Source organism: Rhinoderma darwinii, chromosome 5, assembly GCF_050947455.1.
Source record: "Rhinoderma darwinii isolate aRhiDar2 chromosome 5, aRhiDar2.hap1, whole genome shotgun sequence".
Lineage (NCBI taxonomy): Eukaryota > Metazoa > Chordata > Amphibia > Anura > Rhinodermatidae > Rhinoderma > Rhinoderma darwinii.
The window spans coordinates 41,162,309-41,234,397 of NC_134691.1; the positions used below are offsets into that span (position 1 = coordinate 41,162,309).

Here is a 72,089-nt window from a genome sequence, read left to right on the forward strand (position 1 = left end):
TTCAGCAATAGTTTGAACTTTTACGGACACGACGATACCAATAATGTTATTTTTTTTATTTACATTACACCCACCTAACTTACTTTCATGACCCGTTTAGTTGACGGTTGTGGTGGCACACCCCGATCATTGCATACAGAAAGTTATGCCACTATTTCCAATAAAAATATGTTGTTTGTTGTAAAAAGTGTCCATTGTTTGAATGTTATTACACCATAAGGCCCCATGCAAGCGACCGTAAAAAATCTCTGTAATTGCAGACCATAATACGGTCCGCAATTACAGAGCCGTTAGGTTCTATTGGGCGCGGACACCTTTCCGTATTGCTATGGATAGGTGTCCATGTCGTAGAACCGTGCTGGGAATTATGGAGCATGTCCTACATTTCGTATTTTACGGGCCGTGCTCCCATACTTGGTATGGGAGCACGGCCCGAAAATGTGACCCGCGGCTGTGCCCGAAATAGTGGGCCTTGATTACGGGCATGGCCGTGTGCATGAGGCCTAAGGCCCCGTTCACACAGGGTTTTTTTGTAGGCAGAAAAAAATCTCACTTAGAATTCCTTCAGGAATTTTGAGGCAGATTTTGAACTGCCTGCACTTTTTTTTCCGCTGCATTTTTCACCCGAAAAGCTAATGCGAGGACCGCAGGCAAAAAACGTTGTGAAAAACACTTGAAAACGACCGCCATAGGTTTTTTCTGCCTACCATTGATTCAGTGGGAGGTCAGAGGCGGAAACCGCAGCAAGAAAGGACATGTCGTTTTTTTTCCGCGAGAAGCCAAAAACGCCTCTGCCTCCCATTGAAATCAATAGGGGAGCGATTTTAGCGCTGATTCTGACACGGTTTTCGCGTAAGAGAACTCTGTGTGAACAGGGCCTAAAACTGTGCTATCTGCAGCGATAAATCTCCCCTCATACACATGCTGTTCTCACACCTTCCATCTGTTCACGTCCTTTCCGCACACTCCATACTGAAATCGCACTGCCCTTTTCACTGCCAGCTCCAAAAATGGCGATCGCCAGCTCCCAGAAGGCAACGTCACTCATAGCCTGTAACCAGTCAAAACCAGCTAACCCCGCCCCTAAATGGAAAACGTCATCACAAATCCCCGCCTCTCCAGACTGAATTCTATATAAGGAGCTCGTTCCGAGCCGGCCCTGGCTGGCTCAATCCTGTCTGACTTCTCCTCCATTTACACGCAGTCACAGCGCGCATACAAGAACCTCCTCAGGCATTTCTCTCCTCCTTATTGACGGATTAACACCGACGCTGACCCGCTTCTCGCCCGTGCCCCCATTCGGGCTTATGGCAAAAGGCGCCTGTTTGATTTCTACTTTGTGTTTCCACACCACTCTTTAAAAATTCCGCCAAAAAAGAAAAGACGATTTCCCAAATCCTTTGGGCCGTTATTTCACGTAAGTACATAAGGAATTATTGTGCTGTGGTGTTTACACTGGTCTAGGTTTCTCGCTAAGTCGGGTCCCTGGCTTGTAACCCCTCAATATGTATTTTGAATGGTTCATTGTAGTGGCGCCCTCTAGCGTGTATACTGGTTTTACCACCCTGGTGACGATGGTTAGTGAGAGCGCTGCGCGTAACCCGGATGTTCTAGCGGACGCGCGTAGAGGAACGGGTTCCTGATGGGTATGTCACGTGATTGTCACACAGGTCTTAAATGGGCGTGGTTTGCGATAACGCGGGAAATTCAAAGTGCAGGCGCCGGCCGACTATCACTTCCTCCAGTTTATGGCGTTTTTTTTATTACCCATCTGTTTTTGTAAAGGTTGAAGAAACCAACCAGCCCTCTTGTGAAGTGCTAGAAGTCTGTCCTATCTATCTATGTACCAAAAATAATATATAAATCTGTTCTGTGACATTCCCATAGGTTTCTTTGAGGTAGTTGTAGGTCTGAAGTGTCCATTTGGCGTACATTTGACAAGGGGTTGAATAATGTAGTCTGTGACTAAAAAAACCCGTTGACACTTGCATTTTAGGTGAGAATTATACTCCTAGACCAACGAGCCAAAATGAAAACCGTAAGGAGATATTACTGTAACCACGTCACAGATTTTATTGCCCATAGGAAAAAAAAGTTGCTCCATGGCGCAAAATATTCAGTTTTGTCCTTTTCAAGTCTTCCTTGTGAGTTTTTCACGAGTCGTGGCTTGGTAAGGCTGAGTTCACACTATCGTTAGAGGCTGAGTTTGGTGCTATTTAATGGGAATTGTGTAGCATGCACCGCTGTTCTTCCTGTCAAAACGGAGCCCATTATAGTCACTGGTTCTTCGGGCACCTTTTTGTCGTGTAATGGATCCGGCACGGCCGTCCACACCCAAATAGATCTGTCAAAAAAAGGGAAATGTATGCCAAAAAAAGTGAGGGTGTTGACGTCTGTGGTTCAAGCTCCGTTAAGGGCCTCTGTCACCGATTACGTTTTTGCCGGACTAAACATTGCCGCATGCTGTGCTGTTATGTCTGTCAAAAATAACTGGAAACCTGTCAATATACTTTGTTTCGAATTCAGTTTTTCAGAAACCTTTATTTTCTGTCCGTGAACGAGAACTCTCTTGACTTTCTAAGGCAGCAAAGGCCTTAAAGAGGCTCTGTCACCAGATTATAAGTGCCCTGTCTCCTACATAATCTGATCGGCGCTGTAATGTAGATAACAGCAGTGGTTTTTATTTTGAAAAACGATAATTTTTGAGCAAGTTATGAACAATTTTAGATTTATGCTAATTAGTTTCTTAATAGACAACTGGGCGTGTTTTTACTTTCTACCAACTGGGTGTTGTGAAGAGAAGTGTATGACGCTGACCAATCGGTGACCAATCAGCGTCATGCACTTCTCATTGTTCCAGCCCATTGTTAGGCCTGATTTACAGCGTGTGCGTTTTGCGCGCGTAAAAAACGCAGCGTTTTGCGTGCGCAAAAGGCACTTGACAGCTGCGTGTGTCATCCGTGTATGATGCGCGGCTGCGTGATTTTCGCGCAGCCGCCATCATAGAGATGAGGCTAGCCGACGTCAGTCACTGTTCAAGGTGCTGAAAGAGTTAACTGATCGGCAGTAACTCTTTCAGCACCCTCGACAGTGCATTCTGATCACCATATCGAGTAACCTGTTTAAAAAAAAAAAGAGGTTCGTACTTACCGAGAACTTCCCGGCCGTTGCCTTGGTGACGCGTCCTTGGTGACGCGCCTCTCTTGACATCTGGCCCCACCTCCCCTGATGACGCGGCAGTCCATGTGACCGCTGCAGCTGTCACTTGGACTGAATTGTCATCCCAGGAGGTCAGACTGGAGGAAGAAGCCGGGAGTTATCGGTAAGTCAGAACTTTTTTTTTTTTTTTTTTTTTTTTTTAAACGTTCACGTATATTGGAATCGGAAGTCACTGTCCAGGGTGCTGAACCAGTTTAACTCTTTCAGCACCCTGCACAGTGACTGTCTCCTGCCGGGTTCGGTCAAAACAAGTTCGGCCGCCCGGTAAACTTCGGTTCGGTCATCTGTAAGACACTCCGTTCGGATGTTTGTAAACAGAATAGCACGTGGTGCTTTTCTGTTTACATTCAGTTTGACAGCTCTTGCGCGAATCACGCAGTTCGCACGGAAGTGCTTCCGTGCGACCTTCGTGGTTTTCACGCACCCATTGACTTCAATGTGATGCGCGAAAAACGCAGATTTATAGAACATGACGTGAGTTTTTTTCAGCGCACTCACGCTGAGCAAAACTCACGGACTGTCTGCATGCCCCCATAGAGTAATATAGGTGCGTACGACACGCGTGAAAAGCACGCGCGTCGCACGCGCGTATATTACGCTCGTGTAAATGCGGCCTTAGTGTGATTGTGCAGTGAAAGAAGCTGGGCTGGAACAATGAGAAGTGTATGAGGCTGATTGGTCGGCGTCATACACTTCTCTCCAACGCCCAGTTGCTAAAAATTAAAAAAACGCCCAGCTGTGTCTCAAGAAAGTAATTAGCATAAATCTAAACTTGCTCAAAAATTTTAGTTTTTGAAAATAAAAACCACTGTTATCTACATTACAGCGCCGATCAGATTATGTAGGAGATAGAGCATTTATAATCTGGTGACAGTCTCTAAAACCTGTACGTGTCTAGTCCTGCTCTTAGCTGAGAAGTGGATAAAATTATATCCGCAATGCTCTGAACTATTATGTCAGCTTAAAGGCATTGTGTTGCCAGAAAAACATGTTTTTTTTTTTTAAATTAAACATTTAGTGTGTGGGTGATTAAACATTGTTCAAATTTTTTTTATTTTTTTCACGAGTCAGGAAATATTATAAATTAATTCTAATTTATAATACTACCCATTTTTGGTCACTAGATGGAGCTATTCCCAAAATTGCAGCATTGCAACATTGGGTTAAAAGCCCTCGCTCTAGTGAGCTCTCAGCATCCCCCCCTCCTTTATCCTGGCTAGTGCCGGGATAAACGAGGGGTTTGAACGGTGTAACCTCCTACACTGTGTGTCGCCATTTTTTGAGCTAACACACAGTGTAGTAGGTTTACATACAGTAGTAAACACACACAAACACGAACATACATTGAAATCTCTTACCTGCTCCTGCCGCCGCGGCTCCCTCCGGCCCGTCCGCTCCGTTTGCTGCCGCTGGTCCAAGTGCACAAATCCGGAAGCCGCGACCGGAAGTAGTAATATTACTGTCCGGCCGCGACTTCCGGTCCACAGGAAAATGGCGCCGGACGGCGCCAATTTCGAATTGGACTGTGTGGGAGCGGCGCATGCGCAGTTCCCACACAGACGCCGTACACGGAAGTCAATGGGACGGGAGCCGTTCGCAGTCCCTATGGGACTGTGGCTGCCGTATTCCATGTCTGTATGTGTCGTTAATCGACACAGACAGAAATGGAAAAAAAATGGCAGCCCCCATAGTGAAGAAAAAGTGTAAAAATAAGAAAAAGTAAAACACAAACACACAAATGAATATAAACGTTTTTAATAAAGCACTAACATCTTGTAACATATAAAAAAATAATTTGTGATGACACTGTTCCTTTAAAGGGGTTTTTCTATGAAGGACATTTGACATATCCACATATCATAAATGTCAGATGCAGGCTGCACCTCTGGGACCCACGCCAAACTCTAGAACGGGGCCCCCTAAACTCTGATCTACCTTTTTGTGCTCACACTGCCTCCCGGACACTTCTTGTTTACATGGTCGGGGGTGAGAGGCTCTGTCACCAGATTCTCAAATCCCTATCTCCTATTGCATGTGATCGGCACTGCAATGTAGATAACAGTAACGTGTTTTTAAAAAAAAACGTTAATTTTTGGCCAAGTTATGAGCTATTTTATATTTTTATATATATATATATATATATATATGCAAATGAGCTTTGAAATGGACAACTGGGCGTGTTTTTTTTTCGTATGTCCAACTGGGCGTGTATTGTGTTTGTAACTGGGCATGTTTACTTGTTTTACTAATTGGGCGCTGTGAATAGAAGTGTATGATGCTGACCAATCCGCATCATGCACTCCTCTCCATTCATTTACACAGCACAGAGTGTTCTTACTAGAACGATGTGCAGCCACATACACAAGTGTCCTGATAATGAATACACATGACCCCCAGCCTGGACGTCATGTGTATTCAGAATCCTGACACTTCTGAATCTTTTCTGATGGGTACCGTCAGACCTTTCAGTCGGGAACCCAGCTGACTGCGCTATTGTTTCCGCAAAAAAAACGAAACCCTTACGGAACAGTGACAAATGGAAACCGTTGGCAACAGAAGCATTGGCATTGAAATCAATGGTAATGCAAACGGAAGCTATGGTTTCCATTTGCCTTTCAGTTAATGGGTTCCCCTGACGAAAAGGTCTGATGGAACCCAGACGCAGATGTGAATAGGCCCTTAGACATATCATTGTATGATTCATAAGCACTATGCTTTCTAGTTAAAGGATGAAAAGTTTGAAGTACAGCTGTAGTTTTGAACTGCATTACAAAATATTTTCATGATTGCTCCAGTCAGTGTAGCATCATCAGTGAGCGTTTGGGAATTGCTCTTTAACCCTTTCAAGACCAAGGCCTTCAGGTGCCTGAAGGTCCACAGCAATATTTCACCTTTTGAAATGTGACTCGGTGAATTTATTTTATACTTTGGCTAAATATTTTTAGTTTTTTTGGGGTACAGATGGGAATGTTGTACCAAAACATAACCAGTATCTGACATTTTATTTCCTCAATTGTCATTTTATTGAATGATAAAAACATAGAAGAGTAACAATACCAGGATATTAACAAAAAAGGTGAATATCAATAGTAGGAATATACAATAAGACAATCGCTGTGCTATATATACACAGTCATTTCAGATCCCTGTCACTTCAGGAGAATTGAGGGGACTGTCTGCCCGAACTTTGACGGTAGAGCGCTATATAGCATGATCTCCTGTTAGAGGACTATGTAAATTTGCATCGGCAGCTGGAACATAAATATACTTATTGTGGTCCTCTAGGGGTTAAGCAGTTTCCTCATTTGTTTTCCAGTCTTTCCATAGTAGAGCACACGTGTGTTGTGGGCCTTTGGCCCACTTAAATTGTTTACACAAAAGGCGAAGAAGTTTATATGTACTTTAAAACTGTCTCGTCATTTAATGCGACTGCTGTGTTGAAATTGGAATCAAAGCACAACTATTTACGTGTACAGATGCCGGTTGTGACTCAAATTGTTACATAAAAAAAAACCCTCACAATCAGCTGTCATCGCCGCAAAGTTTTTTAACCACAAAATAACTTGCACAACGCCCAGGAGCCATTTATGTAATCAGACTAGACATCATTTTAGTTAACTAATATCTATAACATTGCATTACTTGTACTGATTTACAGCCTGTATACTCCAAAGCTGCATTCACAAATCTACAGGGTTCAGAGCTTGTTCGGCTGCCTTTCTTGTGTTTAACCCCTTAATAACCAGGCTTTTTTTGTGCGTTAAGGATTATCTTTTGTTTTTTCAAGGTCGCATTCCAAGAATCATAACTTTTTGTTTTCTATTCCATCTACATTTTTTCGGGACGAGTTGTTTTTTTCAATTGCACCATTTTTAGATGCTTATAATATATTGATTAACTTTTATTAACTATATTTTAGGAGAGAATTGAAAATAAATCGCTACTCCTGCATTGTTGTTTCACGTTATAAATTTGCACTGTTCACTCTGCGGTGTAACTGACAACTTTGCTATTGACAGAACAGATAATACTGATCAGTACAAGATGAGTAAACCATGTATTTACAGAGTTTCTTAGAGTAACTGTCATTTGGCAAAACTTTTGACATGTCGGATGTATTGATCGGTGGGGATTTGGGTGCTGACACCCCCACCAATCACTCAAAGATAAGAGCAGAGGCACTCAGCCCAACACTCTGCCCTTTCAGCTGTAATGGTATAACTTCGGCTCTTCTCAGAGAGGTTGTGTTAGCTGAGCCTGTATTCAGCTAACTCTTTCAGAGAAGAGCTGAAAAGAGCCAAAGTTAAACCATTACAGGCAAAGGTGAACTGCGCTCACCTGAGGACTTCTGCCCTTTTGATTCAGCGATCAATGGGGGTCTCCGCACCCAGACCTCCATAAATGTAAATTTCTTAAATGTCACTATGACATGTCAAAAGGTTTATGAAATGACCGTTACTTTGTAAAGGGGTTGTTCAATCTGTACAGATCAGGTCGGAGGAATTTGGTATTGTACAGCACATATTCAAATGAATGGGTGGCGGAGTTCTCCAGAGCTGTGGCCACTATTTAAAGCTGCTCAATGCCACAGCTGTTATAATGTAAAATGATGCCCCCATAGGAACAAACACCAGTTCACTGGACACTGCTGACTAGTTCGCCTTCAGTGGACCCCTTTCTTCCAATAAATGGAGATCCCACAGGGACTCGCCTATCAGACATTTATGGCATATCCTGTGAATGTCATATGTTTTTAGATGAGATGATCTTTACGATAAACTGAGTGTTCAGAAATTTGACTTAAAGAGGCTCTGTCACCAGTCTCATGCTTCCCTATCTCCTATTTCCCTATCTCCTACCTAATTGAATAAACGCTTTGATGCTGGTAACTACTGGTTTTTTTTGGTTTGTTTTTTGAAAAATTAGTTTTATTAGGGACAGTTATGAGCATTTTAAGATTTATGATAATTTTTGTAAAAGCCAGACTTATTTTTTTTTTACTTTAACCAAGTGGGCGTTGTAAATAAGGTGTATGACGCTTACCAATCAGCGTCATACACTTCTCTTCATTCATGTCTGGCTTTAGTCACAGCACAGTGTGATCTCGAGAGATCACGCCGTGACGTCACTTACTCCCGCAGTTCCTTCACGCTGTGCTGTGACTAAAGCTAGACATGAATGAACAGAAGTGTATGATGCTGATTGGTAAGCGTCGTACACCTTATTTACAACTCCCGCTTTTGGGCGTGACTGTACGTCCAAATTCAAAGTGCTTTCCCACACACGGGCGTACAGTCACGCCCTGTAGATAAAGCGAGTACAGGAGCTGTTCGCGCTTTATCTTCAGCAGCTGTCATACACAGCTGACATCCCGCTGCGATGGCAGTTACCGCCGATCGCAGCCATTTAACCGCTTGAATGTGGCTGTCAATGACGTTCGCCGCATCTAAGTGGTTTACAGAGTGAGGGAGCTCCCTCTGTCCCCCCCCCCCCCCCGATGGATCGCAGGGGTGGCGATGGTTGCTATGGCAACCAGGAAACCATTGCTAGGCTTCCTGGTTGCCCAGGTACGGAAGCCTTTTAGGTCCTGCCCGAAGCATGACGTAATAGGCGAACTGTCAAATGAAGAATGACAGTTACGATGCACTGCACTACATAAGTGGTGCAGTGCATCGTACCGGGGATCAGAAGACCAGATCTTCCAGTCCCCAGGTCAGTGTAATAAAAAAAAGTAAAAAAAATAAAAATGTGAAAGAATAAATAAAAGTTTTAACTAATAAAAACAACACTTGCCCTGTTTCCATGATCAACTCCTTTATTATTAGAAAAAAAATGAAAACGTGAAAAAAAACTACATAATAGGTATCGCCACGTTCGGAACGGCCTGATCTATAAAAATATCACATTATTTTTACCGCACGGTGAACACCGTAAAAAACAATGACAGCATTTTATTTTTTGGTCATCTTGTCTCAAAAAATGTAATAAAAAGTTGCAAGTAACGCAAAATGGTACCAATAGAAACTACAGTTCGTCATGCATAAAACAAGCCCTCCCGCAGCGATATCAACTAAAAAATAAAAAAGTTATGGCTGTCAGAAATGGCGACACTAAAACATGATGACTTTTTTTTAGAAAAGAGTATTTTTATTGTGGGAACGTAGTGAAACGTAAATAAACTATAAATTTGGTGTCGCTGTAATCGTATCGCCCCGCAGAATAAAGTTAACGTTGTTTATACTGCACGGTGAACACTAAAAAAAAAACATAAAAAAAAACCTGTGCTAGAATGGCTGTTTTTGGGTTTCCTCATCTCCCAAAAAATGGAATAAATAGTGATAAAAAAATCGCAGCTAGTTCCACAAAAAACGCGCCCTCACACAGCTCCGTCTACGGAAAAATAACACGTTATGACTCTCAAAACGCAATGATGCAAAATGAAGGACCAGACAAATTTTTTAGGTCCAGTAGAATTTCACTAAATACCTCACATCGTCATTTGCTGGACTCCACAGGTGGACCCCGTAGATGCAGCGGAGATGAGGAAACTTTAGAGCCTTGTGCTGCTTATAAGGCTAGTGAAGAAGTCAAAGATTTAGGCAATACTGGAGCGCAGATATTTTGTACAATACCCAATAAATCCGGCCTGTGCATAAAGGATTGGTTCAAAGCGACCACACCAATCCATGGATTATTCATTCACCCCATTATTACATCATCCTATTATGTATATGACCTGTTGCACTCCGCCCAGTTTACATATGCCCTGATTTACTCCGCCCAGTTTACATATGCCCTGATTTACTCCGCCCAGTTTACATATGCCCTGATGTACTCCGCCCAGATTACATATGCCCTGATGTACTCCGCCCAGATTACATATGCCCTGATGTACTCTGCCCAGCTCACATATACCCTGATGTACTCCGCACAGATTACATATGCCCTGATGTATTCCGCACAGCTTACATATTCCCTGATGTACTCCACCCAGCTTACATATACCCTGATGTACTCCGCCCAGTTTACATATGCCACCACATTATAAGCTGAAATACCAGTAAAACACCAAGCAAAATCTGCGCTTCAAAAGCCAAATGGTGGTCCAACTGAGCCTGGCAGTGTGCCCAAACGGCAATTTATGACCACATATGGGGTATTACTGTATTCTGGAGAACCCGCTTAACAATTTATGGGATGTGTCTACGGTGGTACAAGCTGGGCACAACACATTGGGCACTGAAATGGCATATCTGTAGAAAACAGCAATTTTCAATTTGCAACATCTATAGTTTACTCATTTTTGCAAAACACTTGTGCGGTCAAAATGCTCACTACACCCCTAGATCAATTCTTTGAGGGATATAGTTTCCAAAATGGGTTAAGTATTCGGGGGTACCACTGTACTGGTACTATAGCTCAATGCAACATGGTGTCAAAAAACAAATCTTGTAAAATCTCTACTCCAAATACTAAATGGCGCTCCTTCCCTTTAGAGCCTTGCTGTGTGTCCAAATAGCAGTTTATGACCACTTGTGGGGTATTTCCGTACTCTGGAGAAGTTGCTTTACAAATGTTACGCTGCTTTTTCTTTTATTTGTTGACAAAATGAAAAATTTTGAACTAATGCTACGTCTTATTGGAAAATGTAATTTTTCATTTTCACTGCCCATTTCTAATAAAATCTATGAGACACCTGTGGGGTCAAAATGCTCACTACACCCCTAGATGAATTCCCCCTAGGGGTGTAGTTTCCCAAATGGAGTCACTTTTGGGAGGTTTCCACTGTACTGGTACCTTAGGGGCTTTACAAATGCGACATGGTGCCGAGAAATCAATCCAGCAAAATCTGTACTCCAAAAGCTAAATGGTGTGCTTTCCCTTCTGAGCCCTGATGTGTATTCATACAGTGGTTTATTACCACATATGGGGTATTTCCGTACTCTGTAGAAGTTGCTTTACAAATGTTGGGGTGCTTTTCCTCATTTATTTGTTCTAAAAATTAAAAATTCTGAGGTAAAGCTACATCTTATTGGAAAATAATGTAATTTTTGATTTTCACTGCCCAATTCTAATGAAATCCATGAAATACCTGTGTGGTCAAAATGCTCACTACACCCCTAGATTAATTCCTCTAGGGGTGTAGTTTCCCAAATGGAGTCACTTTTGTGGGGTTTCCTTTGTTTCGGCACCACAAGACCTCTTATAACCTGACATGGTGCCTGAAATATAATTTAAGTAAAGGAAGGCCGAAAAATCCACTAGGTGCTCCTTTGCTTCTGGGGCTTTTGTTTCAGTCCAGTAGCGCACTAGGACCACATGTGGGATATTTCTAAAAACCTCAGAATCAGGGCAATAGATATTCAGTTGTGTTTCTCTGGTAAAAACCTTCAGTATTACAGGAAAAATTGATTAAAATGGAATTTCTGCAAAAAAATGAAATTTGCAAATTTCCCTTCCACTTTGCTTTAATTCCTGAGAAATGCATAAAGGGTTAAGAAACTTTCTAAATGCTGTTTTGAATACTTTAAGGGGTGCCGGTTTTAAATTGGGGTGATTTGTGGGGGTTCCTAATATAAAAGCATTCCGGGGTTACCACATAAAGTGACACATGTCAGATTTAAAAAATGAAGCTGAAATTTGCATAAATGTTAAAATGCTCATAACTTTGTCCCTAATAATAATTATATATTTTTTTTAAAAAAAAACAGTAGTTACCAGCAACAAAGCCTCTTTAAAAGGGGTTTTCCCATCTCAGACATTTATGGCATATCCACAGGATATGCCATAAATGTCTGATAGATGCGCATCCCAGCTTTGTAATTAGGGGTGTCCTGGTTGGGGAGATTACTGCTGGCTTCCACATCCAGTGAGATACTCAGTGGCAAGGTGACTGGAGTTACTGATACATCAGAGTTCTCTGTGCTACGTTTTTCGGCACACACAGAAGTTACTGACGGAAGTAGCATGACAATCTACGCAGTTTCCGTAACTCCCATTCGCTTCTTTAGGAGCTCCAGAAATGGTGCGTCTCAGCGAATGCGGCTATTTCCAGAACTCTGACGACCACTGCACTAATTTCCTACCTGGACTCATTGGCCATCCTACCAGCTGGCGATGGGGTCGGGGGACTCCCAATCTCAAAGGTGCAGGTCACAGAGATGGGATCCACATCTATCAGAAATGTATGGCATGTCCTATGAATGCCATAAATGTCTGAGATGGAAATACCCCTTTAATGAATGGATTTATTAAGATTGTCACACTGACTGAAAGCTTCCAAGAAGAACACTTTTCACAATTAAATTGTGTTAAAGTCCTAGCATTTTCAGAGTTTTCACTGTATAAACAAAAATGCCACCAGTCAGAGCGAGGCTGAGAGTTATGAGAGGGTTAATGTCATATACTCTCTGGCGTAGTAAGCTCATGTCTTTTGGCGAAGCAAGGGTTATCATTAGCAGAGATGCTAGAACAATCAACCAAAGTCATGCCTGGCTTTGGCGCCGGCTCTCCCCGTCACAGATCCTTTATTCTTTAATATATATATAATTTTTTTGGGTTGGTGTGCTTGCCGCCAGTGTTTGTGGCAACAGTGCAAATAGAGGGAATGCAGGGTGGGGTGAGTGATTTCTTTCCGGTCTGTTCCAGCCCAATCTAGTTTTCTTTTTCCTGTCATTAAATTAACAATGTAAAACGGCTCTTGTATAGTTTCACTCTCATTCTGATGAGCCAGGAGAGCACATGAATTACATCCATACATCTCATTCTGCGGGGCAATGGGAGCTGATCAGCATTGTAAATGTCTGAGGTAATTCAACTGTCTCTGTTCTTGGCAGGGGATCCGATTTCGAAGTGACTTTCTTTCTAGTCTATTGTCTAGTCTCTTTATATAAATGATATTTAATGCTACCTTGTTATAGGCAACACGGTTGATTTGCTTGCTGTAAACCGGGTCTGCTAGCTTTCTGTTTTATATAATTGTTGTAACGGCTTGTCCACACAATGGAATTGCTGAGATAATTTCTGCAGCAATTCCATTAAAAAAAGCTGTCATTCCGCTGTGGCAAAAATGGTGCCTATTTTGCTGCATTTTTATCCAGTGCTGGGAGATGGTGACATCTCCTCGGAAAAACACAGCATTTTAAGTGCACATTCTGCGGTCCGAAAAATACGCACCACTGGTCAATTTCTGCTCTGACTTTTTACGCAGCGTGTGGATGAGATTTGTCCGAAGTTACGGACGGAAAAACTGCGACAATTCCGCAGCGTGTGGACAAGCCCTAATCCTGCACAGAAAGTCTTAATTTATTTTTGCCATTTGACTGGCTAAGTCATGGGTCTGGTTTCTTTGCAGTGGTGTCTATCAACAGTGAAACGCTGTACTACTATTTTTAACTCCTTAACGACCGCCCACTGTCTTTTGACGGCAGGCGGTGCATGTCCTTAGTCTACAGCGACGTCTTTTGGTGTCTCTGTAGAAGAGGCTGATGAGCGCTCCTCCTCTAAGCAGGAGCTGTAACGAACAGTTCCTGATCTTAGCGCAGCCTGCTGGGGTCGGAAAACGTTCGGTCCCCAGCTGTTTAACCCTTTGATCGCCGCGGTCCGTGACCACGGCAAGATCAAAACGAACTCCCTGCTTGATCTAGTCATCGGAAACCCGGTGATGTGATCAAACACTGGGGAAGCCCTCTGCAGTCAGCCCTGGGGACCTACAAAGGACCCCAGGGCTGTGTTCAGTAAGCCTGCTGTTCGGGCACACTATGTGCAGCCCTAACAGCAGCCTGTGTCATAGTGACACAGTATGATGTATTAGCATGCAGGAGTATGCGAATACATTACAAGTAAAAAATAAAGCTATCCCTTAATGGGATTTAAAAAAAAGTAACAAAATAAATAGTCATTATTTTGCATAAAATATATTTTATTGCCCCATCACTAAATAAAAGCAAAAAACCTACACATATTCTGTTTTTAAACGACCGTAATAACCTGAAAAAGTAATCGAATGGGTTATTTAGCATGAAACGTGACCGGAATAAAAGATAAACAAGGAAAACGATGCCAAGAATCGCTTTTTCTTATATTCACGCCGTAAGAATAATTTTTTTTACCTTCAAGCTATGGGAAGAAAAAAAAAATTTCTCCCACATAAACAAGACCTCATACGGCCACATTGATGAAATAAAAAAGTTATGGCTGCTGAAATGCACAGAGGTAGAAACTGAAAAATGTTGCTGTCATTAAGACCTTTTCAGGCCTGGTCGTTAAGGGGTTAAGGCAATTTACAAAGCATAAGTTCCATTGCTCTTGGAGGCATTGCTTTAACAAAATTCTTTGAATGAATGAGATGCCTGCAATAGCAGCTTATGTAACCTCGCTGTCACACCGCTTACTGCCGACTCACCACTTCATACTTTGTGTGCTTTGTCAGAAGTTTATCTTTTACACCACTTCTACGTTTAACTGTTAATGTTCTGATATTAATTCAGATTTTAGGCTACTGTCTTTCTGGCATACCGTACAGTGTAAATGTGGTATTTATAAGCCGTTCAGTCTCTGGTATAAACTTGTCACATACAGCATGGTGTCACAAATACAGTACAGTCTGCAAGTATGCAGGGTCCCGAGTCCACTGTGGGCACTCTCTGTCCTTGGTAAATCAGTTTGCTTTTTAGGGCTCTTTAACTTGACATTGCTTGTTGTTGGTCTGGTGTAGTACCAGTCTTTAACTTTCTGCATATGGCAAATTTTGTTAAAATGTAATTTTAGTTGCCTTATGTGACTTGACTACACTCCTGGTAATTAGATATTTTATACCTAGTTATTAATTTATAACTACACTTAGCAGAATGTGAATAAGTTATGAAATTTTTTCCTATTATGAAAAAGAAGAAAATTGACTTATTTTAGAATGGCTCTAGAAGTCTTGCTCCGTCGGTACTTACTCTCAGCTTTTTGTTATATAGTAATATTTAGAGCCTGCCAAGGAGGGCTCTCGTGCAGTTATATACAGCATGTGTATATGACTGCACACTGTAAGGCTTCTGGAACACGACCAGAGTTTTGCGGCAGTATACCATCCACAATTGTCGATCAAACACATGCTTTCCTATGGTGCCAATGCACACGACCGTGATTTCCACGGTCCGTGCATTGCCCGGACTGCAAAAAAGATAGGACGTCATGTGGTCCGCATTTGCGGTCTGGGCTCCTTGAAATCAATGACATTCCGCACCCGTCCGTGCCGTAATCACGGACCATAGACACAGCTACGGCCGTGTGCAGGAGGCCTAAGGATCCAGGCAGAGGACAAAACTTGTGCATAAATAGTCCATGCTTGCATGGTTTCCAGGCAAGTTCTCTGCAGCATACGATTGTACGCTCTTTTACACAGAAAAAAAACTGCTCTATAGGGAATGTTCTTGTGCCACAAAAGAAACTGTGCGACCTCTTTTTTTCAGTTTTTCAAAGTAGATAGTTGGTTAACTTTTACATTTAAATGTTGTTGTGTACTGGCATAGTTGATATCTTGCATGAAACAAATCTGAAAATAAATGTTCCCATATTGGATTTATGATGGCCATATTGGATAGTTAGTATAATCCTAATCTAGATCTGATTCAGATGCACATGCAGAGAGTGGTTATTTCACTTGCAGATCTTTTATTATTATTATTATTATTATGCATGGCATGCTAAAATAACTATCTGCAGTTTCACCTCTGCTTCCTAGCTGTTCTTATATACTTGATCTTGGTAAATCATGAAGCTAGAAGAGAAATAGCACTTGACCATGAATTTTCAAATACGTTGCAATAGTTTTGCTCTATTTCCTATTATGACATTTTAGTGTTGTCTGAGACATTGTATGGATCATCCACATCGATGTAACGTCCGACACCTACTCTAGTTGTACAGTATTGATGTGAACAGTGATTTAAATGCACAGTGTACTTGACGGGAATCGGAATTAAAAATGTAATGAGATGAGCACAGCAAGAGCTTTAACCCCTTCCCACCGCAGCCCTTTTTCAGATTTTCATTTTCGTTTTTTCCTCCCCACCTTCCAAAAGCCATAACGTCTTTATTTTTCCGTCGATATAGTCCTGTGAGGGCTTGATTTTTGCACACCGTTGTAGTTTTTCGTAGCACCATTTATTTTGCCGTATAATGTATTAGGAAACGGGAAAAAAATATTTGTGGGGTAGAAAATGAAAAAAACAGCGATTTCTCCAAGTTTTTTTGCGTGCTGTTTAAGGAATTCACTGTGCAATTAAAGCATGTTAACTTTATTCTGCGGGTCAATACGATTACGCCGATACCAAATATATATAGTTTTTTTCTATATTTTACTAGTTTTACAAGTAAAAACCTAAGTGTTAAAAATAATTTATTTTGTTGCCAAATTCTGAGAGCCATAACTTTTATTTTTCCGTCGATTAAGTGGTATGAGGGCTTATTTTTTGCGGGATAAGCTGTAGTTTTTAATAATACCATTTTGGTGTACATGCGACGGTTTGATCACTTTTTTTATTTCATTTTTTGTGGGAGATTAGGTGACCAAAAAATAGAGATTCCGGCGTTTACAATTTATTTATTTTTTTACGGCGTTCACCGTGCCGGTTAAATAATGATATACTGTAATAGTTCAGACTTTTATGGATGCGGCGATACAAATTATGTTTATTTTTTTTTTTTATATGCTCTAGGGGGAAAATGGGAAAAAAGGAGTTTTTTGAACTTTTTAAAGAGGCTCTGTCACCAGATTCTCAAATCCCTATCTCCTATTGCATGTGATCGGCGCTGCAATGTAGATTACAGTAACGGTTTTGGTTTTTTTAAAAAACGTTAATTTTTGGCCAAGTTTTGAGCAATTTTATATATATATATGCAAATGAGGTTTGAAATGGACATCTTGGCGTTTTTTTTTCGTTATGCCCAACTGGGCGTGTATTGTGTTTTTAACTGGGCGTGTTTACGTGTATGACGTTGACCAATCAGTGACCAGTCAGCATCATACACTCATCTCCATTCATTTACACAGCAGCGATGTGCAGCCACATACAGAGATTAATGTTAATCAAGTGTCCTGATAATGAATACACATGAAATCCAGCCTGGACGTCATGTGTATTCAGAATCCTGACACTTCTGAATCTTTTCTGTGAGATTTCCAGCAAGTGAAACGAAATATCGTTTACCTCCGTAATCTCGCGAGATTTCGTTTCCCTTGCTGGAAATCTCAAAGAAAAGATTCAGAAGTGTCAGGATTCTGAATACACGTGACGTCCAGGCTGGATTTCATGTGTATTCATTATCAGGACACTTGATTAACGTTAATCTCTGTATGTGGCTGCACATCGCTGCTGTGTAAATGAATGGAGATGAGTGTATGACGCTGACTGGTCACTGATTGGTCAGCGTCATACACGCCCAGTTAAAAACACAATACACGCCCAGTTAGAGATAAAGAAAAAAAAACGCCCATGTTGACAGACCTCTTAAGGCATTGGATTAGATGTGCTAGTAAAACGGTTTGTGGGTTCTATTGCACCCGCTGTATGGTCCCTGGACTTCCACTGTATTCACAAGAAAGCAATCGTGGAGTGGGCCGTAGGATCACGGTTGACCAATCAGCTGAGGGAGAGTCACTAGTTAGAATACAGCACATTGTCTTAATTTAAAGAGGTCAGTCTCCAGAGATACTGGCTCGGTCAACATAAGACCACAGTTTACCATGATATATGTAACTCATAGAAGTAGTGGCTGAAAATAACGAACTATGCACTTCCGAACTGCCAACTGATACATATTCTATGTGTGAGTTTATATGGTCTTTATAAAGCTTATTTTTCTTTATCTCTTGCAGGGCAAATTTTCAGTCAAAGCATACAACTATCCAGTGGGACTAGGAAAAGCGCTCTATAGAGAACAGTTTGACTTCAACGCGGAGCCGCCTTGGCAGCCTAGCTGATGATAGGAGGTTCCATCTCCTAAGTTGTCCATGTAAGTGACCTTTAAGCCCCCATGATCTGTTAAATTGAGTATTGTCTTGATCAAAATGCTTATCCTTTAATTATATACCTGATTGGTGGAAAGCTTTTTAAACTTGATTTGAAGAAGAATGTCCTGTTCTCATCTGTCAGAGGCTCAGTTAGGGGCCTCTGTTGCAGATTCCGTAGTTTTCGACTGATAAAATAGTGCAACGTTCAGCGCTAACACAAACTGTGATGGAAACCCATTAGTCATTGAATGGTTTCAGTTTGGGCGCCGTTGGTTTAGTCATGCGACGGATTGGACATTTCAGTTTTGTTCCTCTGATGGAAATCGTACTGCAGATGTGAATAGAGCCTAATTCCATTTAAAGGGGTTATTCCAAGATCAACATCTATCGCCTATCCACAGGATCACCGAAACGGGTCACGAAAACTCCATAGGGAGGAGGATATTGAATTGAGCAGCATCGCACATGCTCCTCTGCCGGTCCATTTAAAGTTTGCACTCTGGTCGTGCAGTGATCAGGAACAGGGGGATTGGGATAGCAATTATGGTTATCAGTGGCCTTCCCAGCATTGGGACCCCCAGCAATCAGACATTTATCACCCATCCTGGGTTAATTGTCAGTCTACAGATTCTAGGACATTCCTGTAAGATACCGACCACTCTTTGAATTCCAGTAACAATGGTTCAGCAAAAGTATGCACATTAAATCCAACATTTATTTATATTCTCTCTAATAATAGGTCTCGGATTAGGTCGGCTGCCATTTTTATCCAGCAGGTCATTTTCCCGTCTTCGCCTATAGGCTGTATGTCCCTAGACAGTCATTGTTAGATGTTAGGCAGGCTAGTCACAATACAGACAGGGATTGTTAAAACATGCTTGTCTTAATTGCTGATGTGTCCGGCACGCTTTACAGTGCCATTGGGAATAAGGAACGTTGAGGCATGTTTTAAATAGAACACCCTGGGTGTGCCTATTGACTATTGTGTTGGGCCGACGTGCAGACTTGCTGGTTTTTGTATGATAGCATCTAGTAAAAGTTTTTTTTTCTTTGTGTAGATGTCCCTAAAGCGAGCAATTAGTGGTACACAAGAAATATTTCATTGTGTAGGCTGCATATGTAAAAATCCTTTGGTTTGGTGGCACACTTATTTGCTGAAATGTTCTTGTTAGGTAACTAGCTGCCTTTTACATTGGTTTACAAACCTCTGTATGCAGAAAACAAGACTTTACCTGTACCATCGAACATAACATGCCATTACATTTGATGCTTTTAGCACTAGGCTATACATAGAATTATATGAATTTTTCTTAGAACTACTAAAATTCCTCCCTATTTAATGAATCTAAAAAGAGCTGCTGCTGATCATGCATACATAAATGATGGAGTTTATCTGAGCAGTCTGACCCTATTGACTTATAATTGGGCTTCTGGTGTTCTTTCAGATATTTGATCCTTTCAACAGCAATAATAGCGCTGCAGACTATGCTGTTCTTACTGTCAAAGTATCGGAAACCCTGACAAACTATTTACCACAAATGTGAACAGTCTCTAAAGTAAAACCAAACTCTGTATGTATTACGGTCATGGAGGTTGAGTACAATACCTAATCAGTTTTTGTTTTGTTTATTCTCTAGTTTGTTGCATATTTTTAGGACCCAAAAAAACTTTTAGACTCCTGATTTGACGTTTCTTGGTTTATGATTGTCGGCTTTGCGGAATACGGCTGAGATGAAAGGATTTAATGAAGATGCAAATTACTCCATTGGCCTACTGGATGATGCAGCAACTGCTACAGATGTCATTAGTAACTATATATACGAGCATACCCTGGTGAGTGTACGTGATCTGCGCCCCCCTTTGTTTGCCATTTGCCTAATACATTGCTGATTTGTGTCCCGGTAATTGTAATGGAAGAACTGAGACACTGACAAACTGCTATCAGTTTGAGGTATCTGCCCTGTATGCATTGAACTGTGTGTGCCCTAAGGTATTTTTGACGTTTTTTCTCATTCAAAGAGCTATAACTTTTTATTTTTCCGTCGACATAGCTGTGTAAGGTCTTGTTTTTTTGCGGGGCAAGTTGTATTTTTTAATAGCACCATTTTGGAGTACATAGAATTTATTGATTAACTTTTTTTGGGGGGGGGAATAAAAAAAAACCCAGCAACTTCGCCACACTTTTTTGTGTCCTAAATTTACACTGTTTACCGTGCGGTTTAAATAACACTAACTTTATTTAGCGGGTTGTTACGATTGCAACGATACCGAATTTATATAGATTTTGTATGTTTTACTACTTTTACACAGTAAACACTGTTTTTTTTCAAAGTTATTTGTTTTTGTGTCTCCATGTTTGAAGAGCCATAACTTTATTTTTCTGGCGATGCAGTTGTATCAGGGCACTTTCTGCATTTTTTTTTATTTTTTTTTACGGCGTTCACAGTGCGGATTAAATAATGTAATAAACAGGGCGCATACCTGACCCCTCAGAGGGGACTCAGAATGGGTATATATGCTCCTCTAGATGCTAAATGTGGACAGTTGGAAGCGAATTTATACCACTGTCTGGATGTGTCCACAGATCCAGGGATTTTGGGAGAGGGTAAGAGTTTGCAGTGACCAATATGACTGGACCTTTCCCTTTGAACTCTTCATGGGCAATTTTGGGACCCGTAGATGTGGACGCATGGCGGCACGCCACACAGGAATTGTATACTGCACATGATTGCAGCAGCAGGTAGGAAAGCAAGCATGCAGGTGTGGAATCACCCACATGCTCCGACTCTACGTATTTCCATGGATAGGATATCCGACACAATGAAAATGGACTGGCAGGAGGCAACATATCATAAGAAAAAAATGGTACAAAAAGGTTTTCAAATATGGGGAGGGGGGGGGGGTTTATGACATTGCTACCCCAATGTGTTAAAGATAAGTTACGCACGTGTTTTCAACCGACAATGTGGTATCAGGAGCAAATCTTATTGGGAGAAACCCTGCTGTGATAGTTCAGAATGTACACTGGAGGACCTAGAGGGAGACTCTTCCTGGGGAACAGATTGGAGATAAGGGACATGGATTCCTTGCTCGGGGGGGGGGGGGGCTTGTTAAGGGGATCAACATTTTTTTATTGAGGCAGCGGGCTGTTTTTTTTGGTTTTGATTTTTGTTTGTTTCCTTAACCCCTTCCCGCTGTGGCCACTTTTTGTGGTAATAACTTTGGAATGCTTTTACCTATCCTAGCGATTCTGAGACTGTGTTCTTGTGACATATTGGACTTTATGTTAGTGAAAAGATTGTTGATAAATTCAATATTTATTTGTGGGAAACTCAAAAATGTGCAAAAATTAGCATTTTTCTAAATCTGCTTGAAAGACCGATAGTTATACCACACAAAATAGTTACTAGTTAACATTTCCTACATGTCTACTTTGTTTACATCGCTTTTTGAACGTCCTTTTATTTTTCTAGGACTTTACAAGGCTCAGAACTTTAGCAGCAATTTCTCACATTTTCAAGAAGATTTCAAAAGGCTATTTTTACAGGGACCAGTTCAATTCCGAAGTGGTTTTGAGGGCCCTGTATATTAGGAATCCCCCATAAATCACCTCATTTTTAAAAACTGCACCCCTCAAACTAGTATTCAAAACTGCATTTAGATAATTTGTTAACCTTTTAGGCGTTTTGCAAGAATTAAACCAATGTAGAGGTGAAATTTACAAATTACACTTTTTATGCGGAAATTCATTTTTTTTTAATTCATTTTTTTTTCTGTAACACAGAAGGTTTTACAAGAAAAACGCAACTCAATATTTATTGCCCAGATTCTGCAGTTTTTAGAAATATCCCACATGTGGTCCTAGTGTGGTTATGTACTGAGGCACAGGCCTCCGAAGCAAAGGAGCACGTAGAGGATTTTGGGGCCTTCTATTTATTAGATTATATTTTAGGCACCTTGTCAGGTTTGAATAAAGTCTTGTGATGCCAAAACAAATAAAACACCCAAAAAAAGACACTATTTTGGAAACCACCCCACAATTAATTCATCTAGAGGTGTTTCATAGTTTTTATTAAGTACAGTAAAAAGTGTAGTACCGTGTTAGCCAGAAACAATATGCAATGTTAAATACTTTTGTGTCAAAAAAGACAAAAGTATAGAAGGTATGATACCTTTTATTGGCTAACCATAAAAGTTCTATAAGCGGCTTTAAGATCACACAGGCTCCTTCAGGCAGTTTACAAATGAATGTCTTTTAAATCGTTTTTATTAGAGTTAGGCAGTGAAAATAAAAAAAAGTAGCTTTTAGCCCAAAATGTTTAATTTTCTCAACAAATAAAAGAAAAAAAGAACCCAACATTTGTAAAGAAACTTCTCCAGAGTACGGAAATACCTCATAAGTTGTCATAAACGGCTGTTTGGCCACATGGCAGAGCTTAGAATGGAAGTCATGCTATTTGGCTTTTGGGGCGCAGATTTTGCTGGGTTGGTTTCTCGGCGCTATGTCGCATTTGCAAAGCCCCTGTGGGACCAAAACAGTGGAAACCCCCAGAAGTGACCCCATTTTGGGTGTAGTGAGCATGTTAAGGCCGCAGGTGTGTTGCAGAAATTAGTGTGCACTCGATGTTGCCGAGTGAAAATGGGAATTTTTCCATAGATATGCCAATATGTGGTGCACAGCTTGTGCCACTATGAAAAGACAGCTCTCTAATTATGCTATTTCCCGGTTTTAGAAAAACCCTAAATGTGGCCCTAATCTTTTGCCTGGACATTCGACCAGGCTTAGGAGTGAAAGAGTACCATGCGAAATTGAGGCCTACTTTGGCAACTTACAAAGTATTGGTTCACAATTGCTGAGGCTCTGATGTGAAATACTAAAAGAAACCCCTGAGAAGTGACCACATTTTGTAAACGTCACCCCTCAAGGCATTTATAAGGGGTGTAGTGAGCATTTTCACCCCACAGGTCTTTTCCATAAATGAATGCGCTGCGGATGGTGCCAAGTAAAAATAGCAGTTTTTCCCTAGATATGACATTTCACTGGTAAATATGTTGTGCCACTGGAGACACACACACACCAAAAATTGCTAAAAGGGTTCTCCCGGGTATGGCGATGCTATATGTGGAAGTAAACGGCTGTTTGGGCACGCTGTGGGGTTCAGAAGGGAAGGAGCGCCATTTGGCTTTTGGAGCGTGGATTTACTTGGTAGTAGTTTTGTTTGGAGTTTTACTGGTATTTTAGTTTATAATGTGGGGGCATATGTAAGCTGGGCAGAGTACATCCGTGGCATAAAATAATCCATAGGTGCCTTACGCTGTGAAGCAATCCTTTCTGCACAGGCCACTGTCGCATTGATAAATGGTGTTTCTTATCCCCCTTACGGTCCACACTCCGCACCTTTAGAGTTTTGGGAATTTTGCTGGGAAAGAGTGTTCCTGGTATAATACGGGCGCCCTCGCTTACAGCAGATATGTTTGGGCCCGCCCCTTCCTGGTTCCCTCATTCTAGGGCCTTGATAATTCGGCTCTTGAAACAGAAGAAATGTTCCACCCTGGGTCTGCACAACTGCATATTTTTCTTTCCTGACTTATTGGAGCCTTAACTTGTTTTATTTCTTCATAGATGTAGTGGAATGAGGGCTGTTTTTTTGCGGGACGAGCTGTAGTTATTATTGTTACCATTTTGGGGTACATGCGACTTTTTGATCACTCTTTATCCTCTTCTTTTTTTTTTTTTCTTTTTTTTTTGGGGAAGAAAGGTGACCAAAAAAAAGTCTTTTAGGTATTTTTTTAAACCGCGTTCACTACGCGTCATAAATTACATGTTAACTTGATTCTGCGGGTCAGTACAATTCTGGCGATACCCAATTTATAGCACTTTGTTTTACAACTTTTTGCTCAATAAAATTACTTTTGTAAAAAGAATGTTTTTTCTGTCACCAAGTTGTAAGAGCCGCTGACTATGCCGGCCCAGCTTATGAGCCGGAAGCTGAGCCGACGCCATTTTGCCTTTGGTACCGGAAGCCTTTTAGGCCCCGCCTCTGAGCGGGGCATAGGAGGCTTCCGTGGCTGGCAGACCGGGATGCCATTACTTGGCCTCCGGTTGCCATTGCACCCACCGGCAAGCCAGCGATCACGTTGCTGGGGTGCCGGTGGCTAAAAAACCCTCAGATGCTGCAAACTATTGAACGCAGCATCTGAGGGGTTAAAGAGGCTCTGTCACCAGATTATAAGTGCCCTGTCTCCTACATAATCTGATCGGCGCTGTAATGTAGGTGACAGCAGTGGTTTTTATTTTGAAAAACGATCATTTTTGAGCAAGTTATGAGTAATTTTAGATTTATTCTAATTAGTTTCTTAATGACCAACTGGGCGTGTTTTTACTTTTTACCAACTGGGTGTTGTACAGAGGAGTGTATGACGCTGACCAATCAGTGACTAATCAGTGTCCTACACTTCTCATTGTTCCAGCCCAGCTTCTTTCACTGCACAATCACACTGTGCTGTGGAACAATGAGAAGTGTATGACACTGATTGGTCACTGATTGGTCAGCGTCATACACTCCTCTGTACAACTAACACCTAAAAATTGGAGTCTGACACACCACAATGAGATATAAATCATGTGACAACCAGATTGATACAATTAATACAAAGGGGATAGGTAATCCTAATGCCACAATGCAGCCCCCAACAGTAAGATTACAATTACAGCATATACAGATGATAAATGACAAGGTAAGAGAAACTACTCAGCAAGAAAATAGATAAATCGATACATTTTTCAGGGATTACTATACGATCGAAAAAATTGTGGAGGATGAAATGTAAACACTATAATAGTATAAGAAATATAGCAAATATATAGCAAAGTATGGCTCACAGGATAAATTGACCTATGAGACAGTCAGGATAGTGCCTGTGCTTCTACAACAACATGGTACGGAGTAGTTGCACTATATAATCAACTAAGGGAAACACCTTATTCATCCTATACCAGGATTTACATGCTAGCAGATAGTATATCCCATAGTGGGATTCAAATGCTGGAAAAGGAACTCTTACCCATCACTACAGTCACCGTCTCTGGTGTCAACCCCGACGTGCGTTTCGGCCCTTCAAGCTTTCGTCTGGGGGTGGTGTCTAAACCACAGCACAGCCCCTTTAAAGATCCCCCGAACCAATCAAAAATTACAATTACAAGATGACACAGATGACATGAATTAGTCCTGGCAAACAGTCCGTCGCCGCCGTTCACCCGATTCACTTCCGTGTCACAGACCCGGAAGCACTGAACCTCAAACACGTGTCCAATGCTCAAGATCAGACCAGGAGGCGCAACCATGGTAACGGCAGGACGCGCATGCGCGCACATTGTTTGGACTTCGGCTGTGCACAAAAAGGATACCGTGTCAGCGGATCACAGATAAGTGCAGGACGAGAATCCAGGTTAGAGATGAAACGGTCACATATTCAAATAGTATTCTTTATAGGAGACAAAACTTATATTGTAATAAAAAAAATATATATATATATAATAAAGAAAGATGGTCATTATGCATTAATCACATAAAATATATATATATATACTGATAAAGCGGGCATTTGCAGTCATATACAGTTGGAGGAATGATGCAATCTATCCCTAACCTGTCCCTATCAATGTATGGAGAGAGATAAAAGAGTATTATTGTGATATAAATAAGAAGAAAAAGAAGTGCATAGTGTACTGTGCAAATGCAGCAAGAGATTATAAAGCAAACCAAGGACAAAACACAAAAAAATATAAATATAAATAAAAAAATTATATATATATATAATAACATACATACATTCTCCTTTACGCACATCTAAACGATTGTACATCACTTCGGTTCTAAAACAAGGACAGACATACATATACAAAAATGTGTATGAACAATAAATGCATGAAAGTATATCATAAGATCAAATGTTCACCTTATTTATATTTAAATAAATTACAAAACATATACATCTATACGAAAGCAACCCAAAATAGATATACACAGTGACAGTACACTTGCTTCTGGTGCTCTCCATTTAGGTAAATCAACACTCCTCTGTACAACGCCCAGTTGGTAAGAAGTAAAAACACGCCCAGTTGGTCATTAAACTAATTAGCATAAATCTTAAATTGCTCATAACTTGCTCAAAAATTATCGTTTTTCAAAATATAATCTTATAATCACTTATCTGGTGACAAAGCCTCTTTAATCGGCCGATTCGGAGGCTAGCTCCGGTCCTGGCCGTTACATCTGTGTGCCAGCTGTAACATACAGCTGGCACTCAGCGGTGATGGTGCGTGCTCAGCTCCTGAGCCCGCACTATCACCGCGACGTAATGGTTCTGCGCTTTGCGGGAACTCCTGCCAGACAGCGCTGTATATATGCTGCGGATGTCGGGAAGGGGTTAATATTGGTTGATGTCCACTTTTCCCACCGATTGGAATATAATGTATGAAAATAGCTGTCCCTCTGTATGTGAGAATATGGGACTTCGGCAGAAAGAGTGACAGCCATGCTGAGACCTATTTGATGTTTTGAGGGTTACGTTACTGGATTTGCCAACCAACGTTTAGCGGATACCGAACATCCAACCGCATAGTTTATTATGAGAGATAAGTCGTAAACTGACAAGCAAGTCGCGGTCCAATTTACACATTTTTAGATCCAGAACTGCATGGTTGGCGCTCCAGTATGCTGGATTGTGACATCTGGATATGGTAATATTCTTAAACTGTTGGAAAATTACTAAAAACAATTTGGGAAAAAATATAATGTAATAACTTTATAGTTTGTTACGGACGCGGCGATACGAAATGTGTAGCTTTTTTACTTTTTGTTTAATATTAAAGCATTTTGTAAGGGGGGAATTGTGGGTTTTTCGGGGTATTTTCCTACTTTTTTTTTTACTAGTCCCACTAGGGGACTTCACTATGCGATCCTCTGATCGCTTTTATAATATACCGCAATACTTCTGTATTGCAGTGTATTACTGCCTGTCTGTGTAAAGGCATCTGCTAGGCCATGCCTCTGGCATGGCCTAGCAGGCATAACTAGTGGCAGACCTTGGGGGCCTTTATTAGGCTCTCCAGCTGCTATAGAAACCACCGACAACTTGCAATCTTATCGCAGGATGCCAGTGGGGTGAAAGGGTGCTCCCTCCCTTTCTCCAAAACCACTCCGATTCGATGCTTGCTATTGAGCGCTGTATCTGAGGGGTAAAACTGGCGAGATTGATCTCGCCCGTATATCTTGACTAGAAGGGGACTGTGACTTCAGATCTATTCTGAAAAACAGATTATGGTCTTTTTTTTTTTTTCTAAATATCAAGCCCTTAGTACAGAATATTAATGAATTGTATGTTTTATTTAACAGGCAGGGAAAAATGCATTCTTTGTTGCTGACCTTGGGAGGATTGTCAAGAAGCACATTGAATGGCAAAATACCATGGTGCACATCAAGCCATTTTATACCGTGAAGTGTAACTCGTCTCCAGCTGTTCTAGAGATATTATCGACCCTTGGGATTGGATTTATATGTGCCAATAAAGTGAGTCAAATCGGCTATTCTCAATATGTAAAGATGGTGCAAGCTTAACGGTAAAGATGGTGCAAGCTTCAATTTTGGGAACTGCTCCCTCTAGTACCCAGCACATGGAAATGTTATAAATTAGAGTCTAATTTATAATATTTCCTGACTTGTGAAAAATTGTAAAACAATGTGTAATCACTTAAAAAATAATTGTTTAACTAATAAAAAAAAAAATTCTAGCGACACATTCCCTTTAAATTTGCTAACAGAGTTCAGGGGGTCCTACAAATAATAAATATATGATGATGAATGATTCTTACATTTTAACATCCCTTTGCAGCATGAAATGACAATGGTCTATGACTTGGGCATCTCTATGGAAAATGTTATATATACCAATCCATGCAAGCAAATTGCTCAAATCAAACACGCAGCCAAGCTGGGAGTAAACATTATGACTTGTGACAATGAAGCAGAATTGAAGAAAATAGCACGCAACCATCCTAATGCCAAGTAAGTGTTCTAAGTCAGGGTTTTAGTTACACAGAACAGTCATTTTATACATGTTTTCGGAATATAACCAAGTATGCTTTGCGGGAACAACCACCAGTTATGTAACGATCTATGTAGCCTATGTATATTTGACCACGCATTAAAAATATACCTCATTTTTTTGTTACTTCGTTTCAATGTATCCTGTACCTCCGCATTACCTGTTACTAGTAAAAGTTACATGTAGAGAAGTTCTTTTCTCACACTTTATAGGCTTTTTTTTATTCCCATATGTTCCTACAAGTAAGAAGCATTAGTGTTCATACTGCCTTCATATACCAGCAGGCAGAGACATTTTACCTTTAGATCAGAGTAGCACATTAAACTGCAAACCTCTTCAAATCACCATATACACACACACACACACAGACACACACACACACACACACACACACAGACACACACACACACACACACAGACACACACACATACACACACACACACACACACACACACACGCTGCCCCTGCAGAACATTATATAATCCACTAAAAATGCCAGGTTTGGCCAACATTAATTTGACAAGCTTTATGTAGCTGTTCGTATGAGCGAAGGTCACATGTCAGGAAGTTCATGCAGGGGTCTGATGCTACTGTGGCAACCACGGAGCTAGCACAATATTTACATAACTAACACTTCGGAAATCACGAGAAGAAAAACAAACTGCTTTATATAAAATGACATTATTTTCAAATACAATTTAGTTACATTTTATAATTACTAAACCTTTTTATAACATCCTTGGCCTCCACTGGAACATGGCGTCACCCTTTGATTGCAGAATGTATTGTGGGAACGGCTCAATCTCCACACAAAATAAATAAATTTAATGACATTTCTGATATTTTTTTGTGATGGGTACATTTTGTGAGCTGCCATGGAGTGGGTTTTAAAGTATTTTGCAGTTATGTTTTATGTGTGAAAACTGTCCTTTAAAACTCTTGGCCAGTGAGCTTGAGGATTGAAGGAAATTGTTTTCAAACTCATCTCCTGAGACAACAAATGGGACTACTCGTTGGATATATTTTTTTAATTTTATTTACAGCACCAACCCATGATTAAGTACTGAAATATGGCTTGCTGTAATTCCATGTGTCCCACTCGCAGCTCCCAGTCTTGGGCCCTAATTGCTAGTTTTCTTTCTATACAGGAATGTTTCTCACTAAGTTCTTGACTCTTCCAAGGATGACGCTCGAGCTGTGGCACGCTCGTCAACATACTTCAAAACATCATGTGCTGATGTAAACCAACTGTGCCCCAATCATCTTCCCCTTCTCTTAGGCTCTTGCTTCATGTTGCAACAGAAGGCATCAGTGGAGACGAAGAGATGAACATGGTGTTTGGCAGCACGCTGAAGAACTGCAGACACATCCTGGAATGTGCTAAGGAATACAGTGTTCAAGTAATTGGTGTAAAGTAAGTTCACTACACTGGAAGCTTAGAGTTTTGTCTTGCCTAAATCCAGGTTTGATTTTGGATATTATGGGCAAAGATGCATTTATTTGCCATATGGTTTCTATGTCTTTGCATGTTGACTCCTATAACCAGAGTCCAGGGTAGTCAAAGGGTTACAAATTGCATTGCCCTAAATGGAGAGAACGTTGCATAATGTTTTTCACTATTAGATTGCAACAATAGCCATGTTTAACACCTTATCGTCATTTGATGTAAATGTATGTCGGGGTCGGTAGGGAGTGGATTTAGAGTGGACTCTTGGGGCTGAGCCTGCTTCATACGCCACAGATTACAGCTGACACCTCGCGTAAATCACTAGGATCGGAGCAAACTCTCATCCCAGCCATTTAACCACTTGGATCCCGCGGTCAATAGCGACAACGGCATTTAAGCAGTTACACACCCCGTCCTCCCTGTTACTCCATAGACACCTTCTGAAGCTACTTTTTTTTTCCGTAAAAGTAGTAAATCATTAAAAAAAAAACTATATGGATCACCTTAACCATATTGACCCGCAGAATAAAGTTAACATGTTGCTAATAATTCAGTAAATAGTTCAGGTTTTGCCACCTCTTTTTGTTATTTGTGAAATTCTTTAGGTTATTACAGTTGTGGGGTTTTTATGTAACGCATGCGTAAAAAACTTTTATACTAAATCACGTTTTTAAAGTTTTTTTATTTTGATGTGTCATTTTATTAAAAATATTACCATTTTACTACTTTCTTTTGCTCTTCGTGTATTCGCATACTTCTGTATGTTAACACATTATGATCTATGTACAGGCTGTTAAAGCAACGCATCACTGACTGTATGGGGGTTTCCTAGTACCAGATTGCGTCACTGAAAGCCCCATGACACACTCAAAGGATACCACTTTCGTCATGCTAAAGTCACTATTGGCTTCGACAAAAAATTGTGATAAGGGGAGACCTTCCTTATGTAGAATGGCATTGCTTTATGATTTTCTAGTTTTCCCAGCGAATTACTAGCACTAGCAGATTTTAGGTAGTTGTAATGTTTTCTCTTGTATTGCTTGGACATGGATAAGTAGCTTCTTACAATAAAATAGTAATTGCTATAAAAGACTATTCTGCTTCAATATTAGTTTGTAGATGGTCAAAACCAAAGTTTTAATATTTTCTAAAATGTGAAATGTGTCAGGTTATAACAGTGGGTGCTCTGAAGATGTAATGCTGGGGGTAGGGAGACAGTCAGGTGAGCCCTAATCTACCCGCCACTCAGTCACTGCCTACTTGCAACGACCCGTCCTAAGCGACGGGGTACAACTGGGCGACGGTCCCTACGCTCAGTAAGTGCAAGACAGACAGGGGTACACAGAAGAAGGGAAACGGGGCAGCTGCCCACGGAGACACCGTGAGCAACAAGAGTGGTGAACGAGCCGAGTCAAACCAGGAGAGAGCGAGGTACAAAACGCTGAGCAGGAGAGTGCTTGTTATTGACCTTGGCTTTCTTACCACTCTCCTGCTCAGCGTTTTGTACCTCGCTCTCTCCTGGTTTGACTCGGCTCGTTCACCACTCTTGTTGCTCACGGTGTCTCCGTGGGCAGCTGCCCCGTTTCCCGCCTTCTGTGTACCCCTGTCTGTTTTGTCTGTCTTGCACTTACTGAGCGTAGGGACCGTCGCCCAGTTGTACCCCGTCGCTTAGGACGGGTCGTTGCAAGTAGGCAGGGACTGAGTGGTGGGTAGATTAGGGCTCACCTGTCTGTCTCCCTACCCCGGCATTACAGAAGTAGTGCCCAATGCTCTCTGATGAGAACTTTGCTCTAAATCTGTGTTCAGGGATTTCCATATTTCAGACACATTGATGGAAGTTTCACCAAATCCTGTAAGTCCTAGTATAGTTCTGTTAAATGTCAAGGGACTGTTAACATGTTTGGATCGGTTTTGAGATTTGTGTTAGACAGGAATTACATGGATTTCTCAACTACTTACATTAAATGATCGGCTATCCAATAAATGTATGATTGCGGGGTCTGACTGCTTTGACCCCCCCACCCATCATACATTTGTCATATCCTATTGATGAGCCATGACATTTAGTGGATGGTATTAAGCTGGGAACCCCTGGCTTTGAATAAGCAATGTTGTGTTGTATGTAATGTACAATTTCATCCAGTAGATTTTTTTTTTTTGCATAAATTTGTCATGATCCTGTTACGCATGTATCTGAACATGTCACAGCATTACTTTTGAGTTCTAGTATAAAACCGTTCATATAACTGAAAACTAAAGTGTGTATGTATACGAATTTTAGTCTGGATTACAAAAAAAGTTAAGTTACTTTGTAAATACATTACTTACTATGTACTGATCCTGAGTTACAGCCTGTAGTATACTCAAGAGCTGCATTCACATTTCTGCAGGCTCCGGAGCTGGAATCTGTGCAGAGCTTGTGTTGATGACCTGCAGTTTGGGAAGTAACAGGCATTGTACCGTGTGCAGCTATAGAAAACTTACCACTCTCGTGCCTCTCTTGTAGTGATTTATCTCCTGAGTATTAGGTTATTAGCCAATAATGCAGTTCCACAATTTACAAGTCTCCAGTTTATAAATGAGAAGTTGCTGCATTTGATTGGATTTTAAAAACGTATCGTCTTGTTTTGGCAGGTTCCATGTTCCAAGCTCTTCCAGAGATCCACAAGCATATAGTCATGCTTTATCTGATGCCCGTTGTGTGTGCGATATGGCAGTAAGTAATCCTCAGTTACATTCACTTTGTAGTTTTGGGAATCCATTAAAATATCTCACAAAGATTTTCTGCAAATAAACTCATATTGATGTGTTTTAACATCCTCCCCTATCCAGTCGGTCTGAATTATGCCTAGTAAACGTATTTCACCCTGTACCCACATGTGGCTGATTGACACACAGCCTGGTTCTTGACACTAAACTAGCTTTTTTTTTTTTTTTTTATATTCTTGAGAGGATCTATTAAGAAAATCCTGCTGCTCAACAGCATACTTTATATTATCAGTCTTGCAGATTCCTCATTAACCTTTTAAATTCCAAGGACGTATGTAATACATTGCGACTTTAAACGGTAGTGACTAGAATTTGAGAGCTAGATCTTGGTATCCTATTATGACGCTCCTGTACAGCCTTCCAGTGACCAAGCGGGCATTATACAGGATCTTTTGTACTGATTTTCACATTAAGGGGGGACGTTTCTAGTAGAGAGATAAGCAGTTGCGTATTTAATTACCTGTGACCTAAATGTTTTTAACACTATCTGTATTTTAGAGATTTTAGGTTTATTCAGTTCTGGTGAAGATGTTTTTTTTTTTTTGTTCTTTTTTTACAAAATGTTATTCTTTGATGCGAAATTGTATGAAGTGCCCAACAAAAAAAAAACAATGTACCTGGTCTACGGTCAAAAAAAGGGTTCGGGGATTTTTTTTTTCTTCATAATTCATGTTCGGTGTATGTTAAGTGTGAACATAGTCCAAGTAACAGTAGGGTCAATCAGCACTTGCACGATTGTTAATGCAAACGCTTGTGGCAACAAAAACGTATTTTTATTTTTTTTCAGGAAGAGCTTGGTTTTAAGATGAGCATACTGGATATTGGTGGAGGATTTTCAGGGAATGAATTTCAGTTAGTAGAGGTAGGTTATTCATTGCCAAATGCTAACAAACATCTGCCAAATTGACACTTCTTGCCTGGGGAGGGTGACTAAGTCTAAGCTGTCTCGTAGGTTTATCATGCTGTCAGCCCTCTGCTGGATGCATATTTTCCTGTGGAATCTGGAATTAGAGTCATAGCAGAGCCCGGAAGCTATTATGTTTCATCTGCATTTACACTAGCAGTGAACATCATGGCAAAGAAAGTCGTTGAGCATGATCAACATCTTCCTGGAGGTAATTTTTTTTTGGTTATTGTAACCCCCAGTATACTGCTAGCTGACAATGTCACACTTCAATCATTTATTAGATGTTGGGTAATTTGCCAATAGTCTTCTCTGTGCCAGTAATAGTTTTTCAGAAGTAAAAAGTTCCTAAATCAATCGGCTGCCAGAAAAAAAAATATTCTACCATTTCGATGTCTCTACTCAGTAAAAGTCTTTGCGTTATCCTCTCCTGTCAGTTTCAGTTATAATTAAAGCTATTTTCACATCTGCAGTGGATGCTGCGCTACCATGAGGGTGACAGGGGTGAACATTTGACTTTTCCAGACTACAATGTAACTGGCAAATCTGTATTATTATTATACGGGGATGTCACACTTTTCCAATACAATTGCGTATAGTCCGAATCTTTCATCTAGAAGACTAAATGGTGTTTTTAGACACTTAACCGGAGGTAATTCAGGGGCCTATGGACTAAGGTGTTTTTTTGTTTATCCCTACAAAACCTCTTTAAACACTTTTAGTGCTCACTTAGTCTTGCCATTTTCCAATTACTCTTCCTGCATCATGATCTTCACTTTTATGTTTCAGGCAAGAAAACAAGCGATGGTCCAGCTTTTATTTATTGCATGAATGAAGGAGTTTATGGTTCTTTTGCGAGTAAACTATCGGAGAGCTTAAATGCTGCCCCCAGAGTACATAAGGTAAGCAGCCATGTTCCTATTGCTATTAAAGATGTCTGATCATGAATTCTATAATTAATAACTGTCCCTGTTTCAGACATACAAGGAAGACGAGACACTTTTTCCCAGCAGCCTCTTGGGTCCATCTTATGATGAGCTCGACATAATTGTAGACCACTGTCTTCTGCCAGAATTAAATGTTGGAGACTGGATTGTGTTTGAAAACATGGGATCCGGTACAATGAATGAACAGACAGCATTTTCGGATATTGAACGGCCGTCCCTATACAACTTCATGTCATTCAGTGACTGGTAAGATTGCGACATGGTTATCAATGTCTAATGTATTTCTAGGGTTAAAACGCGGCAGCGATTCTACATACAGGATATTAGAAAAAAATGTAGAAGTGGTATTTATGATCTAAGATTACTATCGTACCACATAGCAAGGTCCTGGCAGGCTAATTGATTGGCACTGTTGGTTGTAGGATAGATATAGTTTCCTGATTGTGTAGCTATAGAAGTACTGGATATTCTTGGCTACTTCCGCTATATGCGCATTTCTCCCTATAAACGTCTAGGCTGGTTGAATTGACACGTTTCCATAGACAAATAGGACCAATCATCTGATAGTGAGAGGGAAGCTACTGTGTTTCTCTAAACCCAACATACACTTCTACATTATTTGTATACTGTAAATTTAAAGAACCTATTAATTTATATGAGGCCTTTTACATATGGTGGTCCCTGGAGCTTGTATAAGGGCATGTTCCCACACACAGGATACACTGCAGAGTCTGCAACAGAAAATTAGTAGCAGAAACTCAAAACAACGCAACTAAACCTGTCACAGAAAGCTGCTCATAATGCTGGGAATCGCTGCGGTTTTTCTATAGCAGTTTTCTCTCTGGATTTAGTGTTAAACATTGCTTATAGCAAAGTATATGCATAAACGTTGGACAAACCACGACAAAACAAATACTCTGGAATTTGATCCCCATTCAAGTCTATAGGCCATACGCCGCATCTACTCAGAAGAAATTGACATGCTGCGAAATGAAGTCACACCGCAGAACACTTTCCGCACCTCTCTGCATTTTTATTTTTTTTTGCGTGTGCCTGAGATTTGCTAAATCTCATTCACCTTGCTGCTACTATAAGTCCCTGTTCACACTGAGTTTTTTTACACGTTTTTTGGCGCGGAAACTGCTCCGCAAAACTCGTAAAAAAAATGCGCGGACAAGTTTTTTTTACCGCGTCGCGGTAAAAAGCGACATGACCCATCTTGAGGCGGTTTCCGCCTCTAAAACCCCATTTCAATTAGTCAGAAACGGGGAAAAAAACGCCTCGACGAGTTTTTGTCAAACCACTGTGCAAAAAACGTCTGGAGCCATTTTTGCAGGAGGAATTTTCCTCCTGCAAAAAACTCAGTGTGAACACAGCCTAAATTCTGTAGTCATTCTGCAGCGTTTATGCTACTTGGGAACCCAGTCTTATAGAGCCATACTATGGCATGCGGCAAATTTTGTTTTTTCCCTAACAGATAATGTATATACCCATGAGAAAAAAAAAACCTGTTGCATAAAAACAGAGGTGTGTGGTGGTACAATATGGTCTCAAAGATTTCTATGGGCACCATATTACGTATCCATACAACACTGATCCATAATATATGGAAGTACCTTATATAGGACAACTTGCTGTAAGTTACCCGGTGTCTGCAGATGCAGTTTGAGTCTTGCAGGTGTTTGCTCTTCATTAATTTTGTTTAATCCTAGGTATGAAATCCAGGACGCTGGGATAACATCGGAAACCTTGATGAGGAGCCTGTGTGTGCCTTGTTTTCAATACAGTGATGACAACTTCTCCACAGCAGCTTAGTGATAAACTTTACTCCATATGAAATCTACAGGTACAAGTCTTCAGCTTGCCTGGTCAACATTCCAGACTGGAAAAAAAAGAAAACGGATCTTGAATTTAACCTCAATTCAAAACTTGAAGTTCAGTGACATGAAAAATGGGACCAGGCAAAAGCAGCTAAAGTGTGAGACACTGGGATGAGCATTAGTTATGTCTTCATGTACATGTGCCAGCTTTCTCCATCCCCCGCACAGTTGAAATAAAATATGCAACAAAATGGATGACTTAGTTGAGATGGAAGCCATGACCTTGGGTTCCTTGTAAGTTTACATAAGTACACCGTTTTTATACTAAGGATTCCTGTTAGTCTTGTAAATTTATTGTCTCCTCCAGTAAAACACGTCTTTGAGAGACCAGTGTGTGACATAGATCATGTCTAGTGTGTGTAGAATGTGTAAATTTGTGCTTTGACCAGTAGTTTAATAAATGTAAATCGCATCGTATTTTTATTTCATTTTTTCAACCTGACAGTAACATGATCGCAATAAACTTTTATGTAGAACTCAAGGCTTTGTTTATGGATAATTCAGGGGTTGCTATTACCGTACCAGATAACGAGTTTCTATTCAGGAAATGTTTACGTGTGCGTGGTTTATAAACTTACTTCAAAAATGTATTTCATTTATCAGGGAAGAGCAATAATGAAAATTTAACCTGGTAACTTAATGCACATGATTTCCTTTGAACACATTTTACAGTTTAATAATAATCTTTATATAGAGCCAACATATTCTGCAGCACGTTACAATTCAGAGACAATATCAGACATTACATAGTGGCCAAACTCTTTTACAATTCAAACAAGAGGAGTGAGGACCCTGCTCGAAAGAGCTTACAATCTATGAGAAAATGAGACACAAAATGTAAAAAAAAAAGTGCTTAAAGAGGCTGTCACCAGATTCTCAAACCCCTATCTCCTATTGCATGTGATCGGCGCTGCAATGTAGATAACAGTAACGTTTTGTTTTTTTTCTTTTAAAAACTTTCATTTTTGGCCAAGTTATGAGCTATTTTATATTTATGCAAATGAGGTTTAAAATGGACAACTGGGCGTGTATTGTGTTTTTAACTGGGCGTGTATTGTGTTTTTAACTGGGCGTGTATTGTGTTTGTAACTGGGCGTGTTTACTTGTTTTACTAACTGGGCGTTGTGAATAGAAGTGTATGATGCTGACCAATCAGTGACCAATCAGCATCATGCACTCCTCTCCATTCATTTACACAGCACAGAGTGTTCTTGCTAGAACGATGTGCAGCCACATACACAAGTGTCCTGATAATGAATACATATGACCTCCAGCCTGGACGTCATGTGTATTCAGAATCCTGACACTTCTGACTAATTTCTGTGAGATTTCCAGCAAGGGAAACTAAATCTTGTTTACCTCGTAATCTCGTGAGATTTCGTATCCGTTGCTGGAATCTCACAGAAAAGATTCAGAAGTGTCAGGATTCTGAATACACATGACGTCCAGGCTGGAGGTCATGTGTATTCATTATCAGGACACTTGTGTATGTGGCTGCACATCGTTCTAGTAAGAACACTATGTGCTGTGTAAATGAATGGAGAGGAGTGCATGATGCTGATTGGTCAGCATCATATACGTAAACACGCCCAGTTACAAACACAATACACGCCCAGTTGGACATACGAAAAAAAAAACACACCCAGTTGTCCATTTCAAAGCTCATTTGCAAATATATATAAAATAGCTCATAACTTGGCCAAAAATGACAGTTTAAAAAAAAAACAAAACGTTACTCTTATCTACATTGCAGCGCCGATCACATGCAATAGGAGATAGGGATTTGAGAATCTGGTGACAGAGCCTCTTTAATGAGGCTCTGTCACCAGATTTTGCAACCCCTATCTGCTATTGCAGCAGATAGGCGCTGCAATGTAGATTACAGTAACGTTTTTATTTTTAAAAAACGAGCATTTTTGGCCAAGTTATGACCATTTTTGTATTTATGCAAATGAGGCTTGCAAAAGTACAACTGGGCGTGTTGAAAAGTAAAAGTCCAACTGGGCGTGTATTATGTGCGTACATCGGGGCGTTTTTACTACTTTTACTAGCTGGGCTTTCTGACGAGAAGTATCATCCACTTCTCTTCAGAACGCCCAGCTTCTGGCAGATCACGCTGTGACGTCACTTCCCCAGGTCCTGCATCGTGTCAGACGAGCGAGGACACATCGGCACCAGAGGCTACAGATGATTCTGCAGCAGCATCGGCGTTTGCAGGTAAGTAGCTACATCTGCTAGTAAAAGTAGTAAACACGCCCCGATGTACGCACATAATACACGCCCACTTGGACTTTTACTGTAAACAGGCCCACTTGTACTTTTGCAAGCCTCATTTGCATAAATACAAAAATGGTCATAACTTGGCCAAAAATGCTCATTTTTTTAAAAATAAAAACGTTACTCTTATCTACATTGCAGCGCCGATCTGCTGCAATAGCAGATAGGGGCTGCAAAATCTGGTGACAGAGCCTCTTTAAGTACAAAGGTCCAGCCATCTGTTATACACATGGGGTGGTACATAAAGCTGCAGGAGCCAGTCACCAGCCAGTGTCTGTGTATAACAGACATGAAGTGCATTAGGGTGCAAGGAGTGTGGGCGATACTGCTGAATGAAGGAGTCAAGTCCTCATGACTGATGTAAAAGTTTACATATAGAATTAATTTACATGAAAGGTAAGTCACTTTACATTTACTGGTACGGATCCTAAGTTACAGCCTGTATAAGGGTATGTTCATACAGGCTAGATACGCTACTTAAAAGTACGCCGCATATCCAACCTAGAAAACGCAGGGAATTCCGGCCGAAAAACCGCACCAAATTGTGGTGCAGATTTTCGCCCAGAATTGCGAATGTTGAATACTTACCTGACACTCGTAATAACGATGCGTCCTTCTGTTCCCTGTGCAGCCTGACCTTTTGCAATGGTGCTGCAGCCTATGTAGCAGCTACAGCCTGTGATTGGCTGCAGCAGTCACATGGGATGAATCGTCAGTCCAGGAGGCTGTGCTGTACGGGGAACAAGGAGCCATTTCTAATCTGACAACGTCTGGGCAAGTATAGATTATTAATTTTTTTAAATTAAATTGAAACAAAGTTTTATTTTCAGACTAAGCAGAAGAATCACTGCTTTTTTTGCTGCAAAAATCTTGACTTTTGTTATTTGTTGCAGCTCTTACCTCCCCATTGAAACGCAAAAGTGCAATTATTCCGCACCATAAATTGACAAAAAAATGCACCGCAGATTAATTTATGTACGTTTTCTCAGCTGTTTTTCCCCAAATCTCATCCATTTTGCTGCTACTTCAATACACTGGATTTTCTGCAATGGAATACGTTTCAGAAAATCTGCTGTTAATACGCTAAATTTGAATAAACCTTTATAGTCCAGAGCTGCAATCATAATTCTGCTGGCATTAGAGCTGAAATCTCCCAGCAGTCTTTAATGGCTTTAAGGGGATTTCTGGTTTTATGTTAATAAAGCTTAATCATTGTATAAATGGAAAGTTCTATAACTTTATAATATACTTATGTTTTCATTCCTTATCATTTTCAAGATACTAGTTTGCCATCAGTGAATGAGAACATTCTCATTTACATGTAGGGTATGTTCACACGGCTTATTTTTGTCCGTAAATGGCCGAAAAATTGGACGCAGAACGCCTCCAAATATCTGCCCATTGATTTCAATGGGAAAAACGGCGCTCTGTTCCGACGGGGCATTTTTTTACAAGGCCGTTTTTAAAAATGGCCGCCTGCGAAAAATTGCATGTCACTACTTGAGCCGTTTTTGGAGATGTTTTTCATTGACCATAGAAAAACAGCTCCAAAAATGCAGTGAAAAACGCTAATTAAAAAAAACGGCTGAAAATCAGCAGTTTTCCCTTTTCAGACATTTTTGCTAAGCATGTGAACATACCCTTAAGGTAAGTTCACACGGCCTATTTTCGGCCGTTTTTCGGGCCGTAAACGCCTGAAAAATGGTCAAAGCAGAACGCCTCCAAACATCTGCCCATTGATTTCAATGGGAAAACAGCGTTCTGTTCCGACGGAGTGTTTTTCGCTGCGTATTTTTACACTTAAAAAACGCTGTGAAAATCGCGAGTGGCTCAAAAAAACATCTGAAAACATCTCTTGAAAACAGCTCTGTATTTTCAGACTTTTTTTAGTAAGCGTGTGAACATACCCTTAGGCTGGATTCACACAGTTTTTTTGCAGGAGGGAAATTCGCCTCAAAATTCAAGATTTTCCTCTGCCTGCATGACGATTTTCGTGGCGTTTTTCACCCGTGGGCATTAAACGCAGTGAAGTACGCTTTCTCTGAATCCCATTGATGTCAATTGGAGGTCAAAGGTTGTAAACGCCCGAATATAGGCAATGTCCCTTTTTCCCACGAGCCGGTTTTTCTGCTCGCGGGGAAAAAAAAATGCCTCCGCCTCCCATTGAAATCAATGGGAGGCTTTTTTTTCTGCGTCACTCTGTGTGAACTGGCCCTTAGACTGCAAGCCCTTATATGACTAGTCCTGCTCTTAGCTGAGTAAAGGAATACAGTTGTATCCAGTCTAGGTGGTGGTACACAGGCACTGTAATAGACAGATAGGCAGGTAGGATGGGGTCTGACAACAAGCTTTCCAATAGAAACCAGCAGTAAATGCAGTTGTGGACTAGTAGAGGCTGTGACGGGTCACTCCAGGATAAGTAATATAAATAAATGTATATAGATTATATTACCATGTAAAATAACGAATAGACTGATCCAGGGTACTATATAAGTGGCTACCTTGTTACGTCACTACCCACCCAGAGTGAAGGAAATCCTGCCCGGACGGAACTGGTTTAATATGGAACTTGCCAAACTGCATTATGGTCTGAGGGCTATGAAAAGGCTATTATGGGGCTTTATTCCCTGCTAATTACAACCTTGCAGCTGCTCATGATTGGATGCAAAAAGAATTGCAACCAGATTGAAAAAAAAAAAAAAACAGGTTTAAAGGTGTTGTCTGGGATAAAATTACTGTTAATGCTTGTAATTTATTAATGTAAATACATTTGCAATATACTTACATTTTCCAAAGTGGCCCCGTTTCCAGATCCTACCGTGGGGTACTTGACCTGTGAAGTCACTCTGGCCGCTGTGTTGATCTTCTCCGGGTATACGACACGTCACTTGTGACGTGCCGTGTGTGGGCTGTTCTGCTGTACAGACCATAACGCGCATGCGCGGTCCCTGCTATTCTAGAGATAAGTCGCATGCCCGTTGCAGCAGAACAGCCCTTACACGGCATGTAACAAGTGACGTGTCGTATACCCGGAATAGAATTGAAGATCAACACAGCGGCCAGAGATGTCACCCGTCAAGTACCCCACGGCAGGATCTGGAAACGGGGCCGCTTTGGAAAATTTAAGTATATTACAAATGTGTTTACATTAATAAATTACACGCATTAACACAGTAATTTTATCCCGGACAACCCCTTTAAGTTTGGAGAAACTAATGACAAACTTGAGCATTACAAATTGCCCCTTATTCTTGAGAAGGCATTTGATTTTCTGCCCACTATTCAGGCGATTGTCTGCACAATCTAGAAGATGATGCCATAGTTATGTAAAGGAATGGCTGACTTGGATATACTTGGTAGTCTGCTCGCAAAGCAGTGTCGTTATCACATGAAGAGCCTTCTGCAGCAGACTCATTCTAACCAGCAGATGTTGCTGTTGTCCACTGTTCTGTGTTCAGTGACGTGCAGATTTTGTAAAAGCAAAGCTTTGTCTAGATGGGACAATTTATCAAGATAATTATTGTGCAGTTGTCTATAGGTGGCAATCTACACCTCACTATAATGCCAAAACTTGCAAACTGTCTGGTTATTAAGAAATCAGAACTCTCACTACACTTTATTTGCTTCAGTATACAGTCACGATAACTACACAGAAAACATAGGGGATCATGCACACAGCAGTATATATATATACACATACAGGATGGGCCATTTATATGGATACACCTAAATAAAATAGGAATGGTTGGTGATATTAACTTCCTGTTTGTGGCACATTAGTATATGGGAAGGGGGAAACTTTTCAAGCTGGGTGTTGACCATGGTGGCCATTTTGAAGTTGGCCATTTTGTATCCAACTTTAGTTTTTCCAATGGGAAGAGGGTCATGTGACACATCAAACTTATCGAGAATTTCACAAGAAAAACAATGGTGTGCTTGCTTTTAACGTTACTTCTTTCTTTCTGTTTCCGTCTGTCCCCGTTGTGACAGGGTTCCGTAGTTTTGACGGAATCATAGGCATTCTGAGAAGAGCCGATCAGAAACCAGGCGCTCACCCGAGCGATTCTGCCGCTTTCTTTTAGCGATCAGTGGGGGTTTCAGTGCTTGGACCTACACCGAAGAAAATTTCTGACCTGTCACAAGTTTGTTGAAAGTTTAGTTACCCTTTAAGCAACAGATTAGAATGGACTATGATGCCTAAGGGTATGTTCACACGGCAGCGTCCGTAACGGCTGAAATTACAGGCCTGTTTTCAGGAGAAAATTACCGTGTGCACAGAACATCGTAAGACCCATTCTATTGAATGGGCTGATGTTTGGCAACGCTATCAAGGCGCATTTTCGGACGTAAATCGTGGCGTAAAACGCTCCCGAATTACGTCCGTAAATAAGCCGTGTGAACATACCCTTAGGGTGTTACAAGTGTTAGGGTATGTTCACACGTCTTATTTTCGGGCCGAAAAATCTGAAGCAGAACGCCTTCGAACATCTGCCCATGGATTTCAATGAAAAATACGGTGGTCTGTTCCGACCAGGCGTTTTTTTTACGCGGCGGTTTTGAAAAAACGGCGCGTAAAAAGAAGTGCATGTCACTTCTCGAGCAGGTTTTTATTAAAAACAAGGCTTAAAAAACTGCTGAAAATCAGGAGCTGTTTTTGTGTGAACATACCCTTACGTATCGTTTTTTTAAAAATCTATTCAGAGAGGGTTTTGAAGCCTTTTTTTCCCCATGTAAGGACCCAAGGGAGAAATGTAATTCTCCAGAAGTTCTAGAAATATAGAGTGACTTTATCCGATAGAGATGCGTATTATGTGTGGATTTGCTGCTTTTTTTTCTTTCCTGCGGCAAGTCTGTTGCGTAATCAGTGGCGGATTAAGTAGACCATGGGCCCTGGGCTGTTACACAAACTTGGGCCCCCCTTCCTCACCGCCGCCCTGCCGCGCCGTAACTATTTTTAAAACTACCTTTTTGGGCAAGCATTAACAAATGGGTGTTATGATTCCCCTTGTCACAGGGCTGTGTCCCTACATGCTGACAGTATGTCACTGTGCAGGGACACCTCCCCCTGACAAGGGGAATTGTCTATCAGCCCTGGACTGCAGAAAGACTTTTTGTGAAATACAAGGATTTCCTATAATAAACATGTCAGGAGAGGTGACAGATTCTCTATAAATCTAGTGACTCACAGATGACGACGTCTCAGATTCTAGTAGTTTTTTTCCTCTTTTCTTCTCCATCCGGTCCAGAGCTCATGACGACTTCTCCCGGCCATGACTCATTTCTGCAGAATTTGCCACTTGGACGTCTCCTCACTTTTCCAACATTTCCACACCTATAAATGAAAATAAAGTTATCATGGTGCCACATACTGTGCCCCTAAATATAATAGCACCAAACACTGCGCGCCTGAATATAATAATACCACACACTGTAAAACACCACATACACACAGCCCCCTGTACATAGTGCCACACACAGCCCCCTGTACATAGTGCCACGCACAGCCCCCCTGTACATAGTGCCACACACAGCCCCCCTGTACATAGTGCCACACACAGCCCCCCTGTACATAGTGCCACACACAGCCCCCCTGTACATAGTGCCACACACAGCCCCCCTGTACATAGTGCCACACACAGCCCCCCTGTACATAGTGCCACACACAGCCCCCCTGTACATAGTGCCACACACAGCCCCCCTGTACATAGTGCCACACACAGCCCCCTGTACATAGTGCCACACACAGCCCCCTGTAGATATTACACCCCCCATAGATAGCGCCACACACATCCCCCTGTACATAGTGCCACACACAGCCGCTGTAGATATTACACACCCCCATAGATATCGCCATACACAGCCCCCTCTATATATCACACATCCCCCCGTAGAGAGCGTTACACACAGCTCCCTATAGATAGTGCCATGCAGCCCCCCTGTAGAGAGCGCCACACAGCCCTCCCCCTCTTGTAAATCACACCAAAAAGCCCCCCTATAAAGAGCGCCACACACATACCGCTGTGGAAAGCATTACACAGCCCCCCCTTGTATATAGTGCCACACAGCACTCCCCCTTGTATATAGTGCCACACAGCGCTCCCCCTTGTATATAGTGCCACACAGCGCTCCCCCTTGTATATAGTGCCTCACAGCGCTCCCCCTTGTATATAGTGCCACACAGCGCTCCCCTTGTATATACACCGTGTTCCAAATTATTATGCACATTGGATTTAAGTGTCATAAACATTTAATTATTAGTTTTTCAATTAAACTCATGGATGGTTTTGTGTCTTAGGGCTCTTTGGATCATTGTAATCAATCTCAGACACCTGTGATAATTAGTTTGCCAGGTGTGCCCAATCAAAGGAAAACTACTTAAGAAGGACGTTCCACATTAAGCAGGCCACAGGTTTCAAGCAATTTGGGAAAGAAAAAGGATCTCTCTGCTGCCGAAAAGCGTGAAATAGTGCAATACCTTGGACAAGGTATGAAAAGATTGGATATTTCAAGAAAACTTAGGTGTCATCATCGTACTGTGAAAACATTTGTGGCTGATTCAGAGCACAGATGGGTTCGTTCAGATAAAGGCATAATGAGGAAGGTTTCTGCCAGACAAATTAATAGGATTAGGAGAGCAGCTGCTAAAATGCCATTGCAAAGCAGCAAACAGGTATTTAAAGCTGCTGGTGCCTCTGGAGTCCCGCGAACCTCAAGGTGTAGGATCCTCCAGATCTTTGCAAGTGTGCATAAAGCTATTATGCGGCCACCCCTAAACAATGCTCACAAGCAGAAACGGTTGCAGTGGGCTCAGAAATACATGAAGACTAATTTTCAAACCATGTTGTTTACTGATGAGTGCCGTGCAACCCTGGATGGTCCAGATGGATGGAGTAGTGGATGGTTGGTGAATGGCCACCATGTCCCAACAAGGCTGCGACGTCAGCAAGGAGGTGGCGGAGTCATGTTTTGGGCTGGAATCATGGGGAGAGAGCTGGTAGGCCCCTTTAGGGTCCCTGACAGTGTGAAAATGACCTCTGCAAATACGTAGAGTTTCTGACTGACCACTTTCTTCCGTGGTACAAAAAGAACCGTACCTTCCATAGCAAAATTATCTTCATGCATGACAATGCACCATCTCATGCTGCAAAGAATACCTCTGTGTCATTGGCTACTAACGGCATAAAAGGAGAGAAACTCATGGTGTGGCCCCCATGTTCCCCTGACCGCAACCCTATTGAGAAACTTTGGAGCATCCTCAAGCAAAATATCTGAGGGTTGGAGGCAGTTCACATCAAAACAGAAGCTCTGGGAGGCGATTCTGACATCCTGCAAAGATATTCAAGCAGTAACTGTCCAAATACTCACAAATTCAATGGATGCAAGAATTGTGAAGGTGATATCAAAGAAGGGGTCCTATGTTAACATGTAACTTGGCCTGTTAAGTTGTTTTTTTTTTATTTCTGTAAATATGACTTCCTGATGCTGCAAATTCAACAAATTACCATTTTAGTTCTCTTTACAACATTTAAAATGTTTTGATCTCTGTTGTGCATAATAATTTGAAACATTGCATTTTGAGTTTTTTACTTCTAAAAAAAAAAAACTGTTATCATTAGATTTGTTCAATAAAATTCGCATTATACTCCAACGTTTGATGGCTTGAAGATTATACTGACTGTCATTTGCATCGACTATTTAGGAAAATCAGCGAAAAATAACATTTGCATAATAATTTGGAACGCGGTGTAGTGCCTCACAGCGCTCCCCCTTGTATATAGTGCCACAAGGTTATGTACACATTTAAAAACGTTATATTATAATTATAGTATCAGTATTAAGTATCAGTGTGATTGATTGATCTTATTTTTTTTTAAACTCAGTTTATTGAAGGAGACATATAAACACATTGACAAAGTAAACAGCAGGACCCCCGCACAGCGGACATGTCCATATTTTATGCATATACAATACTGTTCATTATCACTGTGAAATGTTTAACAAAAGTCATAACACTCCTATGGAGTGAAAGAACCACATAAACAATAAAAAAAGAAAGAAAATATGTCTCTTTTATCAAATTCTTGCCAGCTACATTTCCGTACCAGTATAGTGTGCGGTTTCCCAAAATAAGCCAGTAAGGTAGCAGTGATATAGGGTACCACCCTCTACCATGACAACCAATCAACTATCCACCATTCCACCTGGATCATGATAAGTCATGAATGCTCATGTGTGCATCCCTCTAATAGCCATCGCTAGCTCCGGCCCTGAGTATGACGTAAGATCCGAATTGCACCAGCTATCCCAGATCCAATTAAATTTTTCAGGTCGTTTTCTATGAAGATACATTATACGCTCATAAGGTATAGTCGCATTTACCAGTTGTATCCACATATCTTTGGTTGGGGGTCGAACGTTCATCCACCTGAGAGCTATTGTTTTGCGAGCCATAAACAAGGTCTCCCGAATACATATGCGAAGGTGTGGCGAAATCAGATCTTCCTCCATCAGCCCGAATAAGCAGACCCCCGGCTCTGCCAGCACAGGGATCGACAGCACCCTAGCAAGCAGGGCAGTAACTTCTGTCCAGAAGTGGCGAATGTCTGGACAATCCCATATCATATGCTGAAAATCGGCAGGGCTATAAAAGCATCTATGACAATGGGGAGAGGGCCTTCTACCCATTTTATATAGTCGAATTGGTGTGAGGTAACTTTGATGAATTATTAATGGCAGGGGATACGAATCTATGTGATTCCAAAAGGCTAGCTCTGGCCTCCTCATCCAGGGATGGGATTAGCTCCTGCCATTTGTCCAGCGCCGGAAAGGCTGCCCTGCCTGCTTTGGCATGTATGAGATAAGAATATATCGAGGAGATCAGTCCACTCGGTCCCTGGGATCGTACAATGCCTATTAGGGGATATGAGGAGATTTCTATGTCCCTACCTCTAAACTGGGCCTGTAAGGAATGCCTTAATTGCAAAAATTAGTAAAATGCCTGTCTCGGAACCTGATATGTCTCTTCCATCTGGGTAAAAGAAAATAATAAATTATCAAACACATCCCCAACAATGTTAATGCCTAGATTAGACCAAAATCCCGCGTCCTGTGTTGTACTCAGCTGGTCCATCATGTCATTATGCCACAAGGGGGTCTCTGCCATTATCCAGTCATCCCATGAGAGCTGCCTCGCAGCTACCCAGGACTTTTTTGCCACTCTGTGGATTGGTAAGGCATTGCTGCCAAGTGGTACTAAAGTTTCCAATGTTGACCACAGTTTCCTTAATCCTAGAAAATTTGCCAGACAGCTCTCCAATGCCACCGGTTCCTCATGTGACACCCAGGCTCCCAAGTATTTAAGTTGGCCAGCTAGGTAATATACATATAGGTCCGTGAGAGCCATACCTGCCAGGTCTTTAGGCCGTTGTAGTTTGGCTAATTGCAGCTTAGATCTAGAGGACCCCCATATAAACCTTCTAAACATAGAGTCCATTTCTTTAAAGAACGTCATGGGAATGGGAACAAATATATGCTGTAGTACATACAAGCACTTAGGTTGAACCACCATCTTAACAAGGTTCATTCGGCCCGCCACCGAGATAGGTAGAGCCGACCAGATTTTGAATTTGTCTTTGAAGGTTGTAAGCAAAGGGTCGACATTCAACTTCAGCATGTCATTGTCTGATCTAGCTATCTGGATCCCCAAATATTTAAATTGAGATACCACTTGCAACCCGCTAACCTTCTGGGCCACCCCTGAGTTCCGGCGCGGGGAGAGGTACATCAGACAAGATTTGCCCCAGTTAATACGTAAGCCAGAATAATCTCCAAATAGGTCAATAATCGTCATTGCTCTGTGTAACGACTCCTCCGGGTACGACATATATAATAGCATATCGTCTGCATATAAGGCAATCCGTTCTTCCCCCTTGTATAGGCAAGTACCCCGAAATATCTCATCCTGTCGTATCAAAATTGCAAGGGGTTCTATGGCAAGAGCAAACAATAAAGGAGATATTGGGCATCCCTGCCTGGTTCCCCTTTCCAAAGTGAAGTATGAAGACAACTGCCCATTCAGGGATATGGCCGCTCTGGGATGTAAATATAGGAGGCCTATCCATTGTATAAAGACTGGCCCTAGCCCAAATTTTTGGAGAATGTGCAATAAGTATGGCCATTCAATGGAGTCAAAGGCCTTGGCCGCATCCAAGGAGGCCAAGGCCCAGTCCTGTTTGTGCCGCGTGGCTATCTGGGACACTATTTGGGTCCTACGTAAATTGTCTGATGTACTTCTCCCTTTAATAAACCCCGTTTGATCCGGGGCTGTGATAGATGGCATAATATCGTTCAACCTATTGGCCAACACCTTCGTCAATATTTTATAATCCACGTTAAGAAGTGCTATAGGCCTATATGATGAACAGTCTAGGGGATCTTTATCTGGCTTTAATATGACCACTATAGTTGCATCAGAGAATGAGTCCGGTAGGGCCCCCGCATCTAGAGACGCATGATACGTTTTAAGCAGCTCAGGGGCTAACTGATCCTGATATTTCACATATACTTCTAGTGGGATACCATCCGGTCCCGAGGCCTTCCCCTTGGGCATGGATGCTATTGCTTCCACTATCTCCTCCATAGTAATAGGGCTATCCAGATACAGTCTTTGGTCAGTTGTTATTTTAGGACAGCTAACTTGTTCACAGTAGTCATACAACTCCTCCTTTGATCTATGAGATCTAGAGACATACAAATCTTTGTAAAAGGCATGAAACTCCATTAACCCCTTCAGGACACAGCCTGTTTTGGCCTTCAGGACGCAGCCAATTTTTTCAAATCTGATATGTTTCACTTTATGTGGTAATAACTTCGGAATGCTTTTACCTATCCAAGCGATTCTGAGATTGTTTTCTCGTGAGACATTGGACTTTATGTTACTGGCAAAATTTGGCCGATACATTAAGTATTTAATTGTGAAAAACACCAAAATTTAGCGAAAAATTTCAAAAATTAGCATTTTTCTAAACTTATATGTATCTGCTTGTAAGACAGATGGTAATACCACACAAAATTGTTGCTAATTAACATCCCCCATATGTCTACTTTAGATTGGCATTGTTTTTTGAACATCCTTTTATTTTTCTATGACATCACAAGGCATAGAACTTTAGCAGCAATTTCTCACATTTTCAAGAAAATTTCAAAAGGCTATTTTTACAGGGGCCAGTTCAGTTGTGAAGTGGATTTTAGGGCCTTATATATTAGAAACCCTCGATAAGTCACCCCATTTTAAAAACTTCACCCCTCAAAGTATTCAAAACAGCATTTAGAAAGTTTCTTAACCCTTTAGATGTTTCACAGGAATTAAGGCAAAGTAGATGTGAAATTTTCAAATTTCTTTTTTTTTTTGCAGAAATTCATTTTTCATCTATTTTTTTTGTAACACAAAAAGTTTTACCAGAGAAACGCAACTCTATATCTATTTCCCAGATTCTGCAGTTTTTAGAAATACCCCACATGTAGCCCTAGTGCACTTATTGACTGCAGCACAGGCCTCAGAAACAAAGGAACACCTAGAGGATTTTGGGGCCTCCTTTTTTATTAGAAAATATTTTAGGCACCATGTCGGGTCTGAAAGGCTCTCGCGGCGCCAAAACAGTGGAAATCCCCCAAAAGTGACCCCATTTCGGAAACTATACCCCTTGAGGAAATTATCTAGGGGTATAGTGAGCATTTTGACCCCGCAGGTTTTTTGGAGAAATTATTGGAAGTAGGCCGTGAAAATGAAAATCTACATTCTTTCAAAGAAAATGTAGGTTTAGCTAATTTTTTCTAATTTCCACAGGGGCTAAAAGGAGAAAATGCACCACTACATTTGTAAAGCAATTTCTCCCGAGCAAAACAGTACCCCACATGTGGTGATAAACGGTTGTTTGGACACACGGCAGGGCTTAGAAGGGAAAGAGCGACATTTGGTTTTTGCAGCTCAAATTTATCAGGAATGGTTTGCGGAGACCACGTCGCATTTGCAAAGCCCCTAAGGGACCAAAACAGTGAAAACACCAAAAAAGTGACTCCATTTAGGAAACTACACCCCTTGAAGAATCCATCTAGGGGTGTAGTGAGCATTTTGAACCCACAGGGGTTTCATAGATTTTATTAGAATTGGGCAGTGAAGATAAAAAAAATACTTTTTTTCCAATAAGACGTAGCTTTAGCTCAAAATTTTTCATTTTCTCAACAAATAAAGGAATTTAAAAAAAACAACATTTGTAAAGCAACTTCTCTGGAGTACGGCAATACCCCATTTGTGGTCATAAACTGCTGTTTGGGCACACGGCAAGGATCTGAAGAGAAGGAGCGCCATTTGGCTTTTGGAGCACAGATTTTGCTGGATTGGTTTCTTGACACCATGTCACTATTGCAAAGCTCCTAAGGTGTCAGTACAGTGGAAACTCCACAAAAGTGATTCCATTCACAAAACTACACCCCTTGAGGAATTCATCTAGGGGTGTAGTGAGCATTTTGACCCCACAGGTGTTTCATAGATTTTATTAGAATTGGGCAGTGAAAATTAAAAAAAATCCTTTTTCTTCAATAAGACGTAGTTTTAGCTGAAAATGTTTCATTTTCTCAACAAATAAATGAAAAAAAGCACCACAACACTTGTAAAGCAACTTCTCCTGTGTACGGCAATACCACATATGTGGTCATAAACTGCTGTTTGGGCACACAGTAGGGCTCAGAAGGGAAGGAGCGCCATTTGGCTTTTGGAGTACAGATTTTGCTGGATTGGTTTCTGGGCGCTATGTCGCATTTGCAAAGTCCCTGTGGGACCAAAACAGTGGATCCCCCCAGAAGTGACCCCATTTTGGAAACTACACCCCTCAAGGTATTCACTTAGGGGTGTAGTGAGCATATTAACACCACAGGTGATTGGCAGAAATTGGTGTGCACTCGATGTTGCAGAGTGAAAATGGGATTTTTTTCTATAGATATGCCAATATGTGGCGCCCAGCTTGTGCCACTGGAGACACACACCCCAAAAATTTTTAAAAGGGTTCTCCCGGGTATGGCGATGCCATATATGTGGAAGTAAACTGCTGTTTGGGCACACTGTAGGGTTCAGAAGGGAGGTAGCGCCATTTGGCTTTTGGAGTGTGGATTTTGCTTGTAGTAGTCTTGTATTGAGTCTTACTGGTGTTTCCGTTTATAATGTGGGGGTACATGTAAGCCGGGCGGAGTATATAAGGGGCATAGTCAGGTGGTATAATAATGGGGTAAACAAAAACAATAAAATGATCCATAGATGTGTGTTACGCTGTGACACAATCCTTTCTGCACAGGCCGGTGTCGCACTGATAAACTGTGTCCTTTCTTATCCCCCTTTTGGTCCACACTCCGCACCTTTGCAGTTTGAGGAATTTTGCTGAGAAGTGTTGTCCTGGTATAATACGGGCACCGTCGCTTTCAGCAGATATGTTTGGGCCCTCCCCTTCCTGGTTCCCTAATTTTAGGGGCCTTGATAATTCGCCACTTCAAACAGAAGAAATGTTTCCCTCGGGCCGGCACAACTGCATATTTTTATTTCCTGGCTTATTGGAGCCTTAACTAATTTTATTTTTTCATAGACGTAGCGGTATGACGGCTGTTTTTTTTGCGGGACGAGCTGTAGTTATTATTGGTACCATTTTGGGGTACATGCGACTTTTTGATCACATGTTATCCTTTTTTTTTTGGGAGGCAAGGTGACCAAAAAACAGCAATTCTGACATTATTTTTTTAATTCTTTTTATACAGCGTTCACCACGCGTTATAAATTACACGTTACCTTTATTCTGCAGGTCAGTCCGATTTCGTTATAGAACTTTTTTATGTTTTACAACTTTTTGCACAATAAAATAACCTTTGGAAAGAGAATGGATTTTTTCTGTCGCCAAGTTGTGAGAGCCATAACGGTTTTAATTTTTTCGTTGACGAAGCTGTATGAGGGCTTATTTTTAGCGAGACGAGTTATAGTTTTTATAGGTACCATTTTTGGGTACATGCGACTTTTTGATCACTATTATTTCAATTTTTTGAAGACAAAGTGACCAAAAAATAGCAATTATGTCAGTATTTTTTAGTTTTTTTTTACGGCGTTCACTTTGCGGAATTAATAACATAATATTTTTATAGTTACGGTCGTTACGGTCGCAGCGATACCAAATATGTATGGCTTTATTATTTTTTTCAATAATAAATGACTTGATAAAGGAAAAAGGGCGATTGTGTTTTGTGTTATTATTTGAAACTTTTATTGTATTTTTAGAACTTTTATTTTTACTTTTTTTACACTTTTTTTTTACACTTTTCTTTAGTCCCACTATGGGACTTGAAGGTCCAACTGTTTGTTTGATGTTCTAATACATTGCACTACCCATGTAGTGCAATGTATTAGAACTGTCAGTTGTTCACTGACAGCAAGCCGATCAGGCTCCGCCTCCGGGCGGGGCCTAATCGGCTAACGTAACGGCAGATAGGAAGCCTTTGTTAGGCTTCCATTTGCCATAGCAATCGCCCCCCCCCGCAACAATCGGCCCCCGCAATCGCGTAGCGGGGTGCCGATGTTGCTATAAGACCTTGAATGCGGCGGTCACTATTGACTGCCGCAATTAAGGGGTTAATCAGTTCGGATCACCGCTGTGATCCGACCCGATGTTTTCCCCCAGTACTAAGGCTGCTAGTAGCAGCCTGTACTGGGAGATGCCGGGCTGCGGGGAGCGCCTGTGTGCTCTGTTAGGAGCACACGTGGATTAACGGGCTGCAGGCACAACGACCAGCTTTGCAACCCGTTAATCTACGTTGGGTGGTCGTGAAGGGGTTAATATATCAGGTGTAGAAGTCAGAATCGTACCCTCTCTAGTTTTGATTTTTAGTATGGCCGGTGACGCATTATTCTGGTGGATAATATGTGCAAGCATGCTACTAGATTGGTTACCCTGTTCAAAATTCTTCTGGTTATTAAAAAACATTCTGCGCTTGCTTTTTTTAGTAAGATATAGGAGATACTGTCTACCCGCTTGCAGCCATGTCAACCTATTATCTTCTGAAGGGTCAGAAATATAAGTAGCTTCTAATAGTGTACAAGACTCAGCTAATTCCTTCTCTTTTTTTACCGACTCTCGCTTTATATAGGATATGGTAGATTGGAGGCAGCCCCTGAGGTATGCTTTTTGTGCATCCCAATAGGCTGAGTGATTAGGTGTTAACGAGTTCTCCTCTACATAGATCTGTAACTGATCAGGTATACGGTCCTGGTGGGTAAACTGTGTTAGCCAAAAGGAATGTATCTTCCTACTCAGTGATCGTGTCCCCCCCTGAGCCACCTTCAGACGCACCACAATAGGAGAGTGGTCTGAGAACGAGCGCGGTAAATGCTCTGCAGACTGCAAGGCCAAGCAGGTCTGCCCATTCCCACAAATATAATCTATGCGAGACATCGAATTCTTACCGGGGGTAAAGCAGGTGAACTCCCGGACCCCGGGCCACATGTGTCTCCAGAGGTCATGCCACCCAACTTCCTCCAAGAACAATGCTAATGGCGTCGGCCTGTTAGGTAAGACTAAACGTGGACACCACAACACTACTCAGTTCTTTTCAAATAAACGGTTTACTGAAAATCACAATTTCAAACAGGCCAAATAACGACAATACAGTATTCAAATCAAGTCTCTCAGTAGCTGAGGCACTCGCCCTCGTGGGAGTCCTACCAGCTCATGGGTGGCTGCGCCTGGCGCTCACTGACCCGGCCCGGCGGGTCTCAAGAAGGAAATGGGCCGTCTCCGCGGATCACTGTGGTGCTACCACTCACACTGCGGAATCCCCAAAGGTGGAAGCTATGCCCCTCGCCCTTTGGCTACGGCGTGAGTCCGGCGGATATATTACCGCGTGCGCCTCCGCGGGTCAGAGTGAGAGCTACTCACTACCACGCGGCATACCACCCTTACCTCTGCTTTCTGCTCCTCTGTTGAAGAAGACGACATCTTTTCCATTGTGTCTCCTGACACTGCTGAGCTGTAGTGAATGTCCAGCTAGTCCTCCTCCAGGAACATTGAGCCAAGGATCCTTCTCCTACAAATGGCGGCAGCCTGGTCCCTGTGCCCCCTCTCTGTCACACAAGTCCTCTTTCTTTTCTTCCCCCTCAGTCCCCTCGCTCTCCCTCACTTCCCCTTCCTGTCACCCAGCTCTGTCTCCTCAGTCACTCGTCCTGCAGTGACACCTTGTGGCTGCTAATAATATGACAGGCATACACAGGATAATACAGAAGAAAAATACCACTAAACATGGAAGATGCACAGGGAAGACAGTTCACTTTAGAAGGGCCGTATCACCCCCTTACACTTCCCCCGGCTTTTACGAGTGCAGTCCCTTGCACTCACAGAGGCTAGCCAGGCATTCATTTCTGTAGCGGTTACAGTTCCCCATCCTTGTAGAGCTGTGTTCTCCTTTTTGTCGACCTCTTGGAATCCCACTGCATCCGGTTGTCTTACGGTCGACAGGTCCCGCTGATCTTTAGGCTGGTCAGTTGAACAGACGAAAGGCTGTTGAAACGGTGGTTCTTTAGTAATCAATCCTGGTCCTGGCTTGTTGGCTGCTACCAACATCGGACGTTGCAAGACTGCTGGTGTGAATTCCGCAGCTGCAGGGGAAAGGAGGGATGGCTGGTCACGAGACGTTTGACTTGACACTTGACCTATGGCCGGGTCTCTCGATTCCTCTAAACTCTCTGACCTGAGCTGGTGAAAGGGCCGACGGGGTCGCCGCCGGTCAGGGGCAAATCTGCTTCCCTTAACTGGAACACCACCGGGGCCTGTGACATTGGCAGCTTCAGTGCCCTTTCTTCCTCCCACTACATCAAATTCTACCATCTCTCCTTCTCCAACGCTGCGCAGAGACTTCTGGGGGTTGCTCCTCTTTATAGCAGACCAGTGGACAAACACATCGCCTTTATGGTCACTTCGGCGAATAAAACCGTAGCCCTTTCGGACATGAAACCACTTCACCGTCCCTTTTACTTGACTAGAAATAAACTTTCCTTCCACTTGGCTAAGATTCCACACCTTGTGCTGTACTGCTGGTATTCCTGTGCAGCACCCAATAGCTCTCTGTGTGGATGATAGAGGGCCTCTACAAGGAACTTCCGCCACCCGGCCCTCAGCAGCGGGTCCTTCTAGTTTAAAGGTGGCCGTTTCATCCTAGGGGCATGACAGTCTCTTGCCAGGTGTCCTGGTCGGCCACATTCCCAACACCGGCGAATTTCGGCCGGATCAAATCTTCTCTGCCGAGGACGGTCCTCCCGGGTAGAACTTGCCGCCTTCAGCTGGTTGATCTCTTCTCTCATCTCCCTCATGAGCTCCCTCACATCCCTGGCAAAGTCTCGGAGGAAAGCACTCTCTGGTGTGGGGTCCATTTTCGGAGGCGGTCCCCTTTCGGTCGAGTTGTGTACACTAACGTGAGCACCATCCTCTCCCTCGTGCTGCCACTCTATGGCCTCTCGAACTAGGTCCACTAAGGCGGTATGCGGCTCCGTCCGTATATAGTCTCTGAGGCTCCTTCTTAGCGCTCTATTCTTCAACCCAGACAAGTATTGGTCCCGCAGCACCCTGTCCGGGTCAGGGACAGCCGCGCACCCCTCTTGATCTTTCTTGCTAAGTCGGTTCCACAATCGTTGGAGTGCAACCGAGTACTGTTGGACGGATTCATCTTCCCGTTGACTACGGGTATAGAATTTTTTCCGTAAATCGGTAACTGAGGTAGTGTCTCCGTATAGGGTTTCGAGCCTGGTGATGATGTCTTCCAGGGTCGCTCTTTGGCTGACTGGGAGGACTACTACTGCTGCACGAGCATCTCCTTCTAGCAGGCTCAACGCGAGATCCGCTTGGTGTGGGGGAGGTACTTGGTAGAGTCGGGCCGCTGCTCGTAGCCTCTCGGCCCAATCCATCAGCGTCACACTCTTTCCGTCATATTTGGGCACATTTAACATGGCTGCCCCCATAGGGAACAGAATTGGGGGTGGGCCTGGGGCACTGATGGCAGACTCCGCTGAAGTTCCTGGTTGGCTCATCCTGTTCGTGACGCCACGTGTTAGGTAAGACTAAACGTGGACACCACAACACTACTCAGTTCTTTTCAAATAAACGGTTTACTGAAAATCACAATTTCAAACAGGCCAAATAACGACAATACAGTATTCAAATCAAGTCTCTCAGTAGCTGAGGCACTCGCCCTCGTGGGAGTCCTACCAGCTCATGGGTGGCTGCGCCTGGCGCTCACTGACCCGGCCCGGCGGGTCTCAAGAAGGAAATGGGCCGTCTCCGCGGACCACTGTGGTGCTACCACTCACACTGCGGAATCCCCAAAGGTGGAAGCTATGCCCCTCGCCCTTTGGCTACGGCGTGAGTCCGGCGGATATATTACCGCGTGCGCCTCCGCGGGTCAGAGTGAGAGCTACTCACTACCACGCGGCATACCACCCTTACCTCTGCTTTCTGCTCCTCTGTTGAAGAAGACGACATCTTTTCCCTTGTGTCTCCTGACACTGCTGAGCTGTAGTGAATGTCCAGCTAGTCCTCCTCCAGGAACATTGAGCCAAGGATCCTCCTCCTACAAATGGCGGCAGCCTGGTCCCTGTGCCCCCTCTCTGTCACACAAGTCCTCTTTCTTTTCTTCCCCCTCAGTCCCCTCGCTCTCCCTCACTTCCCCTTCCTGTCACCCAGCTCTGTCTCCTCAGTCACTCGTCCTGCAGTGACACCTTGTGGCTGCTAATAATATGACAGGCATACACAGGATAATACAGAAGAAAAATACCACTAAACATGGAAGATGCACAGGGAAGACAGTTCACTTTAGAAGGGCCGTATCACCCCCTTACAGGCCTACTACCCATCAAGGGATCCGCCTCTGAACTTATCCAGAACAGGGACGGCTAAAGAATTAAAGTCACCCATACAAATAACTGTGGCCGAGGGATAGGCTGCTGCAAAGCCCGCTGCTTCGTATAAAACAGCTAAGGCCTGAGTAGGGGGTATATATACACACATTATTACATAAGGCTGACATTCAATCCACGCATGTAAGAAAATGTATCGGCCCTCCGGATCTTTTTTAATTACTCCAGGCTCCCACCTGAGGGACCTATGAACAAGTAGGAAGACTCCTCTGGAGTAGTTGGAATAAGTGGCATGTGCTGCCCATTGTATCCATGACCTCCTAAGAAAGCGAACCGTATCTGGTATGAAATGCGTCTCCTGTAGACATATCATCTGTGCTCCACTTGCCCGGATTTGGGAAAATACTTGGGTTCGTTTGCTTGGGGTACCCAATCCCCTAACATTCCATGATAATACATTCAGGACTACCATTCACTGGCAGATATATGACAAAGAGCTCAAAAGAAAAGAAAAGGAAAAGAAAAAAAACAGAACTTACTAACACGGTAAAACTAAAGAACCTCCTCAGAATCTGATATGAACTAGTCAGATCCTACTAAGAAGATTTTCACGGGGGTAGTCTGTGAAGAACGATCTACCTATCACAGACTATTGCCCCGCCCAATCAGCGTCTCCCAGGCTGCATCGGACAATTTTGTTCCACAATATAAAGATATACCTGTATTTGCAGACAGTAATTATATAGTATCTCTCCAGCCCCCTCTAATATTTTGTGTGTTATCAGCCATGTACATTACATTCCTATCAGCAGACTCTTCCCTATACAGTTATCAATTGTTTAATTCCGCACGAGCATGTGCCCGTACCTAAAATATACAGCAGGGGGGGCTATGTACTTATTTGAAACATGTTTAGGAACTACTAGGTGTTTTACACAATGGTGCACCTCTAAATATACAGATATAAGAATAGATCAATCTGGTCTGAAAAAACGGTACTCAGCCTAGCAGTCCATCTTTTCTTATTCTTGGCAGGATCCATGCCCTGCTTCGCAGCAGGTGGTGTTATGGTAAACTTCTTGGCACCGTGGCATTGCGGCTATTCAGCCAGTCTTCGGCCTCCGCCGGCGTGTTAAAGAAGAGAGACCTGTCCTGATAAACGACCCGCAGTCTAGCAGGAAAAACCATTGAATATGGAATCTGGAGATCTCTCAGGCGCTTTTTAATCCCCACAAACGTGGCACGTGCTTTCTGGAGTACAGCAGAGAAATCCGGAAATAGCATTATGGATGCCGTGTTGTAGGTGATGTGGCCTTTTTGGCGCGCGGCTCTCAAGATGGCATCTCTATCTTTACTGCTTAGCAGTTTAACCAGCATGGGTCTCGGTGCACTGCCTGGGGGGGGGGGGGCGAGAGGGGACTCGATGTGCTCTCTCAACAGCGTATGCCAAAGATAATTTAGCATCCGGCAAAGTATCCTTAATCCACTGCTCCATGAATGTGCTGGGGTCCGATCCTTCAGCTCGCTCGGGTAACCCCAAAACCCGTACATTGTTCCACCTTAGGCGGTTTTCAAGATCATCAGATCTTTGTGACCACATTTCTGCTGCTCTTTCCAGGGCCCCGATCTGTCTAGCCACAGGTGCAGCGTCGTCCTCAATCTGTGATATACGAGTTTCCGTATCTTTCACTCTGTCCCGGAGATTATGTATATCCTGGCGTATCAAGCCAATATCAATTTTAACTTCCTCTATTCTGGTGGTCAATGAGGTAGTTGACTCCCTTATAGCTGTTAAAAGCTGAGCTGTGACTTCTTTCAACGTTGGCTCCTTCTCCCCCTCCCCCTCACCTTCACACTGTTCTTGCCGCGCCTCAGGAGCCTCGGCGCCATGCTGACCTTCCGGCCTTGCAAACTCCCGGAGCTTGTCCGCTGCAGTCGAGTTTCTGGTTTTACTCATGGTGAGTGCTCCTCTGTTCCTCCGTCTTGTATACCTAGTCCAGGAAATCTTTGCGGCAGTATTATGTCAGGATTATGAGTGGAGACGCTGAGATATGGACGGAGCTCCTACTGCATGCGACTGCTCGTGGCGATAGCTAGCCACGCCCCCATTGATTGATCTTATTAAAAAATATTTTTTACTTTTTGAGACACAGCTGCTTTGTATCCTGTATCCGTCAGGTCAGCAGGACTGACAGGATCAGTGACACGCAGGATCCACCTAAAATCTATCACATCTAAGATTATAATTTAGCGCAGGGCCCGTTTCACTGATCCCGTCAGTCCTGCTGACCTGACGGATACAGGATACAATGCAGCTGTATCTCAAAAAGTGAAAATATTTTTTAATAAACGTTGCACCAAACACACATTTTTATTAAAAATAAAATATAATAACTGCTGAGAGCTCTATGGTGGGGGGGAGAGTTATACGGCAAGGGGGTCTAACCATCTGACTGCAGGCTGAGCGCTCTAGGAATAATCCCCCCTTCCCCCCATAGGGTCCTCATTCTGCAAGGGGGGGGGGGGTTGAGAGTCTAACTGACTGAAGAGAGCTCCATGGGGGGAAACTATTACCCCCCCCCATAGCGCTGGCTGGCGTCAGTTAGATGGTTAGCCCTCCCCCCTTACTGCATAATCCCCCACCTAGCGTCGGCCAGTGACTTTAATGTTAGTTGGGCAGGAGGATAAACCGGCAGCTACTAACCTCAGGGACGGTGACCGACCGCCCGCCCGGCTCTTATCTTCCAGCTTCTCTTCCAGCTTTGGAGTAACAGAACAGCCGTCCGTCGCTGTTCTGTTACTAAATGGCGGCGCCCGCACTGTCAGGGAGGCATGTCTTAAGCACTAGCAGACGTGCTTAATGCCTGCTACCTACACCTATCCCGGCCAATTCACTGCTCCTCCCCATCTCCGTAGCGGCAGTTAGCAGCGCTAGCGCGCTGAATAGTTTTACAAGACTGTGCAGTTTGGGCTGCCATGGGCCCCCTGGGAGCCTCAGGCCCCGGGCGGCCGCCCAAACCACCCATATGATAATCCGCCACTGAGCGTAATAGTGTACCAGTGAAATAAATTAGATTTCATGTAATCTAATCCAGTGATCCCCAACCACCGTGGACCAATACCGGGCCGCGGTATCTGGTATCCGCCCTAGGGGCCAAAGGGCATTTTGGGCGAAAAAACCGCACCAAACTGTTTTTTTTTTAACATCTTTTTATTTTTCTAGGACGTTACAAGACAAAACTTTAGCAGCAATTTCTAACATTTTCAAGAAAATTTCAAAAGGCTATTTTTACAGGGGCCAGTTCTGTTGTGAAGGGGCTTTGAGGGCCTTATATATTAGAAGCCCCAATAAGTCACCCCATTTTAAAAACTTCACCCCTCACAAAGTATTCAAAATCGCATTTAGAAAGTTTCTTAACCCTTTAGACGTTTCACAGGAATTAAAGCAAAGTAGAAATGTCATTTTTTTTTCTCCAGAAATTCATTTTTAATTAATATTTTTTTTTGTAACACAGAAGGTTTTACCAGAAATGCAACTCAATATTTATTGCCCATATCATAGGTTTTAGAAATATCCCACATGTGGTCCTAGTGCGATAATGGACTGAAGCACCGGCCTCAGAAGCAAAGGAGCACCTAGTGGATTTTGGGGCCTCCTTTTTATTAGAATATATTTTAGGCACCATGTCAGGTTTGAAGGGCTCTTGCGGTGCCAAAACAATGGAAATCCCCCAAAAGTGATCCCATTTGGGAAACTACTCCCCTCAAGGAAATTATCTAGAGGTATAGTGAGCATTTTGACTCCACAGGTTTATTGCAGAATTTATTGAAAGTAGGCCGTGAAAATGAAAATCTAATTTTTTTTCAAAGAAAATGTAGGTCTAGCTAATTTTTTCTAATTTCCACAAGGACTAAAGAGGAAAAAGCAGTGCAACATTTGTAAAGCAATTTCTCCAGAGTAAAACAATACCCCACATGTGGTCATAAACTGCTGTTTGGGCCCACGGCAGGGCTTAGAAGGGAATGAGCGCCATTTGGCTTTTGGTGATCACATTTAGCAGGAATGGTTTGCGGAAGCCATGTCGCATTTGCAAAGCCCCTGAGGGACCAAAACAGTGAAAACGCCCAAAAAGTGACTCCATTTAGGAAACTAGACCCCTTGAGGAATTCATCTAGGGGTGTAGTGAGCATTTTGACCCCACATGTGTTTCGTAGATTTCATTAGAGTTGGGCAGTGAAAATGTAAAAAAATCCTTTTTATTCAATAAGAAGAATAATAACATTTTTCATTTTCTCAACAAATAAAGGAAAAAAAGAACCCCAACATTGTAAAGAAACTTATCTAGAGTACGGCAATACCCCATATGTCGTCATAAACGGCTGTTTGGGCACACAGTAGGGCTCAGAAGGGAAGGAGCGCCATTTGGCTTTTGGAGTGTAGATTTTCCTGGATTGGTTTCTGGGCGCATTTGCAAAGCCCCTGTGGGCCCAAAACAGTGGAAAACCCCAGAAGTGACCCCATTTTGGGTGTAGTGAGCATGTTAACTCCGCAGGTGTTTTGCAGAAATCAGTGTGCACTCGATGTTGCAGAGTGAAAATGGGATTTATTTTTTTTGCATAGATATGCCAATATGTGGTACCCACCTTGTGCCACCATAACAAGACAGCTCTCTAATTATTATGCTGTGTTTCCCGGTTTTAGAATCACCATACATGTGGCCCTAATCTTTTGCCTGGACATTTGACACGGCTCAGGAGTGAAAGAGTACCATGCGAAGTTAAGACCTAATTTGGTGATTTACAAAAGTATTGGTTCACAATTGCAGAGGCTCTGATGTTAAATAATATAAGAAACCCCCGAGAAGTGACCTTATTTTGGAAACTACACCCATCAAGGCATTTATTAAGGGGTGTAGTGAGCATTTTCACCCCACAGGTCTTTTTCATAAATGACTGCTCTGCGGATGGTGCAAAGTAAAAAAATTTCCCTAGATATGCCATTTTAGTGGCAAATATGTTGTTCCCAGATTGTGCCACTGGAGACACACACCCCAAAAATTGTTAAAAGGGTTCTCCCAGGTATGGCGATGCCATATATGTGGAAGTAAACTGCTGTTTGGGCACACTGTAGGGTTCAGAGGGGAGGGAGGGCCTTTTGGATTTTGGAGCATGGATTTTGCTTGGTAGTCGTTTTGTTTGGAGTTTTATTGGTATTTCAGTTTATAATGTGGGGGTACATGTAAGCTGGGCAGAGAACATCAGGGGCATAGTCAGGTGGTATAATAATGGGGTAAAAAAAAACAATAAAATAATCCATAGATGTGTGTTACGCTGTGACACAATCCTTCCTGCACAGGCCGGTGTCGCACTCATAAATGTCCTTCTTTATCCTCCTTTTAGTCCACCCTCCGCACATTTGCAGTTTGGGGAATTTTGCTGGGAAGTGTTGTCCTGGTATAATACGGGCACACTCGCTTCCAACAGATATGTTTGGGCCCTCCCATTCCTGGTTCCCTAATTTTAGGGTCTTGATAAATCGCCTCTTGAAACAGAAGAAGTGTTCCCCTCGGGTCGGCACAACTGCATATTTTTCTTTCCTGACATAGTGGAGCCTTAAGTAATTTTATTTTTTTCATAGACATAGTGGTATGATGGCTGTTTTTTTGCGGGACGAGCTGTAATTATTATAGGTACCATTTTGGGGTACATGCGACTTTTTGATCACTTTTCATCCTATTTTTTGGAAGGCAAGGTGACCAAAAAACAGCAATTCTGGCGTAGATTCTTTTTTTTTTTTTTAAATACACCGTTCACCATGCCTTATAAATTACATGTTATCTTTATTCTGCGGGTCAGTACGATTCCGGCGATAACTAATTTATAGAAATTTTTTATGTTTTACAACTTTTTGCACAATAAAATTACTTTTGTAAAAAGAATGTATTTTTCTGTCGCCATGTTCTGAGAACCATAACTTTTTAATTTTTTCATCGACGGAGCTGTATGAGGGGTGTTTTTTTGCGGGACAAGCTGTAGTTAGTATTGGTACCAGTTTTGGATACATGAGACTATTTGATCACTTTTTATTTCAATTTTTGTAGGGCTAAGTGACCAGAAAAATGAAATTCTGGCATCGCTTTTTATGGGGGGTTTTTACGCCGTTCACCGCGTGGAATAAATAACATAATATTTTTATAGTTCAGGCCGTTATGAATGTTGCGATACATGTTTTGTTTTTTTTCAATAATAATTTCAAGGACTTGGGGTGCCGATTAGCTGCAAACACCCTAAACCATTTGTCATATGGATACGGCAAAATGCAAAAAGTACTAGCTTTCCATGACGTATCCATACGACAAATGTCGGTAAGGGGTTAAGGTGCCTAGTCTAGACTGGACTGAAAAAAAATTACAGCAACACACAGAAATGAGAGAGAGGATAAAGTAAGATTAACTTGCAGTGCGATACACAAGACAACCACAGGACGGCACCAGATGATCTTAGAGCACAGGGAGCACTTGCATAAAGCTTAAAACTCACTGAAAGGAAAAATTGACCTAATACACACGCACCAAGAAGGAGGAATGAGCGAGGGTAAAATAGTAACAACCCAGACCACAAGACCAAGCCTCGCGCCGGGTTCCCACATAGCGTAAATGCTGCGGAACTTCCTCAACAGAATTGTGTGCGGAAATTCCGCAGCATTTACAGTAGCAGCAAAGTGGATGAGATTTAGAAAATCTCATGCCCACGCTGCGGGAAAAAACGCAGCATGACAATTCATGATGCGTTTTTGTTGATTTTCTGTTGCGGGTTTTCCCCATTGAAATTAATTGCAAAACCCACAACAGAAAGCCAAGTATTGCGACTTTTGATGCGTAATCGCAGCATTTACACCGCAAAAATCACAACTCTGCAAAAACAAAATCATACTTACCCAGAACGCCCTCCATCTTCGTGCATTCCGTCCTCCTACGATGACGTTTCATCCCATGTGACTGCTGCAGCCGATCATGGTCTGCAACGTCATCGTAGAAGGCCGGAGGGGGTAAGTATAGGCGCTTTTTTTTTTACGCAGCAGAAACTCAGTTCGAAAAAACGCACACCACAATGTGGTGTGATTTTTCAGACGGCAGGTGCTGCGGGTTCCAGGTCGGATACATTGCGTGATTTTTACGCAGCGTATCCGACCCGTGGGAACGTGGCCTAAGGATGAGAGCGACTTTAACATGGGCCAAATTGTGATGGCTTGATGACTGGGTCGGAGCATCTCCAAAACGGCAGTTCTTTGAGGTGTTTCGGGTATGCAGTGGTTTGTACCTACCAAAATCGGCCTTAAGGAAGGACAACCGGTGAATTGGCGACAGGGTCATTGATGCGAGTGTGGTGTGAAGGCTGCTCCTATCCCACAGAAGAGCTACCGTAGTACGAATTGCTGAAAAAGTTACTGCTGGCTATGATAGAAAGGTGTCAGAACACACAGTGCATTAGCGCTTGCTGCGTTTGGGGCTGTGTAGCCACAGAACGGACAGAGTGCCCATGCTGTCCCCTGTCCACCACTGAAAGCGCCTACCACACTGCTAAAATTGGACACGAGTGGTTTGAGGGACTTGACAAAGAATTCAAGTTGTTGACTTGGCCAGTGGCGGATTAAGGTACCATGGGCCCTGGGCTGTTGACACAACTTGGGCCCCCTCCTTACCCCTCACATGCAATTCAACCCCCCCCCCAACCCGCTGACACTGTACCTGTCAGTGTCACTGACCTGACAGATACAGGTTTTAGCACTAGATACAGCTGCTCTGTTACAGGATATAAAGCAGCTGTATCTCAAAAAGTAAACATTATTTTTAATAAAAAGTATTTAGAAAGTAGCACCAAACACACTGATGCACGGTTTTATTAAAGAGAAAATAAAAATAACAATAATAATAATTTAAAAATGATAACACCTTTCTTTAACCCATTAATGACCAGCCTATTTTAGACCTTAATGACCAAGCCATTTTTTACGTTTTTCCATCGTCTCTTTCAAAGAGCTATAACTTTTTTATTTTTGTGTCGACATAGCTGTATAAGGTCTTGTTTTCTGCGGGACAAGTTGTAATTCTTAATAGCACCATTTTGGGGTACATAGAATTTATTGATTAACTTTTATTAACGTTTTTTGGGGGGGGAATAGAAAAAAACCCAGCAATTTCACCACACTTTTTTGCGTCCTAAATTTACGCCGTTTACAGTGTGATATAAATAACACAATAACTTTATTCAGTGGGTTGTTGCGATTGCAACGATACCAAATTTGTATAGTTTTTGTATGTTTTACTACTTTTACAAAGTAAAAACGCTTTTTTTCAAAATTATTTGTTTTTGAGTCTCCATATTTGAAGAGCCATAACTCTTTTAATTTTTTGCCGATGCAGTTGTAGGAGGCTTTTTTTTTGTGGGACGACTTGTAGTTTTTATCGGTACAATTTTGCAGTAGATGCGACTATTTGATCACTTTTTATCACATTTTTTTTAAGGCTGGATTCAAAGAAAACAGCAATTAGTGCATGGTTTTATATTTAATTTTTTCCGACGTTCACCGTGTGGGTTAAATGATGATTTTTTTACTAGTCCCACTAGGGGACTTCACTATGCAATCCTACGATCGCATTTATAATACACTACAATACTTCTGTATTGCAGTGTATTATGCCTGACCGTGTAAAACGGACAGACATCTGCTAGGCCATGCCTCTGACCTAGCAGGCAGACCTGGGGGCCTTTATTAGGCCCCCCCGCTGCCATCGGAGACACAGACACTCGGCGATCTTATCGCGGGTGCCGGTGGGATGAGAGGGAGCTTCCTCCCTCTCTCCAAAACCACTCAGATGTGGCGCTCGCTATTGAGCGCCACATCTGAGAGGTTAAACGGGTGAGATCGATACTAATATTGATCTCACCTGTTTAAGCAGGGATGCCCCCAGCCCTCAGCTACCTCTGGTAGCTGAGATCAGGGAGATTTAACGGCTCCCTGCTCTGTTTATTTATTCCGATGCAGCGCCGTAAAAAGGCTATTGCATTGGAATAAAGCCGTTAGTGGCCGCCGTAAAAACACTGGGGCGGTCACTAACGGGTTAAAGTGTAACCAACCTTTTAACATGTCATAGTGATATGTCAGAACTTTTAATCGGTGGGGAGTTCGAGCACTGAGACCCCCACCTATCACTAAAGTGAAGCGGCAGAAGCGCACGATTCAATGCTGCGCGGCTTCGTTTCTGATCGGCATTACTCGGAGTGGTGTACGTCCGTACACCACTTGCTCGGCTTTCCGAGAGAAGCAGATCAGAAAGGAAGCGGCACAGCGGTCACCTGAGCGCTTCTGGCACTTTGTTTTAGCGATCCATCGGGGTCTCAGTGCTCGGACCCCCACCGATCCAAACTTCTGACATTTCACTATGACATGTCAGAAGTTTAAAGGGGTTTTCCCATGAGGGAAGTTTATGACATATCCTGTGGATCCTGTCAGATAGATGCGATTCCCACCTCTGGGAACTGCACATATCTCTAGAACCGGGCCCCCTAAACCCTGTTCTACCTCTTTCTGCTGTCGCTGCCTCTTTGCCACTTCCTGACCGTGGACTTTCCGTAACTCTCATAGTAGTGAATGGCAGTTACGGAAGCAGCGTAGCATGTGAGCTACGCTGATTCCGTAACTATCATTCAGTTCTATGAGACTTACGGAAACAGCATAGCTCAGCGTGCTACGCTGTTTTCGGAACTCCCGACCATAAAGTCAGAAATTGGCCGGGAGGCAGCGAGAGCAGAAAGAGGTAGAACGAGGTTTGTTGGGCCCCGTTCTAGAGATAGGTGCGGGTCCCAGAGGTGGAAACCGCTTCTATCTAACATTCATGACATATCCTGTGGATATGTCATAAATGTCCCTGGTGGGAAAACCCCTTTAAGTAGTCAGACACGCCTTCGCTTGTAGCAAAATAACTACTGAGGGCTGTATGGGGAGATTATATTGCAAGGGGAGGTCAGATTATCTGACTGACTGCTGAGGGCCCTATAGGGGGGTTTGAGTGTCTGACTCTGACGTCTCTGTGGGCTGGGTGGATATCCCTCCCATAGAGACCTCAGCAGTTAGTCGCTCAGACCTCTCCCTATAGAGCCCACAGCAGTCAGTCAGACAAACTCCCCTTGCAATATATTAGTAACTACTGAGGGCTCTTTGGGAAGGGAGGTCTAACCATATAAGTGACTGCAGAGGACTCTATGAAGGGGGGAGTAATCCCCCCATCCCCCATAGAGCCCTCAGTATTTATTATACAGCAGGGGGGGGTTGAGATTATGACTGCTGAGTGCTCTATGAGGGGATATTATTATAGCACAGCCTGTATATAGTGCCCACATATAGTCCACCTGTAGATTGTGCCCCACATATAGCTTCCCCCTCCTGTAGATAATGCCGCCCACACTTTTTAGTTGAAAACAACAAGCTTTACATACTCACCGTGATCCTGTTCCCACGCCGTTCTGTGTCAATGCAGGCCTGCTCTCTTGTGAGCAGGTCTGTTGGGGCTGAACGACGCGATGTCGCATTCGCGCCGCTTGCGTCGTTGAAAGGCACTGATTGGCATGGCAGAATGACATGCCCCGTCAATCAGCACCCTTCAACAACGGAAGCGGTGTGATCACATCATCGCGCCGCTACCGTTGTTGATTGGCAGGGCAGAAAGACTTCCCCCGCCAATCAGCACCTTTCAACACCGGCTAACACTAAGCCTCGCCTTAGTAATGGACGCTGTCAATCAGCCGGCGGCCATTACTAAGGCGGTAGTAACATCGTTTAAAAAAAAAACCCACAAAGACATAGAAAAAATATTTTATTGAAATAAAAAAAAAAACAACCCTCGTTAAAAAGCCGTCATCGAAGTAGTCCTCGAATCCGACGTAGTCCAACAACCAAACCTGTGTGATACTGTCCTTCAAGGTAGGCTTAGATACAGGGTCCAGCAGACAGTAATCTTATACAGTATAAGATTATTGTCTGCTGGAGCCTTGTATCTAAGCCTACCATGTGGTAGGCTTAGATATAGGGTCGAACAGACAGTTTCACATATGGGCCCCGTATCTAAGCTTACCATGTGGTTATGGTAAGATGCTTAGATACAGGGCCCCAGCAGACAGTAATCTTATACAGTATGAGATTACTGTCTCCTGGGGCCCTGTATCTAAACCTACCGTGTGGTAGGCTTATATACAGGGCCCATCAGACAGTATCACACATGGGCCATGTATCTAAGCCTACCATGTGGTTGGGTTAGATACAGGGACCAGCAGACAGCATCACACAATCTGTGATCCTGTCTCATGGGCCCTCTAGCCTGCTACAACGTAGGCTTAAGGGGGTTGTCCAGTCCCTAAACATTGATCGCCTATCCTCAGGATAGGCCATCAATAGCTGAAAGGTCGGAGTCCGACTCCCGGGACCCGGAAAATCAGCTTTTTTGAAGGGGCCGCAGCACTCATACAAGAGCTGCTTCCACTTCATTTCCCTTACTCGCTCACACTGTGAATCGCCAACACGGATTCACAGTGTGAGCAAGTGACCGGAATGAAGGGGAAGCCCATGCGGTCCCTTCAAAACAGCCCGCGGCCCCAGTTACTATAGTATCTTTTTATTCATGGGGTGCGGGGGGCCACGGCCCCCCCTGGCTTCAGGGCCCGGTCGCAAATGCGACCGCTGCAACCCCTATATCTACGCCACTGTACCCAGCCATTCAGCGCTTATGCATGTAATTGTACTTGCGTTCTATAGACGCAGGTACAATTAGTGCAGGAGGGGGTGGCGGCGGCTGGTTTCAGTTGCGCCGCTGCTCCCTCAGAGAGGCAGCAGGACGGACGGTGCGGCCCTGCCCTGCCCTCCCCATTAGTAGCGGCCCTATAGCGATCACGTTCTTACTAGAACGATGTGCAGCCACATACACAAGTGTCCTGATAATGAATACACATGATCTCCAGCCTAGACGTCATGTGTATTCAGAATCCTGACACTTCTGAATCTTTTCTGTGAGCTTCCAGCTAGCCACGCGTAATCTCGCGAGATTACGAGGTAAACGAGATTTCGTTTCCCTTGCTGGAAATCTCACAGAAAAGATTCAGAAGTGTCAGGATTCTGAATACACATGATGTCCTGGCTGGAGGTCATGTGTATTCATTATCAGGACACTTGTGTATGTGGCTGCACATCGTTCTAGTAAGAACGTGATGCTGCTGTGTAAATGAATGGAGAGGAGTGCATGATGCTGATTGGTCACTGATTCGTCAGCATCATACACTTCTATTCACAACGCCCAGTTAGTAAAACAAGTAAACACGCCCAGTTACAAACACAATACACGCCCAGTTGGACATACGGAAAAAAAAAACACGCCCAGTTGTCCATCTCAAAGCTCATTTGCATAAATATAAAATAGCTCATAACTTGGCCAAAAATGAACGTTTAAAAAAAAACAAAAACGTTACTGTAATCTACATTGCAGCGCCGATCCCATGCAATAGGAGATAGGGATTTGAGAATCTGGTGACGGAGCCTCTTTAACATCAATATCATGGATATGAATAAACACAGAAGGGGGTTTCACCTTCTAGGATATAAGAGCAGTGATTCCAGCAGAGAAGAAAGAACGTGAAACATTTTTACTTTGGAAAGTGCCCGGGTCATTGATTATTCTGTGCTCAGCCCTTTCACCTAGTTTGGAAACCTGTTCACATGTGACATGCTTTCGACACGCAACGAGCTAAGACCTCATGCACACGACTGTGCATTTGCGGCCGCATGCTATCCACAATTGCAGAGCCCCAATTGTGGATAGTATAGAACACATTCAATCCTATGGGCCAATGCACACGACCGTGGTTCCAAGGGTCTGCGCATTGCCCAAAAACTGGACAGAAAAAAAATAGGACATGTAATTTTACGGACCGCAATTGCGGTCTGCGCTCCTTGAAGTCAAGGCACATCTTGTGTGTGCACGGCCCGTGATTGCGGAGAGCCCGCGTATGACACTCCAAGGCCCATTTGTGCACACAGCTACGGTCATGTGCATTAGGCCTAATGCCTCATGCACACGACCGTTGTGACACTCGGGCCGTTTTTGACGGCATCCGATATTCTTCACAGACCCATTCACTTTAGTGGGTGAATCGGATCCGTGAAAAATGATCTGTGTCTCCGATCCGAGGAAAGATAAGACATGTTCTATCTTTCCACGGATCACTGACGGGACTCAGCCGGCACACACAGTCGTCTGCATGAGGCGTAAGACTTCCTTCTGTATTACTGGCTCTTGTGTTTAGTGCTAGATCAGTAATATAAGACTTGTCTGCCTATTCATCAGAGGACATAATACAGAGCCGTAGGCCCTCAGCGTGCCTTTCTACGGTGCTCTGTATTACGGAAATATTAGATCTTAGAAGCAATACTTCTAGGATAAGAATCGCTCTGTTATGTGGAGACCGATAGAACATGGCACAATTAATTTTTCTGATGGACTTCTGTTTTTTATCTGAGGAGCCATTTACAGCTCCACACCACTCGCCGTTTCTACGGAGCCGTTAGGTTATGTTCACACAGGGTGGATACGCTGTGTAAAAGCACACAGCGTGTTGCAGTTTTTCGGCTGGAATGTCCGCTGCGGAAAGCTGCACATAAAAAAAGTGCAGCATGTAATAGTCAGGGCTTCACAAACGCTGTCTCACTTTAAATTTTTTTCCTATCTTCCTCCGTTATTTACATATCGGTGCTGTTATATTTGGCGCCCGATATGTAAATAAGCCCCTGAACTGCCAATGGGGCGTTTCTATCTAACTAAACGGCAAGGGGGCGCGATCTCTTCGCTCCGCACTGTCCAATCAGCTACAGACAGTGTCAGGGCGACTTGCGCTGTGTTCCCTCCCGCGACAGCACACACAGGCTGGTGGTTCTGCAGAGAGCGCTCTCTCAGTCTGTGTGTGTTTGGATTGGTCGAACATGTGTGTTTACTGCCATATGGAAAAGTGTATAAAGGCCCTTTTACACGGACAAATGATCGAGTGAACGAGCACTTGTATGAACGCTCTTTTGCAATCATTGCCCTGTGCAAACGCTTGTTCATCTGCTGATCGGATCTTTTATGCAGCCAAAAAACTGGTTTCTAGTTGGCCGCACATCTCCCTGTGTAAACAGGGAGATGTGTTGCGGACATGATGCAAGTACAAGGGGACAAACGATCGTAGTAACGATCGCTCATCCCTATACATAACCGATCATTGCTCCTCATGAATGGAGAAAACGAGCTCTGATCGACGAGCTGTCTTTTTGATCGACGCTTGTTTAAAGAGGCTCTGTCACCAGATTTTGAAACCCCTATCTCCTATTGCAGCAGATCGGCGCTGCAATGTAGATAAGAGTAACGTTTTTTTTTGTTTTTTTTAAAAACGAGCATTTTTGGCCAAGTTATGACCATTTTTATATTTCTGCCTCCCATTGATGTTAATGGGAGGTCGGAGACGTAAACGCCTGAAGATAAGGCATGTCGCTTCTTTTTCCCGCGAAACAGTTTCTGTGTCAA

General features: G+C 42.6%; 2 protein-coding genes across 2 annotated transcripts; one reads left to right on the forward strand and one right to left on the reverse strand.

Moving 5' to 3' along the window:
* The first annotated feature begins 1,142 nt into the window (after window positions 1–1,142).
* On the forward strand, window positions 1,143–36,759 carry AZIN1 (antizyme inhibitor 1). Its single transcript, XM_075825898.1, has 12 exons — window positions 1,143–1,417; window positions 18,089–18,225; window positions 19,861–20,056; window positions 27,622–27,795; window positions 28,118–28,290; window positions 29,611–29,745; window positions 32,413–32,494; window positions 33,335–33,409; window positions 33,500–33,662; window positions 34,241–34,353; window positions 34,430–34,644; window positions 36,111–36,759. The coding sequence occupies exons 3-12, from the start codon at window positions 19,955–19,957 to the stop codon at window positions 36,211–36,213; spliced, it is 1,335 nt and encodes a 444-aa protein (XP_075682013.1). The 5' UTR covers window positions 1,143–1,417; window positions 18,089–18,225; window positions 19,861–19,954; the 3' UTR covers window positions 36,214–36,759.
* Window positions 36,760–43,747: 6,988 nt separating this feature from the next.
* Window positions 43,748–57,464, reverse strand: LOC142651331 (uncharacterized). The gene is made up of 2 exons (XM_075825899.1): window positions 54,545–57,464; window positions 43,748–43,887 (listed from the first exon to the last, which is right to left on the reverse strand). The coding sequence occupies exon 1, from the start codon at window positions 56,659–56,661 to the stop codon at window positions 55,768–55,770; it is 894 nt and encodes a 297-aa protein (XP_075682014.1). The 5' UTR covers window positions 56,662–57,464; the 3' UTR covers window positions 43,748–43,887; window positions 54,545–55,767.
* Window positions 57,465–72,089: the final 14,625 nt, after the last annotated feature.

Excerpts from the sequence above, each read along its gene's own strand:
- LOC142651331 (XM_075825899.1), bottom strand. The coding sequence starts at position 56,661 with ATGAGCCAACCAGGAACTTCAGCGGAGTCTGCCATCAGTGCCCCAGGC.
- AZIN1 (XM_075825898.1), top strand. The coding sequence starts at position 19,955 with ATGAAAGGATTTAATGAAGATGCAAATTACTCCATTGGCCTACTGGAT. Across the intron at positions 33,410-33,499 it reads ATGAATTTCAGTTAGTAGAG|GTTTATCATGCTGTCAGCCC; the intron begins GTAGGTTATTCA and ends GCTGTCTCGTAG. Across the intron at positions 34,645-36,110 it reads TTCATGTCATTCAGTGACTG|GTATGAAATCCAGGACGCTG; the intron begins GTAAGATTGCGA and ends GTTTAATCCTAG.